The sequence below is a fragment of the Arvicanthis niloticus genome, chromosome 4 (assembly GCF_011762505.2).
Source record: "Arvicanthis niloticus isolate mArvNil1 chromosome 4, mArvNil1.pat.X, whole genome shotgun sequence".
Taxonomy (NCBI): domain Eukaryota; kingdom Metazoa; phylum Chordata; class Mammalia; order Rodentia; family Muridae; genus Arvicanthis; species Arvicanthis niloticus.
In genome coordinates this window covers 2,005,877-2,077,269 of record NC_047661.1, presented here as the reverse complement: position 1 = coordinate 2,077,269, position 71,393 = coordinate 2,005,877, and the positions used below count along the sequence as shown (strand labels likewise).

The 71,393-nt window shown below is 41.9% G+C and overlaps 3 protein-coding genes and 1 long non-coding RNA gene across 13 annotated transcripts in view; 2 read left to right on the top strand and 2 right to left on the bottom strand.

The window, feature by feature from the left end:
- Positions 1-790: 790 nt before the first annotated feature.
- On the bottom strand, positions 791-4,097 carry Pyurf (PIGY upstream open reading frame). The gene is made up of 2 exons (XM_034501445.2): positions 3,774-4,097; positions 791-2,577 (listed from the first exon to the last, which is right to left on the bottom strand). The coding sequence occupies exons 1-2, from the start codon at positions 3,968-3,970 to the stop codon at positions 2,436-2,438; spliced, it is 339 nt and encodes a 112-aa protein (XP_034357336.1). The 5' UTR covers positions 3,971-4,097; the 3' UTR covers positions 791-2,435.
- An 8,913-nt stretch (positions 4,098-13,010) lies between these two features.
- On the top strand, positions 13,011-54,355 carry Lancl2 (LanC like glutathione S-transferase 2). 5 transcript variants are annotated; one of them, XM_034500584.2, is made up of 9 exons: positions 13,011-13,884; positions 28,334-28,451; positions 35,669-35,876; positions 36,670-36,817; positions 37,694-37,840; positions 39,483-39,665; positions 45,759-45,935; positions 49,412-49,484; positions 52,558-54,355. In XM_034500584.2, the coding sequence occupies exons 2-9, from the start codon at positions 28,391-28,393 to the stop codon at positions 52,650-52,652; spliced, it is 1,092 nt and encodes a 363-aa protein (XP_034356475.1). In that variant the 5' UTR covers positions 13,011-13,884; positions 28,334-28,390; the 3' UTR covers positions 52,653-54,355. The 5 variants fall into 5 exon arrangements, with proteins under 5 accessions (XP_034356475.1, XP_034356473.1, XP_034356474.1 ...); XM_034500582.2 differs by lacking the exon at positions 13,011-13,884 and adding an exon at positions 15,350-16,116; XM_034500583.2 differs by lacking the exon at positions 13,011-13,884 and adding an exon at positions 16,213-16,377.
- LOC143441938 (uncharacterized) lies at positions 16,384-20,815 on the top strand. Its single transcript, XR_013109694.1, has 3 exons — positions 16,384-19,875; positions 20,292-20,385; positions 20,702-20,815. It is a non-coding gene; the product is annotated as an uncharacterized LOC143441938 (long non-coding RNA).
- Positions 54,356-62,354: 7,999 nt separating the features above from the next.
- The window catches only part of Vopp1 (VOPP1 WW domain binding protein), an 81,635-nt gene continuing 72,596 nt past the window's right edge, over positions 62,355-71,393 (bottom strand). For all 6 annotated transcript variants that reach the window (XM_034500305.2, XM_076932139.1, XM_076932142.1 and 3 more), the window contains 2 exons: positions 67,015-67,151; positions 62,355-64,725 (listed from right to left, as the gene is read on the bottom strand). In XM_034500305.2, the coding sequence (XP_034356196.1) occupies positions 64,535-64,725; positions 67,015-67,151 (328 nt within the window). In that variant the 3' untranslated portion in view covers positions 62,355-64,534. The remainder of the gene's footprint in view (positions 64,726-67,014; positions 67,152-71,393) is intronic.

The window sequence follows — 71,393 nt, the reverse complement described above, 5'->3', positions numbered from 1 at the left end:
ACCCCAACTAAGACACACCTACTGACTATTAGTTTCTGAGTAAACTACTAACACATATTATGAAAGTAGACTTCATATTTATATCCATGTATATAATATATTCTGATCATGTTTATCCCAGTACCTTCTCAATGACCCTTCCATTGAAACACCTTCCTCTTCTTGCTTGATTTCTCTGGTGACCCAATGAAGTTAGTTAGGGTTTTGATAAAAGGTTCTCTAGCTCAAGAAGTAGTTGACTGACTTCCTGATCCTGCTGCACCTCTTAAGTCCCTGGCTCAAGCAGATACTAATATGCTTGTTTGCCCATCTGTAAAATGATGCTAGTACTTCCTCTCCAGGTTCTGAGACTACAGACTGTGTACTATGCCAATAACTGCACCCAGGGTTCTTTGTACAAGTAATTCTTTGATGATAGAATAGAGTTAAATACTGAGCTCCCTTAGAGACAACTTGTCAGATTTAGATTAAGTTAAAAAAAGCTGCAACTGACTTATCAGATTAATACTAGCTTTATGGGCAAAAGTGTTCATTTACATTGTCCACAATTTTCAGTTGGTTAAATGTGAAATTCAGAGCTAAAAACTCCACTTCAGCAACGAAGACACTATATGATCTACTTCAGCTCTGTATTGCCACTGGATAACACAAGAATGTGACTTATACTTAATGATATTGACAATATAATAGGAAACATGTATGGCAGGTTTTAATTTTCTCTTTCCAAGGAGAACCATGTATATCTTTGTAGCGCACAGCCTCGCCGATAAGGAGAACGCCACACTCAGGATTCTTCTGACAGCATTTATTGAACAGCTCTCAGGATGGCAAGATGGAGGGAAGGACGCTGAGCTCAGAAAGCCCGCTGCTTAAATAGAGCTTTGTGAGACGTGCAGATCCCTCATTGGCTCAAATCTCTCATCCAATTGTCATACTCAGTTTTCCCGCCATGCTCAGGCGCATTCTCAAGTAAAGCTTCCGTGAAGAACCAGGAAGCAGAAGCCTGCGCCATCTTTTAATGGCGAATGCGGCTCCTCACATATCTTTTATTAAATGAAGAATCAATCAAGGCCAGTGAGACAATTAGGATGACAAAGGTCTCACCACCAAGCCTGACCACCTGAGATGAGGCTCCAGCACCCAATGGTGCAGGAAGAGAATCATCTCTACAAATCTGTCCTGTGACTTCCCCATGCTATGCCTCTTCCACACACAAACACAGGATAGATTAAGAAATCAGGGGTAGAGGATTTCAGTGGCTACACACTTGCCTAACATGCACAAGGCATTGGGCTGGGGTGTGTCCAACCAATTAAATTTATAACCAATTCTTACATTTCTTTAGGGTAAGGACTGAAACATTCGGGCTGTGCTTCTAAAGAAGATACTATACCATCCTCAATCAGTTCTGTGACAGTTCTAGAAAACTAAGGCTAAAGGCCTGAGGACTTATCACGTTTCCCACGGCAAGAAAAACTGGAGTGTACCTTAAAACACTGAACTTAAAAGGACATAACCAGCTTCCCATTCCTGACCTCACCTACCGTAGGTACCTCACTGGGAAATTATTCTATTTTGAACATGAAATGCCTGTGTAAACAAAATGTAGTTACATAAACTACTTTCACATCTTCTCTTCCTATGAGACTCTTGAGACAATAACATCCATTCAAACAGACATCCTTCCACCCCTGCAGTTTGGTGGTAAACTGAGCATCGTGTTTTATTATTGATGTAACCATGTGATACCAAAGTAAAGAAGGCAAGTTTACAATGTCAGAATTTTCTTATTACTTATTACTTAAGCTTACCATTGACCTTGAAGCCAAACAATATTTCAAATCAGTAACTTTCAAATGAACGGGATACGAAGTAGGCCTCTGCTGATGACTGGTATTGTTAATCTGCATTGTGACATTTCACTGAAATGCCTCTTCTGACACAGCGGTTATAAGTGAAAATCTTCAAAAAACAAGGATAGAACATGTATGAAAAAGCTTCCATAGCCTGGTCCTGAGCTTGAGAGAAATAAGACATACAGATCTTATTATAAACCAAATTGGTTTATATGTAGTTTTCACAGATGTTGCTCCAGACTTCTCTTACTAACGTATGTGCTGTCTGTCCTGGCCATGGTTGTACTAACTACACTTAAAGAGTTTTAGATCTATCTGGTTCCAAAGGTGGAAGAACACACACACACTGGCATGGTAGTTGGCAAAAGCAGACTGTAAAAGCAAAGCCTGTCTGTGCTGGTGCATCCCTGTGGGAAATTCTCCAGAAAAACAGATCAGAATAGTCCCACTAAAGAGAGCAGGGGAAGAACAGTCAGGCAGGCCAAGGCAGAATCACTGTTCCGCCCCAAGTCCCCGTCCCCATTTTAAAGGTCTGCAGTATTAAGAAAACTCGGTAATTATGCTTTCAACAAACAAGGCCTAGTGCTGCTCAGCTTCTTCTTGCTTCTTAGTCTGACGTGTTGTCCTTGCTGCCTGTGGTATCATATTAGGGATCCCGTCGATGATTGGATATGCTATTCCCAACTCTTCATTAATCAATTCATTTGTCGATGCTTCATATCTAAGGGAGAAAAGGCACAAAATGAAATTGAAAGCTTAGAAAGGCTTGGTGCTCAATAAAAAGCACCACGTATCCAATATTTAGAGTTACTCCTCTAATAACTTTAGTCTTAAAAGCATAAGCCAATCTAACCTTTATTCTTAGAAAATCATCTTACAATCTGTAATTATTCCTATTAGAATCAGTATATCTCATATTATCTTTTTTTACTTTATTCCCAATTTATGACGACTTTTTCATAGCAGTGAATTGCTTTGGATCCGTCTTGATTCTTTATGGTTCATACACTTGGCAGTACACTGGGAATAATAGACGTATTTAAAAAGATTGAAGCCAGAAGTAGCAGTTAACTCCTGTAATCTCCTGCTCTCGGGAGGTTGAGGCAGGAAAAGCATCACAGCTTTGAAGTTTGGCTATATAAAGAGTTCCAGGAAAGAACAAACCAGATAGAGAAACTTGTCTCCCCATTCCCCAACCCCTTCCAAAAAAGAATGCAGAGGCTGGAAAGATCACTAAGTCAATAGTGTTTGTCCTGAGTTCTGATCCAGAGTTCTAATCAGAACCAGAGTTCTGATCCTGTTAAGTATGTGGGCTCCTGAGCCCACCTCGATTTGCCCCGGATTCTGAAATTCCTTCCTAAAATAAATTCGGGAGCGAATTAAGAAGGCAGTGAACAGTGACCTTCTTTTGATACCGCGTATTCTGTGTTCGTTCTCTCTCTCTCTCTCTCTCTCTCTCTCTCTCTCTCTCTCTCTCTCTCTCTCTCTCTCTCTCTCTCTCCCCTCTCTCCCTCTCTCTCTTTCCCCCTCCTCCTTCCCCTCCCCCCCCAACTCACACTCACAAACACTCGGGCACGCACAAAACAAGAAAGGGAGGAAGGAAAGAAGGACGACACGAACGAAAGAAAGCCAGGAAGAAAAAAAATGAAAGGCTCAGACGCTGGCCCTGACACTGTCTCAACAGGCTCTAGAGCCTAGTCAGTCTGAGAAAACCAATCTTTCTTTAAAAGCCTCTAGGACAGATTGTAAAGGGCAGCCAATGGCGAACCAGAGAAAAGCTCGGCGCCGGTCCTGGGCGGGACTGACCCCAGCACGGCGGTCGGCCGGGCAGATCGCGTCCAGGGAGCGGTCTCCTGAGCGCAGGCCGGCCCACAGGCCACCACCTTCCCCTGGGGAAAGGCGGCAGGTGAGTCTCACCTAAGCGGCTTCTTGGAGAGCGGACACACCAGGAACTGCAGCAGCGCCGGGTGGAAGGTGCGAGGCTGCTCAGCCCTCTCGCTCTGGTCAGCGCAGGACCTGGCCCCGGGTGCCTGCAGACACCTCCGGGCGACCGCAGGCGGTGCGCACGGCCTCCGCAGCACCGGGGCGAGCCTGCGGCACGTGGCGCTCAGCATGGCGGCTCCCTCAGACAGCTGACCAGGCTGCGCCGCGAACTTCACGGCTTTCCCAGCACCTAGCGGCCGGGTGCCCCCCTCGTCCGGCCCCGCCCCTGTGCCCTGCCCCGCCCCTGTGCCCGGCCCCGCCCCTGTACCCGGCCCCGCCCCTGTGCCCTGCCCCGCCCCTGTGCCCTGCCCCGCCCCTGTGCCCGGCCCCGCCCCCTGCCCTGCCCCAGCCTCGCCCCTCTGCCCGGCCCCGCCCCTGTGCCCGGCCCCGCCCCTGTGTCCTGCCCCGCCCCTTGCCCGGCCCCGCCCCCTGTGCCCGGCCCCGCCCCCGTGCCCCGGCCTCGCCCCTCTGTGCTCCTCTGATTGCTGCTACTGCACAGCAGGGGTTGATAATGTGGTTCCGAGAGAGCCGACTGACTTTCCGGGGCCAGTGGCTGCTCCCCCACATTTACAACACTGTAAACTAAAGCAGTACTCATTTGGATGTCCACCGTTTCAGCAGGGCTAATCACAGAGGTGCCAAGAAGTCAGGAACAGGACTCCAGTCACACGGAACTGGGCTTCAATTTAGATGGTTACCTTCAAAGAATCTTCAACACAAGCATATTGTGTTAGAAGTAACAGCTTGTTTAATATTAATTGTACAGTACAGAATCACAATTAAAAAATTAAGAGCCTGAAGAAAATGACTTTTTTCCTCTTATTCAATAAACTGTGAAGGCTTTTACTTGAGGGTTATTAGTTGTGACTACTATGATAAAGCACAACCAATGCATGACTGGACCCCTGGGGGGGGGGCAGGAGGTTCCTTTCACAGGGGTCATTGGAGACCATAGGAAAACACAGACGTTTACATTACAATTCATAACTAGCAAAATTGCAGTTATGAAGTAGCAATGAAAATAATTTTATGTTGGGAGTCACTACAACATCCTGAATTAAAGGGTCACAGCATTAAGAGAGTTTGCTTTGAGTTGGAGGTGGGAAGTACCTGAAAGTTAAATGGAAGAGCTGAGATTGAGTTAGTGTGTGGGAAAGCTCTTCTGAGTGCTGACACGCCTGAGGAGCTTTAGCTGTCTGCTGGCAACCCATATAGACACTAAAATCTCGCCTTGCTGGTCCTTCGAGCTCTTGAGAAGTACAAATGATCTGCCTCAAAGCTTCACCACTATATATGACCTCTGAGGGAAGGGACAAGAAAGGCAGGAACAGGGCCTCCCTTAGCTGGTTGTCCGGCAGAAGCTAACTCTGACCTTACAGATGCCTCCTCTGCATGCAAGCTTTCTCCAGCCCAGGCTCCACCATGTCCCAGAGTGTATGCAAAGCTCTCTGACATCCCTGCAAAACACACTGGGCTCTGAAGGTCCCCCAGCTGATGAGGGAGTGTGGAAGGAAATGACAAGAATACTAAGATTAAGGCCATGAGTGGGACTCAGTGGAAGGCTTGCCTACCATGGATTAAGTCCTGAGTTCTAGCCCTAGGCCTGCAGTCAAACCAAGTGCAGCTAATGTCTCCACAGCTGTGAGCTAGGTGTAAGCTGAGAGCCAGTTGGACTGGTCTCTTACTGGGTAAAGCATAAATGGATCCTGCAGGTCCCTGTGTTTCCCAACCTGTCAATAAGGAAAACAATTTTATAGCAGTCCCCAGAAGCAATGAAGGGTGGGGTTTATTAGTTGTAACATAAATCACCCACTCCTGAGGGTTAAACACTGGGGTTGAACATCCTGAAGTTAGACTGTTGTATGTAGAGCACCTGGGATGACTCTCCTTCCATGTTCTCACTGACCACGGCTAAGGGTGGTGGTGGTGGTCGTGGTGGTGGTATTTAGTTTCACACCCTAAATAATTTCATCTCTGTTCCTGATGCCACGTTTCCATCTCAAATTCTCTCCTTAGCCTTCCCAGTCTTGTTACTATGGCCAGGGGAAGATGGAGGGCACTGTTACCCTAGTGGCCAAGAGTGTCCTGCAGTTGTCCGTGGGCCTCACTGTGGATTTGCTATCCTCATGATCCCTACCACTAGGTACCTGAATTCCTGCCTTGGCTTCCTTTCGTGGTGGACTGTGATTGGGATATTTAAGCCAAAGAAACCCTTTACTCCCTAAATTACTTTGGGCAGTGTTCATATGAGCATGTGTATGTGCTGGGTGGGTGGGTGGTGTATGTGTGTGTGTGTGTTCATGGAGTCCAGAAGAGATCATCAGATTACTCTGAATTGTAGTCATAGGCCCCGTTAATCGATATGGGTGCTGGGAACCAAACTCAGGTCCTCTGGAAGAGCAGTAAGTGCTTTTAACTGCTAATCCATCTCTCTAGCCTCATAGATGATAAATTTTATAATGCTACTTGTCCTCTCTGAGATTGGTCTTTGGTGTAAGATACCAGGGACTAGTTAATTAGTCTCCAATTGTATGTATAAAACATCATGGATCATGTGTCATTTGCATGATTGATGCAAGCCATTGTGGACTGATTGTGAGAGTAAGTAATTTTACTTTTTAAATTTTTTTTGTCTCTAGGACGTATGGTAAATCAGAGCAAGGTGATTTACCTATTCTCACAGGGAAAAGGTGGGGGAAATCCTTTCAAATAGGCTGGCATTGGGTCTACATGCAAGTCATCAGACCACCTCAGAGAGAACCTCCTAGTATTGTCATGTCTGCAATCTGCCTCATGACCATGCTGCTTTCCCAGCTGAACTTCCTAAGTCAGATTTAAGAAGGCAGTGGAGGCATTCAGCTACAAAGACTCTCAAAGATAGGAAGCTGGTGGAGAGATACTTACGTTATCAGACATTACATCAGATAACATATCACACATCACATTCCACAAGGCCCATTTTCTGTATTATTTACTGAGTTCTTCAAGGTTGGAGAATGACTCTTAGAGAAGGTTCATATCAATTGTTAGTAGATGGGCTGCCCACTCTTCAGGCACGGAAAACTTGAACATTGAGGATATTTCCTTTGCTGAAGGTGGGAGAAAGATGAACTACACCGCTGAACATGTACAGCATGCTGGTGGGATGCTACCATGATGTCCACTTATTATGTCAGTACTGTTTGCTTGACTCAGTTTTGCCCAGTGTGGTGCGCCATCTTTGAGATGGGGCTTGCTCCCACACTGTGTATGTGCGATGGAGCCGTGGCTGTTCTAAGTTACTTCACACTGGGAAAACAGTGAGTTTTTTACAGTTTTTAAGGCTTGTTCTGGGGGACTCCATTACAAAAACAGTTTTCACTCCATTTCGAGGATGAAGCATCATGGTGTTCCTGAGAGGACAAGAAAGCAGCTCAATCCGTCTAGCACTACCCATGCAGCAGAAAAGACGTATTCCTGCGAGTAGTAAGGCTGCCACCCTGTATCCCGGGAGCAAATTGAGACTGTAGGGAAACATGGGTCTATTAAAATCATATCATGGAAACCAACCCAAGAATTTGTAAGACATATGAGGCCAAAGAGAAGTTTCCACTGGACCCTATAAAGTGGTGAACACCCATCACACTGGCTCCACACTGCCTTTCATGGAATACTTGATGTCTGCCTCAGGGACCACCAGGCAAAGAACTTCTAACTGTCCCTGGGACTTCAAGTGCCACATGCCCATCCAACTGTTAACCCAGTTGGACCTGAAACTACTACTTTCTATTCCAACCTGGAGCTTCCCTCTTATCCCAGCAGCTGACTACATCTTCACTCCCAATCCTGACTCTGGTAGCCTGATCTCCAACTGCATCTTCTTCATGCTGGCTGTCAACTAATCAATACAAACTCCATTTGCAGTAAAAGAACAAGCATTTGCATTGGCCCTATTATCAAGGTAGGTTGAATTATCTGACAAGTTACTGCTATTGAGTACATTAAAACTTCCAAATTTATTGTTTTTAAATAAAATTTGACATTGTGGAAAGGCATAAATATTTTCATTTACATTTCTGAAATAGCATGCTCATCACAGCTGGTGTAGTTGTCAGGATTCCATGAAGGAATCCAATGAATACACAGCAAACTACTAGCAAAATAACTGGAGATATACACTTTTTCAAACTCAACTATCTGGTGATATTAATAGAATATAACCCTCTTAGAAAGGTCTGGTGACCAGAGACTAAGCCTGGTGTACTGCAGTACACAAGGCCTCCTTTGTAATGCAGCTCATCCTCCAACTCCTTCTAGTACTGGGGCTTGGTGCTGAAGGAGGGAAACCCTCTGCTCCATGCAAAGAGCCAGAGGTAGGAGAGCTAGAACTCATGAAAAATGGTTATCAAAACTGGTTTATATATGTTTGTCCCAGGGAGTGGCACTATTAGAAGGTGTGGACCATGCTTGCTTGGATACTGCGATGCTCCCACGTTGATGATAATGGACTGAACCTCTGAATCTGTAAGCCATCCCCAATTAAGTGTTGTTTTAAAGAAAAGACTTGCCTTGATCATGGTGTCTGTTTACAGCACTAAAAACCGTAGCTAAGAAACAAAACCAAAAACAAATAGGAAGAAGAAGAAGAAGTGGAGAAAGAGAGAAAGACAAACCTCACACCATACCCCTTTGACTATTTATATATTAGGTAGACTATAAAATTGACTCTATTAAAAAGCTTTTATTTGAGCAGATCATGAAAAATCATCTAAAAATGTTACTTCTGGGGAAGAGGTAAGGGACAATCTAAGAAGGAAGACCTATCCCAAGAAGGTGCTTGGCTCCGTGTATCCATATCCTACAGAGCTGAAGGTTAAAAAGTCAAAAGATCAATAACATTCCTAGAAGATATAAAGTTATATTTAAAGGATCCTAATAATGCAAATAAATAATAAATAAAGCACCACCATCCACAATATTGTTTTAAGCCTTTTACAAATTAATCAGGACAGACAGAAGGGATAACAGTGGAACCTTGAAGTACTTAAAAATATAAATCTACAGACACTGTTATGATCACTGTTATGGCCACACCACAGTTACCATTCCAAGTCTCACTAGATGATATTGTGACTGACAGCAAAAACAACATAGTAAATGATCACCTGGGACCACAGGAGTTCCATCATGAGTATCCAGAAAATTTTAATGATCTCTGGAGGAGGTTGTATGCGACAAGACCAATTATAACTAGAAAGAACATGATAAATTACTACCATCCTCAAAACAACAAAATATAGGGAACACAGTGGGGCAAAATTCCAGACCTTTAAGTTTCATCAGAACTGCTTGGATCACATCAAATAACACTAGTAAGAAAATTATTCTCAACTCATGGCTCCCATGAAATGAAATATTTTCTACTTTCAACGTTAGAACACACAGCAGACTTAACATGTCTAACACATACTCTATACCTAAACACAATTATATTCCAACTCAAACAGAACATATAGAATAAGCCTAAATAATGAGGCACAAATTCCAAGAATGTGGTCTACAAACCTAAATGAATTTCCAGAAAAAACTCCTTTCCTTCAAAACAAAGAAAAAATATATAAAATGATCAATTAAAATAATTAAAAACAAATAAAAAAATCCAAAACCAGTAAGAACTCTGGATCAAACATATATTTATAAGATCTGAGAATAATAGGCATATATCTAATTAGCAATTAAAATTCATAGAGACACAAAAACATATTTTAATAAACAAAGATTCTAAGAAAATGTTATTACATTAATAAAAATAACAATCCCAGAACCAATAGGTTGCTAGTCTAGTCAAAATGAAAATTTATGATGTAATAATGACCCAATAAAGTGACCATATATTATTCCCTTATAGTAGGACATATTTTGAACATGGATATGATATCTATAATATATAAAAATTGATGGCTCACAAAATATACAAAACTACAAAATATAATAACAAGTGTACAGATAACCCCACCTCCCTAATCATACCCATGTCAACATACACCAAAAAAAAAAAAATACAAAATATTACCAAAAAATGATGATAAAGCTATTTCAAAATACCTACTTCAATGACTCTATATGGTCAGTTTTAAAACCTAATATCTTATTATGGATTAACTATATATTATAAAAGCTTAAAGTGCATACAAAAATCCAAGGTACATCACTAAATGTAAAAAGTCAGTCACACAGGTGCTGTGAAGGGGAAAGAAAGTAATGGACAGTAAGCATTAAATGGGATTGGGATGGAGAGGGCAGGGTAGAGGAGGGAATATGAGGGAGAAAACTAATACTAAAGACATTTTAAATGGAAACATACCACTTTAGAGGCATATATATATATATATATATATATATATATATATATATATATATATTTACATACATTACAAGGAGTTTATATGGAGCTGCCCTATGATTATGGGGTCAATGCCTCCCTTGTATACCAGAAAATATCCCCTATCCTCCAGAAAGGACAAAGTCCAGAGCTCTTGTATGGGTTACCTCCTTTGGAACTATTGGTCAGTGTGGTCCTATAGACACCCCTTTCCCAAAGGCTACAGCCTATTGATATTGCTCTTGATTACCCCCCCAGAAGACCTCATTATTGAAGACACCACATATTTGAGACATAGGATATGTAGAAACAAAGCTTGTACATAACTGGCAGTTTCATTTGTACTGGTTGGCTTTCATAATGCTATGTATGCTATTGGGGAGTGAACAAACAAACAAACAAACAAATCATTATATTGCCCAGTTGTGAATTCTGGGGAGCTACAATGACTGAGCTGGCAAGATATGTACACTTGTTTGTGCAACAGTATTGATAATTTATTTCTCAGCCAGTGAAATGAGCCAACTCAAACCAGATTAAAGTATATATAAATGCAGGTTTATTGTCAAACTGCTCTCAGGCAGCAAGTTCACTGGCACCTAGGAGGGAGGCCAGGGAAGTTACCATGGGGTAAGAGACAGAGGAGAGAAAAAAGAGAGAGAAAGAAGATGAGGAGGAGTGGGGAGGAGGAGGAAGAGGATGAGAAGAAGAGAAAGGAGAGAGGGGAGGGGAGGGGAGGGGAGGGGAGGGGAGGGGAGGGGAGGGGAGGGGAGGGGAGGGGAGGGGAGGAAACCAGATGTCTGGATTACATAGTAAGGAGCCTCTTGAAAAAGTGCAGCCTAGTCCCCTGGGGTTCAGGGTAGGGGGCGTGGTACATCAGGTAGGAATTGTGAGCTGCTGGGAAACCTAGAGGCCAGGTCTGCTTTGGTATGTAAAATATGCACCTCAGCTGTTTGTTCTAGGTCTGAAACCCAACAAGTATCACAAATGTTGTGGGAGTAACTTTTCCTATTGGATTTAAAGCCCACTCCACTAGGTGGAACTCCTGCTTCATACTGTTAACTGAGCCCAAATCCAAGACTGGCTTAGATCATAGGCCCTAGGGAAGAACCCAGTACTATTATTCTGCTAAATGGACACAATAATGAACTGTTCTTATCTTTATACTCATAGATTGGTGCATCTCTCAAGCCTCATCAGAGAAGTTTCTGTACCGTAGATAGTGATTAATATATAGATCTGCAACTAATCAATGTGCAGAGAATAGGCTCCGGTCAGCTCTAAATGGGACAGTTGTATCATACCCCTTCCATAAAGCTCAGAGGAGTGGAGTAAAAGAAGGCAAGAACCAGAGGTATTGAATGTCTGCAGCAGAATAGTGTTCTCCAGATATGACAGAAACTCACAGACATTGGGCTGAAGGTATACTACCTGTGCAAGATTCATCCAGGCAAAACTCTAGCATGGAATGGGAAGAGGATTGCAAAATCCCGTCTCCATCTGAGGATTTATTTGCAACTGATGGGTCCCAGGGAAGGGAAAATATCAGTTTTCTTCAGGGATGGGATCTGAATCACGCTTCAGTAGATTGTCCTATATCCATGCACATAGGGGCAGTATTAAAGTAAACTCAGTGGGTTTAAAACATCAACAAAAACCCCACATGAACTTGGGAGGGAAAGTGGTGTGATAGGGATTGGAGGAGAGAAAAGGAGGATGTGCACTTTCATTCTGAAGGACAAATTATCCATTTGCAGACTCCCACAGGGATATTTAGATAGTCCAATAATAATATATTCAGTCCTGATCTCCCAAATTAGTCAGGCAAATTGTGATTCTTTAGGCACATCCTATATAAATGATATAATATGTAATGATAAAAATTGAAGACAACAGAAAAGCACAAAAACTGGGAATAGATAATAATGAGGAAAAAAATTGTAAGCTCTGGGGTATGACATAGTCATTAGCCAGCAGATACCCAGGCAATGGTAGACTAAATGGTGACAATTAGGAGTACTTACGTCTAAACAGCAACCACAAAGCTAATAGGGTCTTTTAAATATTGGAGCAAATTAATGTTCTATTTAAATATTATTTTGAGAACAAATTGTTTCTGCAGATCTCTGAGAAATTCCTGAATGTACTACCTCTGCTTTCTCGGAAGTAATCTTAGTTGACTCTACTTGGGTATCTTCTCTATGCCTTGAAGATAGCTATCTCCCCTAAGCAAACTCAGGACCAAAATAATTAGAATAGTATGAACTCAGGGGAGCCTGACATGGTTCAGCAGACAGGAGAAATGACAGCAGACCAGAGCACAAGACTTTTACAGAATATTTAGATTTTCTTAGAAATATAACGTACAAGATAAAAGGCCACACATATTAAGCCCCTAATAAGACCTCAGCAACAAATGCTAGAATGACTAGGACAATATAATAGCATGCATAGGTGGTATAAGAACAATATAAAAGAATGCAAGAAGATTAAGGCATTAGAATTTATCATTCCTGGAAAATTGGTTTATAACAGACTATTGTAATGTTAATTAACTTAGAAACAAAAGACTTGTTTTATTAAACAAATTATTATATGATTATAGATACAAATATTACAAAATTAAATAACAGCTACAATGATTCCTAAGCCTGCCTTCTCAGACTTAGCAAGTAATACAACTGACCATTATAAGTTAAAAGTGCAGTGCTTAAAGCAGGGCGATTCATCTGGACTGACTGAGGTTCTATCTGCAGGGCGATTCATCTGGACTGACTGAGGTTCTATCTGCAGGGCGATTCATCTGGACTGACTGAGGTTCTATCTACAGGGCGATTCATCTGGACTGACTGAGGTTCTATCTGCAGGGCGATTCATCTGGACTGACTGAGGTTCTATCTGCAGGGCGATTCATCTGGACTGACTCAGGTTCTATCTATTTTTCCATCTAAGCATCTTGAAACTGCAGAATGCTGACAGCCTACGAACAGGTTGCTATATCATGCTTGCTTAAGCTGAAATGATTTGCAGAATTTTAGGAATAGGGATATGGGGTTGATGATAAATATTCTAACTGTGCTTAACCTGGAACCCTGGACATACTAGAAAAGTATGGCCAAGAGACAAAATGGTTATGATCCATATCTGAGAAATCAGGAGTGTTTTTGAATTCTATGTATAAATAAAGACATTTCTGATTGCAAGTCAAGAGTTGCAAAGCATCCTTGTCTTGGTGTCTGAGTCAACCTTCCCCTCACCTGATCCTTATATCCTCTCTGGAACCTCTTCACTGTTGGGCTGGGCTCCTATACCCCAGCTGTAATAACAGCATAAAACTACATGCAATCTGAGGGCTTTCCTGTGAGCAACATAATAAAAGGCTGAAACTTAGGCCAGCCAGAGGAAGAACTGTTTCATGAAGAGTTCACAATGGGAGGACTTGTCAGACCACCGCAGAAGATAGAGAAGCAGACACTGTGATGGGCCAATGCTGAGCCAGCCTACATCTGGACCTGGGCTGCTTAGCCAGGCATATAAATCTCTGGTCTGAAGAGTTCCAAACTCTGGAGACCCTTCCTCAAGCCTCAGGACATTGCGGCCACCCAAAGATCACAAGAAACCATACCTGGATGCAATCAGCAGAGGATTATTAGGGAAAGAGCTGGCAGCCATCGGTCTGACCAGGTACTCGCGCTGGAGTCAAGGTCCGACCTCCTCGGCCAGTCCTTGGAGGGTTTTAAAGGGAAAAACCACAAACCAGGGGAGTGGGAAGCGGGGTGAGGGGTTGTCAAGGATACAAAACATGAAAACAGTGGAACAATTCAGAGGTACTCACTCTAAATGATTAGTGTCATGTGGAAATCGCCCTGCATTCTTCTCAAAAATGTGTTTTTTACCATGCCATTGTGCCCTATCCTGCCATTTCAGATTACTATCTTTACTTTTTCCGGCTATAGGGATATAGCCCCACCTAGGTGGTAGCATCTTTATCTGTAATCAGGAATGTCTTCCTGCCTTGGGCGAGGCTTGAGGAATGTAATCCAGCAAGTGTCCTTCACCTGGAATATGAAGGCCTGAAATCTTATTTTCAGTTCCGCGTTTTGTAAGGCGAAAAATCTACACATATTTCATAAAATGGCCTTTATAATTTTTCACTCTACAGGTCTACCATTTAATCCTCAGCAAAAGAGCCAGGATCTGAAAACAAGCTGGGTAGATGTGTGTGTGTGTGTGTGTGTGTGTGTGTGAGTGTGTCCTTGAGAATGCCTGTGTTTGTCTCTGGTTCTTTGTCTCTCTCCCCAATGCAGGCACATTCATCAAATCTTTTTCTGCTTTTCACTGTTGTCTCTTAATTGGATACGACGCTGGTGGCAGAGCTTAGCTAGTTAGGGCTTCCAGAAGCCAGAGTCTGACTCTTGTAACTTGACCTACACTCTCATGACCATGCACTGGATGGGGGTTGCGCATATGATAAGGGATGGGATGAAAACCTAAACCTTCTCCACTTGACTCCATTCTGAGGCCAAAAGTAGGAAATGACTGAAATTTTGGCTGTTTGATAGTGCCCCATTATGTCACCTTTGGCAGTAGATTAACATGTACCTTGCTTGGGCTTGGGAAACCACATATATCAGGCTCTTCTCTGATTCTTGATTTTCTTGCCTACTAACCTGGTATCCCCAGAGGGCAGAAACATGTCACCAAGTACCAATATTCATTAAATGAAAGAACTGCAATACAATGTTTCCTTTTAAATCATTACACAGATTTCGTTCTAGGTAAACAATGCAAAAAAAAAAAAAAAAAAAAAAAAAACCCACCACAGAACCAATAAAGGCTGTGAATTTATATATTGTGATTATAGAAATGCAAAGATCTATTTGCTTTTGTCCTCTTTGCCATCCATGTTATTCTGCTGGCCAATTATGTTAATGTCGTGACCATGGGGTTCTCTGGTCTATAAAGTACTTAGATGATTTAATAATCATTTTTCTATATTATTTCTAATTATTAAAGATGTGCACTTACTAAAAACAAAATGAATAAAAACTAAACCTTACGAAAACAAAACAATGGCCTGTGGCTCCTCCTCCAAGAAACCCCCCTCCCAGTGGTGATGAATGGGAGGGACTGTATCCCCCCCCCCTCGGGAGGCTATCTTTTCACTGTTTTAGGCCGTTTTAAAATTCTTTTCTTTAGAAGAGGTATTTTTAATCAAACAAAACAGCTACTGTTCCTGTGATTGGCGCACAACCAGGGGCCGAGAACACGGACAGGCGGCAAGGCTGGGCTGGTGAAATGCAGTCAGTCTGGTGATGGAGCGTCTGAAGATGCGCTTTCCTCTGGTCTGCGAACCGCTCATACTTTGAATGAACCCATCTTTACAGGCTTTCCCTACCGGAACGTGGGCTTTCTAGACGTGCGGTTTTCTCTAGAATCTCTCGGAAGGACACGGCCACGGGAGAGGCGAGGGTAACTGGGAGAAATTGCGGTTCGGCGGGCCGGGTTGCCGGGCTGCGAACCGCTTCTGGGAGGGCGTGACTGGCGAAGGCTGGAGGGTCGGCATTTTCGCACGAGCTGCATCCAGATGTGCCAGCCACCGACCGCCAGGAAGGCTTCGCCGCGTAGCCCGGAACGCTAAACGCCTTCCAGGAGGTTTGTCCCTGCCTGCGCGCCGTGCCCTGAGCTCTCAGGCAGGGAAAGCGCGCGGACATGGGCGAGACCATGTCAAAGAGACTTAAGTTCCACCTAGGAGAGGCAGAGATGGAGGAGCGGTCGTTCCCCAATCCCTACCCAGACTATGAGGCCGCCGCCTCCTCCGCGGGGTTCGCCGCTGGAAGTGCGGAGGAAACAGGCCGTGTTTGCCCTCTCCCCACCACAGAAGACCCGGGCCTCCCTTTCCACCCTAACGGAAAGGTGAGTTGGTTGCCAGGGCCAGAACCAGCGGTTGGGAGGGTGAGGCCACCTCCGCCAATGGTAGCGTCCGGCGGCCACGCCCTGGGGCGCTGACGTCATCGGCGTGCGTCCCGCCTGGTGTCGGTTTTGCCCAAGCCGCCGGGGAAAGGCGGGGTTGTGCATTGCCTCTGATGGGACACTGCAACAGTCTGATGGAGCACTTTGATGATTCCTGGGAGTAAAATGGGAATGTTAGTTAGGTGGATTTTATCACGCCTGCCTGTGGGTACACCCTTGCTTGGGGAAACGCTAAAGTCACAGCCTGTTAATTTTCTCTTCTGTTGTGTTCTTTAACAATTTCATACGTGTATTTAATGCATTCTGGTTGCTTCCACCCCACTGTCTTTCATCTCCTTCCCTCTTCTGTACAGCCACCTCCCCTATGAATTGCTCCCACTCCCCATTTATGTCTTTTTGTTTTATTTTGGTTTGGTTTGCCCCCCCCCGCCCCCGGGTTTGACCAGGACCTTCTCAGTGAACTATCCCTTAGAATCTACTGGTGGGTTCAGTAGGTACACAACTGAAGATAATGGCTACCCCTCTTCCAGAGCCAACCCGTAGCTAAGAGTTTGGCATTAAGGATTAAAGTCCCGTGAACCCCTCCCCATCTGTGACTGACTGTTGGTAGGGCCTGTCCTGTGCACATCCAGTGAAATTAATTGTAATTATAGCAATTCTGAGCTCATGGTTACATTGACTGTATCGTCTAGGATTTTTCCATTCATCTCCCCTATTTTTTGGCTCTTGAATTTTTTTTTTTCCTGACCAATGTTCCCAAATCTTAGAGGGTGTAGTACAAATGGCTTGTTTATGGCCAACCCCTCACTTGTCACTTGTAGTGATGTGGAACCTTTGGGTATGTGCCCAAAAGTGCGATAGCTGACTCTTAAAGCATTATGTATTTTTGAAACAAGAGTCTCACTATGTATGCATCCCCCAGCTTGCCTTTGTCTCCTGAGTTCTGGGATTAAAGATATACTCCATCAGGCTCAGCACAGAAGGTGTTTTTATTTCTAACTCTTTCAGGATCCTTTAGATTGATTTCCAAATCGGCCGCGCCAGATCACACTCTGACCAATGGTGTAAAAGGGCTTCTCCTTTCTCTGCACTCTTGATAGCACTTTATATTTGCATTCCTGATAGTCATTTTGATGGGTGGGATGGGATTTTAAGGCAATTTCAATCTGCATTCCACTCATTGCTGAGGACGTTGAACACTTTTGAAAACGTTCACTGTTTGCTAGTTCCCTTTTGAGAACTTTTTTTCCGGTTGCATAGCATAAGTTTAAACTTAAAAAATAATTTTACGGAAGTGTTTTTCCTGCGTGTGTGTATGTGTGTACCTAGTACTTGAGGAGGTCAGAAGAGTGGGCTGGATCCTCTGCAGATGTAAGCTGTGGATAGTTCTGAGCAATCGTGTGGGGCCGGGGACCAAACCTAGATCCTCGGCAAGAAGGGTCAATGTTCTTAATTGCTGAACTTTTGCTCCAGTCCTGCATAGCTCATTAAAAAAAAAAAAAAATTGTCTGTTTCCTTGATGCCCAGGGTGAGTTATTTTTTTCATTTGATTTGATTTTTAAGTCTTTGTATATTTTAGACACTAGATGCTACTCTTTTGTTGAATGTGATGTTGGAAAAAAATTTCTTTTATTTTGAGGTCCATCCTATTGACTGTTGCTGGTATTGCCTATGCTACTGGAGCCCTGTTTGAAAAGTGCTTACCTATACCTGCACATTGAAGTATACTCCATACTTTTTTCTCTAGTAGTTTTGGAGCATCAAGTCTTATGTTGAGGTTCATCACTTTGGATTTGAGTTTTGTGCAGAGTGACAGATGAAGATATAGTTTCGCTCTTTTGTGTGTGGCTCTCTGATATTCCCAACACTGCCAGGACCTTCACTGCTTTGGGACTGACCTGATGGAGCAATGGAGGGGAATGAAGAAACAACAGACACACTTACAAAAAAGCTGCTGTCTGGTGAGCTGTCCTCAGCAGCCTAAACTCAGTGCATTTATTATATAGATCTGAGTGAGGAGGTGGGTTTACTCTATACAGCTGAATGAGGAGGTGTGTTGGCTAGTCTTTGTAGGGAGTCTCTGCAAGGGAGCAATCTCAAGCTGTAGTTATTCAGGTAGGAAGAAGTGCTTGATGCTTTGCAAACACTGCCAACATCCGTACTTGGAACAGGTAAGGCTTTGCAGTTTCCCTGGTCCAGACCCAGAGAAGGCTGTGTAATTCACATGGTCTGAGTCACTGGGATCATGGCCATGTCCATGTCAATAATACAGATTCACTGAAGACTTCATCTGCTCCTTACACAGCACCATTTGGATAAGAAACCCTGTTTGTTCCAGTGAGGATGTTGGCATTTTTGTCAACAAATCATGGAGCTGAGTAGCATGGAGTGATACCTGAGTGCTCTGTTATATTCCATCGATCTGCGTGTCTGTCTCTGTCCCAGCAGCGTGACATTTTGAAATCAGGTGTGGTGTTTTTCTATAGCACTCCTCTTTTTGTTGAGGATTGGTTTGGCTGTCTATGTCAAGTTTCAATATGAATTTAGCATTATATGTTCTATTTCTGTAAAGTATTGCTTGAAATTTGATGAGGATTTACATTGAATCTTAACTGCAGATTCATCTGAATTGTAGATTACTTTTTTGTAGATTACTTTTGATAGGATGTTTATTTTCACAATATTTATGTTCCTGATCCATATGCATGGCAGCTATTCCCATTTTCTAGTATTTTCTTCAGTTTCCTTAGGGTCTTAAAGTTTTGACTGTGCAAGTCTTTTATGTTCTTAGATTCATTCCTGGGTATTTTGTGTGTGCATGCCCGTGGTGTGTGTGTGTGTGTATGTATGTTTGGTGAGTTTTTTTAATTCCCTGGTTTTCTTTTCAGTATGTTTGTCATTGATATATAGAAAACTCCTCATCCTTTTGTGTTAAGTTTATATACTGCCACATTTTTTTTGGTGGAGTCTCTAGGATTGCTTATACATAGGATTGATCATCTGCTAATAAAGATACTTTTGACTTTTCTTATTGCTGTTGCTTTGTTTCCTTCTTTGTCTTATTACCATAGCTAAAAATTCAAGCATGCTGAAGTGAAATGTAGAACATGAAAATGTTTGTCATATTTATGATTGTTGTGGGGTTGTTTTGAGTTTTTGCCATATAGTTTGATATTGGATATAGGTTTATCACATATAACTTTCCTGTGATGAGGCCTATTCTGTGTTCCTTAGGTTTTCCATGATTTTTATCATGAGAGGGGGTTGAATTTTGTTAAAGGTTAGATGATACCTTGATTTCGATCTTCACATGATGAACTACATTTATTTATGTATGGTGAGCCAACTGTTTATCTGTGGAATGAAGCCAACTTGATCATGGTGAATATTCTTTTTATCTGAACTTGTTTAGTTTATGAATATTTTATTGAGAATTTTCACATCTATGTTCATCAAAGAATTGGGTCTGTGATTTTCTCTTTCTGGTGTGTTTTTATTCATGACTTAGTGTTGAAATTTGTTTTACGACTAAAACCTCTGACAAAGTTTATAAAATGCATTATTCACATCTAATATCCATTGCTCTTTTAATATATATCTCTGGGGAAAGATGCCCACTACAAAGTGAAGTGCACTGACAGCTGGTTGGTGGAGTAGCTGTATTCATGAGAATAGTGAATGCTGCACTGATACGGAGAGCAGGTGACCTTCACTTTCAGCATTACACAAAGAAGACAGTCCAATTAAAGTACTGAGATTGAGTAGTTTTCTTTTTATCTCTTGTCTCTGGATAAATGTGATTTTGATATCAAAAATATATCAAAACTCACAAATAAACAACAAGGCTTGTGATATCTCTAAATAGTTAAATGGTAAATTGGTTACTATCTGTGGAGGTTTGAATAAAAATGGCCCATATAGGCTCATATATCTGAATGTTTGCTTCCCTGGTGGTGGACTGTTTGGGAGGGATTAGAAGGTGTGGCCTTGTTGGAGGAGGTGTGGCCTTGTTGGAGGAGGTGTGGCCTTGTTGGAAGAGATGTGTCATTGGGATGGGCTTTGAAATTTCAAAAATCCAGGCCATGCCCAGTCTCACTCTTTCTCTGCCTCCTGCTTAGGGATTAGGGTGTAAGCTCTCAGGTACTGCTCTAGCACCATGCCTGCCTGCCATGCTGTCTGCCATAAAGGAAAATGTACTGACCTTCTGAAACAGTAAGTGTCCCCCCCCCCCAGTTAAAAGCTTGATTAAGTACCCTCAATCATGATGTCTCTTCACAGCAGGAATAGAGCAGGAGTGAAGACCTAAATTATGACCTAATTACAACCTAAAGAAAAGGTGAAGTGGAAATTGTGTTGTCCTTGAAAATGAAAATGAGACAGTGAAAGGAGAAGGGATGGGGCCAAATATTATGAAATCAGTTATCCAGTGTAGTAGTAGGTTCTCTCTGAAACAAGTCTTATCCTAGCAGCTCTGTATCTTGAATTGCCTATGTTCAGAGGTGAAATGTGTATTTTTTTTTTAAACTAGCACCATCAGTTTTACATGGAATTTTGTGATGATCCAATCAGAAGAGGAAAACTACCAAATTGAGAGAGGAAAATTAATGTAAGGAATTGTTATTAACTATAATGAGATCGGCATAATGAAGAGTGTCTCATAAGTAGTTAAGAGAATTCTAGAGAATATAGGAATAGCAGAGACGAGGAACAACGTGTACTGCTAGGACTGAGAACACGTAAGGACAAGGCTCTGGGTAGTAACTATCTGACGCTGGATAATAAATTATCCTGAGTTTAGCAATGTTTGAACACTTATCTCACGCAGTGTCTGAGGGTGGGGAATCGAGATCCTCACAATATTGCAGTTAGCTGTGTGGCTCTGACTCAGGGCATGTCATTAAGATGAAGTCATTTTAAAGCTTACTAAGGTAAAGACAATCTTCTCACCTTCTTCTCATAGTGGTTGGCAGGCTATTGGCTGGTGACTTCACTTAATGTTTCTCTTTTCCTGTGTGTGTGTGTGTGTGTGTGTGTGTGTGTGTGTGTGTCTGTCTGTCTGTCTGTCTGTCTGCATCCCTATGCATATCTAATGGTTTTTCTTTGGTTCTTCTTCTTATTTGGTCATTCTGTCCTTCTCTGATATCTTTATTTTCATTATATTTTACTATATTTCATTATTATTCCTTAGATCTTTGTTTTCTAGTGAGAAACAAAAAGCATCTGGATCCAAGTAGGAGGAGAAATGGAAAGGAACTAAGAGGAGTCGGGGGGCACCAATCAGAATATATTATGAAATATATGTATGAATCAAATCTATTTTCAATAAACTGAACAAAAAGAAAACAATAACCCCATTAAAAATGGGTACAGATCCAATCTGTATTCTCAAAAGAGGAAACACAAATGGTTGAGAAACAGTCAGATGTTTGACATTAGTCATCAGGGAAATGCAAATCAAAAGTACTTTGAGATCCCAGCTTACACAGAATTTCCAAGCTCAATAAAACAAATGAGAGCTCATGATGGCAAGAAAGTAGAGTCAGGGGAACACTTACCCATCACTGTTAGGAATGAGAACTTGCACACCCAGCCCCCAGCATGGAAATCAGTGTGTCAGTTCCTCAAGAAGTTGAGAGTAGATCTACCTAAAGATCCAGGTGTGCCTGGATCTTTACCAGTCTTGGGCACATACCCAAAGGACTCTCTATTCTACCACAGAGACACCTGCTCAACCATGTTCATTGCTGCTCTACTCATAATAGCCAGAAATTGGAAACAACCTAGAAGCACTTGAGTAGATATACGGAAATCCAATGTAGTGGAGGCTTCCTAAACACCACACTAAGAACACTAAGGAAACAAGGTTTTTAATCCAGCAGGACTGATAGACATCTCCCAGGGACAGTGGCAGCATGCGCAGCCTGTGCAGGATTGGGCCGTATGAGGTCCAATCCTGAAAGAAGTGGACACACGTTCTTCTCCCTAACCCAGAAGCTGTCTATAACTGATACCTACTCACAAGTGAAGAGTTAATTTTCAGTGAGTCTCACAGGATAAACCACTGTTAAAGCCAGGCCCCATGTCCAGCAGTAGATGGTCAATACAAAATAAACACATTTTTAGAGGGTTTTTTTTTTTTTTTTGCTTTTCTTTGTTTGTTTGTTTTCTGCAATGCTTTGGACTCTTTTTTACCCTACATGTCTTTTGCTTATTATTTTGCTCATTATATTAGGGTTTCTGATTTTGTGTTTTTAGGGGATTTCTTTGTGTGCCAACATACCTGTCTTTACATCTATATGTGTTTCTTGTGCTTTTTCTTTGGCTCTTTTGTTTTTCTGTTCCTTGTTTGTTTTGTTCTATTCATGTTTGTTTGTTTTTATTTATTTTTTCCCCTTCCCTTCTTCCTCTCGATCTGGCCCTGGCCCCTCTGGCCCAAAGTACACTGTTGCTGTCTCCAGACACCCATAAGAGGGAACCAGATCTCATTATGGATAGTTGTTAGCCACCATGTGGTTGCTGGGATTTGAACTCATGACCGCCGGAAAAGCAGTCAGTACTCTTAACTGCTGAGCCGTCTCACTAGCCCCTGTTTGTTTTTATTGTATCTTCTTCTTCTTTTTTTGCAGAAAAGCCTGATTGGTTTTTTTTTGTTGTTGTTGTTGTTGTTTTTTGGTTCTGTTTTGGTTTTTTTTGGTGAGAAAAAGGAAGATTTGAATGGCTGGAGAGATGGGAAGCATCTGGGAGGAGTAGTGGGGAAGGTAGACCATAAACAGAATATATTGTATGAAAAAAAAATACTTTCAATCTAGAAGAACAAAAAGGAATTGCAAAAAAGAAATCCCATCCACAAAGAGATTTACAAGACATATGGCAATTTAATAATATGTATAAAGGTAATATTAACTTACTACTTATACCGTGTATGGAATTTGAATTTACATCTTGTTCAGAAAAATAAAATAGCACAGAAACAAACAGATGAGATGAAGAAATGTTGAAAAGAATGTAAGGATACGTTTATACTTTGGAGAAAAAAAGAATAAAAAGAAAAAATTAGATAATGGTGGGATTTCATACAAAAATATTTTACTTTAAAAATGAAATGCAAAATGAAGGCAAATTAAAAAATTAAAACCAAGGCACACAGAATTCAAGTAAGTTCTTCAAAGTTTGACAGGGGTAAGACTTAGTATGATATATGTTTGATGATTAAAAGCTTATAAAATTGCCAAGACCAAATTTCAATACCCAATCCATGTTAAAACCAATCCATGATTCTCTGTTCACAACAAGGTTTTGTTAAGTGTCGGTCAGTTCTTAGTATGTGTGCTGTTGTTTGTCAACTTGACACAAGCTAAAGTTGTCTGGGAAGGCAGAACACCTCATTGATATTCTATCCGAGTGCCTATAGGCAAGACTGTGGGCTCATTTTCTTAATGATTAATGTAGGAGGGTCCCTTTGTAGCCCTGACTTATATAATGAAGCAAGGTTAGAGAAACTTGGAGGGCAAGCCAGTAAACATTGTTCATCTGTGTCTTCTTTGATTCCTACTTCCAGATTCTTGCCTTGATTCCGTGCTCTGACATCACTTCATACTGAAGTGTTTCCAGCTTTGTTGGTCACAGTGTTTACCACGGCAATGGAAACTAAACTAATGCAGAAACTGGTACTTGTTCATGAGGTATTGCTGTGATAGACTTGGCCCTGTTGGTTTTGGGAGGATTGTAGAAGCCTTTTGGACTTTGGGCTGAAAGCAGTCAGAGCTTGATAAGCTGCTGTTTTGGGAACCAGGAAGATAATAATGGTGTGAGAAATGCACATGATAGAGGCCTGTAAGGTTTCAGAGAACAGTCTCACAGTTCCTCAAAGATTACTAAGTCTGTTCATGTGCTATTTTTTTGTACTAAGAATCAATAGTTTCTGCTTATCTGGGGCTAACGAGTCAATTGTGATTAACAAGAGATTAGCACCACTGAAGTGAACCCTTTACTTTACTGGGGTGGTTAGTTGATGTTGGTTAGCTGGGCGTGAAAAGAATCAGCTGTGATCAAGAGACCAGCGTCACCGCGATGAAATTTGGAATTATTCTCTCAGGGTTAGCACACAGAAGCAATGATCAATAATGGTCCAAAGCTGCATCTCTTGCTAGTAACTGAACTTGGTAATGTGTAAGAGTCTCCCAGGTGGTACTGGTTTAGGTGGCATGAGAGCCTCAGGAATAAGGAGGTCATGGAGAAATGTGGAGGCTTGGCACCATTAAGCAGGCTCAGAGTCTTGAAGAGAGCTTAGGAGAGGCTATTGGTAAAACTTCAGTTGCAGTGGAAACCCGAGCATGTTGGGGATGCTAGTGTGATCTGATGACTACTGAAGATAGCAGCAGCTATGTGTGGAGTCAACCTGAACCTGTAGGAGAAGCTGTGTGTGCTGTAGAAGGTAGAGCCAGAGAAGTTGAGCTGCAGAGTTCCTCTGCAAGCCCAAGTGGCATACCTTCATTAAAAGTATGTGTTATATGTAATTATAGGTAAATAAAAAGAATGTGATTTCTTGTGGCTTTTTCAAACATTTGTAGTGTTGTTTCTCCATGAATTTTCTTCTTTTGTATTGGCCTCCTTCTCAATAGACGGTGTCCTTCCCATTTCCCTTTCATATCACTGTATCCTATAATTCCCCTCCATACTGCTCCTTACACGCCACCTCATGGTCCTTAAAACAAAACAAAGCAAAACATTTCTGCTTTCTGTCTCTACTCCAGACTGTACACTGTGTTGCCTAGTTGTATGTCAACTTGGCACAAGCTAGAGTCATTTGGGAAGAGGACTGTTAATTGAGAACATTCCTCCATCAGATTTACCTGTACTTCTGTGTATAGTACATTTGGAGGGTTCAGCCCATATGCATAGTGCCATCCCCAAGTAGGTGGTCATGAGGCTATAAAAATGATCAAGACATGAGGAGCAAGTCAGTAAGAAGCACTTCTCCATCACCTCTGCATCACTTCTTGCCTATAGGTTCTTGCTCTGACCTCCTTCTGTGATGGCCTCTAATGTGGACGTGTAATCAAAATGAACCCTTTCCTCTCCAAGTTGCTGATTGTTACAGTGTTTTATCAGATTAATAAAAACCCTAACTTAGACAGTACTCATATCTAAATATTTGGAACTTAGGAATCAAAAATGAGATAGAACATACAATATCCATGCAGGTCTGAGTTCGCTCACTCATGCAATATTTTCTAGTTCCATTTGTTTATCTGCAGATTTTATGATGTCATTTTTATTTATAGCTGACTAGTATCCCATTGTGTATAGATCACCCAAGGAACAAGCCAGTAAGAAGCACTTCTCCACCACCTCTGCATCAGTTCTTGACTATAGGTTCCTGCTCCTTCATTATTATTCTTTCACTCAGTTTTAAGGCCATTTGTGTTGTTTTTCTTCCCTAGCTATTGAGAATATAGTGGCAATGACCATGGCTGAGCAAGTGTCTGTGGAGTAGGATGCTGAGTCTTTGGGGGCATATGCCAAGGAGTGGAATAACTGGGTCATATGCCAAGTTTATTGTTAGCTTTCTGAGATTTTTCCCCACCCTGATTTCCATAGTGATGCATAGTACATAGTGGCTGCATCAGTTTGCAGTCCCCCCGCAGTGACTGAGGCTTCTCCTTTTCCCACAGCCTCTCCAGCATTTGTTGGAGGTGATTTTGTTGATGTTAGCCATACTCACTAGGAAGATGAAATCTCAAAGTTTTTTGATTTGCACTTCCATAATTGCTAAGAACAATGATCACTTTAAGGATATTTCTTTGCCATTTTTATTTATTCATTTGAGAACTCTCTGTTTGGATCTATAATTGATTTTTCAGTTGAGTCAATTTTTGACTCTTTGCTTTTAGAGGTTTTTTTTTTTTTTGTATGTTTTGGATATTAATCTTCTGTCAGATGTATGGCTGGCAGAGATGTTGTCCACTGTGAGTTTCCTTTTCACTTTATTGGTTGTTTTCTTTGCTGTCCAGAAGCTATTTAGTTATATGCTGTTCCACTTGTCACTTGTTCGCCTTAATTCCTGGGCAAATGGAGTTCTATTCAGAAAGTCTTTTCCTAAACTTATATTTTGTAAGGCAATGCCTATGGTGTTTGTTTGTTTGTTTTCCCTTAGGACTTTTAAGTATTTCACGTTTCATGGGGAGGCCTTTGATCCATTTGGAGTTAGGTTTATGCAAGAATGAGGGAGGCTCCTAGGAGTCAATGCAGGTGACATTAGCCTAAATGTTCAATAGTGTAGATATGGAACCTGAAGAGACCACATCTGGTAGCCAGACAGGGTCCCCAGTGGAGGGATACAGACACCAACCCACTTACAAATCCTTTGACCCAAAATTATTCCTGTCTTAAAAAAAAATCAAAATGCAGAGACAAAGATGGAACACAGACTGAAGGGATGGCTGACCAGTGACTGGCCCATTTTGAGACCCATCCCATGGGCAGGCACCAATCCATCACACTATTACTGATGCTATGTTGTGTTTGCAGACAAGAACCTTCCATAGCAACTGACTGAGAAGTTCTACCCAGAAGCTGACTGAGACAGATGCATATACCCACAGACAAACATTGAACAGAGGTTGGGGACCCCTATGAAGGAGTTAGGAGAAGGATTGAAGGAGCTGAAGGGAATGGCAACTCCATAGGAAGGCCAACAGTGTCAACTAACCTGGACCCTTGGGAGCTCTCAGAGACTGGCCCACCTATATTCTATTTCTAAGGACTATTCTGGACTACTGTCTATGTCTTGCTCCATTTCTGGCCCCTACGTCTGATTTGCTTTTGACTCCTGCTGTCTTAGTGTGGTTTAGACTATTTTTCTGGCTGATGCATTTATTTGGAACTTACTCTGCGTGTGAGTTCCTCTTACCTTTTTGAATGAGTTCCTGACACTTCTCTGTTGAGTGTATGCTTCTGCTTTGTGTTCCTTGTGGACTTAGCTTCTTTTGGCTTGGTTACATACTGTGTGCTATGTGAAATTAAGTTGTAGAGAAAATGGGTGTTTGCTTGTAGATAGGTAGCTATAGTTAGTTTCTGCTAATGAACCTTGGTTAGTTGGTTGTAGTATAGTCTCAAACCTCAAGGGAATTTGTTGATGCTGCACAGATCAGTGGGAGCCAGGGGACAAGTTTTTCTTTTCATGGAGGGTGTTTGAAGGGTATGCGGGTTGAGTCAGGCTGCAGGCAAGCTTTTCTGGCCTCATGAACATAGACTCATGATATGTGGTGGCAGTTGAAATTGGCACGCAATTTCTGGTCTCAATGGGATGGCCCAAGTGTATGTGTGAGCTGCTAGGCATGTAGTCTGTGACCTCACTGAGATTGTACAACGGTATATGGGCTAACATTTTGAAGGTGTGTAGGTATGTAGTCTCTGACCAAAAGGAGATAGTGTAAGGGCAGATGGGACAGTAGGAACCCTTTGTTTGTTTTTGGCTTTTAGTTTGCGGCAGGGCCTGGCAGAGCCCACACTAACCTTGACCTTACTATGGAGCTAAAGCTGGCATTGAGATCTCTGTCATTTTGTCTCTACTTCCCAGATGCCAGGATTAAAGGCAAGTGGTACCAGGTCTGGCATTGGATGCTGTTTTTATTTAAGAACTATGGCAAGAAGGCATGTGCCTGGAAGAGTGAGAGTTCGAGATGGCTTGTTCCCTTCTTAGTCATGGAGCCTAGTTAATGGGTGACTCCCACCCATGTGTAGAGTAGGTTTCTTCTCAGTTAAACCTACTTACGATTGTCCTCACAGACACACTCATTGGCAACTTTCCTAGATGATTCTAAATCCAGTCAAGTTGACTTTCCAAATTAACTATCACCTGATTTTTTTCTTAGGTTCCTTATATGGACTAAAAATGTTTGCAGTCAAATCATTTGCTTTTCCTTTGTTCCTTAGTCTTCATTTCTGCAAATTATTCTTTATGCTAATATTTAAGAGTTATAATACATGTAAGGTATTGTTTCATTAAAACATTAACTTTGAAGAACCAGCATAGGCTCTAGTCACCTAAAATATGCCAAATAAGGTCATTTCTCTCTAGTGTCCAGTGCAGCTTTCTATTGGCTTTATGATGTTCTCTTCTTGTGTAATGTCATTCATTTTTTCCTTTGATTTTTAGATTGTTCCTAACTTCATAAAGCGTATCCAGACCAAAATCAAAGATCTTCTGCAGCAGATGGAGGAAGGGCTGAAGACGGCTGATCCTCATGACTGCTCTGCGTACACTGGTTGGACAGGTGGGGTAGAGACCTCTGTTCCATCCTGAGCTATGCTATCGAAGCTGAGACTTTGACATCCTCTCCTGTTTTAAACTGGCGACCTTTATACCTTTGAAACATTGGACAGTTTTATTATGAGATGTTTTATAGTTTTGTTGCTGAAGAAACACTGTCTGAAGGTTTGATCTTTAATATATAGTATTTTTTGTACAACATGATTTATTTCATCCAACATACAGCAGTGCAAATGGGTGGTAAGATGATTTATGATTTGTTTTGTTGGTTTTAGTTTTGTTATATTTTTCTTTGTGACAAGTTGTGATTAAATGGCTTCTCTGGTCTATTTCATAAATGATTACTTTGTTGGTTATAGTTAATTTGATTCAATTAATTTTAATTAAATTATTTATACACTTGAATATTTTTATTTTAATGATGGATTTTTTTAATGTCATTTAAACAAAAAGTCATATAATTCAGGACAATATGATCTCAAAATTAAAAAGCCATAACTAATTTTACATTTTTACTATTCTTTTTTTTTTTGGTTTTTTTTCAAGACAGGGTTTCTCTGTGTAGCCCTGGCTGTCCTGGAACTCACTCTGTAGACCAGGCTGGCCTCGAACTCAGAAATCCGCCTGCCTCTGCCTCCCAAGTGCTGAGATTAAAGGTGTGCGCCACCACCGCCCGGCCATTTTTACCATTCTAACACTAGAATCTTTTCTTTCCTCATTCTCATAATCTATGACGAAGGAATTTGCATGATACACAGAGTATAGTTTAGGAAATAGCAAGTATTTATCACAGATTAAAGTTGAGCACATTCTCAATGGAATAAAAGTAGATAGTGGCCAAAGGGATCATTTAATAGTTTAACCTGTTGCTAAAGTAAGAGTGAACAATGGACAAAGGGCATTGTGCAACCTATGTTTTAGGCCAAATTTTTACTATTTCTAGAACAGATAGCTTTTCTGAGTTGTAGGACCTCGAAGGGCTGCTGTGCCATGGCTGAGACTTTCCGTGTGCTGCTGTGTACTAAGTGACATTCTGCGGTTCCTCTGGGATCAAAACATCCTGACTAAGGCATGGTGCCCCAGGAAGGGAATTTACACTGGACATCCTATTTCCCCCGCCCCATTAAGTTCCTGCTTTTTCCTGAGTTTGTGTTTTTCCTTCCCTGGCTTGTTGTATATATTGAACCTGCCCAGTAAAGGCATTGGCATTCTCTCACAACAGATGACCTCACAACAGGCAGAGTTTGCTTCTGTGTCGTTAATCCCCCAGACCTACGCCGAGCTCAGTACCGTGGGCAGCGCCAGAGCTGTCCCTGAGGGGCCTTTCCTGTTCAGGATATTGGCCGATCGATCTGTTTGGATTGACTGTTGGAGAAAGGGACTTTGAGCTCTTTTCGTTCCTTTTCAGGATGCCTGATAGATAGTAATCCACTAGATTTAGGGTTCCTGGAACAAGGTTTAGATAATTTTCTTTTAGTGCCATTCTGGGCAAGTCATTATGACACATCTCCATCTAGGGCCAGAGATACAACTAAAGTCTTACTCTTTTGACTAATAAATTAGTTTTAGACTTGGTTTTACAAGATGCTAATCAGGAAGGAGTCTAGCTGTAATGTCCTCCAGGCCTACTAATATCTAACTAGCTACTCAACAGTACCAGGTCGTCAGAACATTTTCATAGCTACGTGAGGTATTAAAGATGATAGATCTTGTTCTCAGGAAGTTCAGTAAAGTCTGATTAAAGTGCTGATGATTCACATACAAATTTAGAGACTTTTCTTGTTTTAAAGTGGTATTTTTATTTCTTCTTTTATATAATATTTACATTGGATAATAATGCTGGCTTATCTTCTGGTCCTCTGTGAGTGGAACACATTTGGCCTTTCTATTTTTCTTAAAATCTGTCTATCTTTAAAGCTAAGGAGTGTTTCTTGTACATAACATACATTGATTTTGTTTCTTGATCCATTCAGGCAGCTTTTGATTGCAGAATTAAGGCTATTAATATTTAAAGTTAGTATTGAAATGTTTGTGTTGGTTCCCATCATTGTGGTGTTGATTTTTGGGTTTGTTTGTGTTCTCAGTGGCACTTTTTGTTTTAGAAATGACAGTATCCCACCTTTGTACAGGCTCTCTGGGCATCCCACCTTTCTACAGTCTCTCTGCTTTGCTCATTCCTTTCTTCAGCCTGAAATACAGCTTCTTGTAATTCCTTTAAGTTTGGTTTGTTGGATATAAATTTGTTTAAGCTGTTTATGTCATGGAAAGCTTTTATTTCTTCAACTATGGCATGCCGTTTGTTGGATAGTACTCTAGGTTGTCTGTCATAGTCTTTTATAATGCATTGCTTCAGGCTGCTATGGCTTTTCTAGGTTCTCTTGGGAAATCAACTGTTATGCTGATGGATATTCCTTTATATGTGGCTTATAGTTTTTCTTATGAAGCTTTTGACATACTTTCTTTTTTCTGTATACTTAGTGTTTTAACCATGATATTCTGAGAGATGTTTTTTTCTGGTGTTGTCTATTTGGTGTTCTGTGTGCTTCATGCATGAGTCTTTACTTAGTTTGGGTGAAGTTTTCTCCTATGATCGTACTGAACATCTGGCCTATGCCATCGATCTTGGATTCTTCTCCCTCATTTTTTCTTATAATTTGAAGGTTTGTTCTTTTTATGGTGTTATATGCACATTTTCTATGTGTTCTTTTAATATATATTTTTCAATTTTTTTCATATTCTTTACTTTTTTGAGCTAGATCCTTTATCTTTGAGTCCTGATATTCTAACTCCTGCTTGATTCATTCTGCTTATAAGGCTTTCCTTGGTTTTTCTAAATGAGTTATGGGTTTTCCCATTTCATCTTCATTTCAGCTTGAGTTTTTTTCAATGTTGCTATTTATTCATTGGATTGTGTTCTAAAACACAGTAGTAATTGTAATCTGTCAGCCTTATGTTTGTGTTTTCTTCTGCATTACTGCAGCATTTATTTTCTAGGTTTCTTCTCTTTAATTTCATTGAACTGTTTTGTTGTGTCTTCTAATACTCAAGGCAGTCTCTTAACTTTAACTCTTTGTAAAAGAAAAATCAGATCACATACTTCTAACATACAATGGCACAGAATATATATTAGCATCCCAAAAGGGAGAAAAGGGGCATAGTAAAGAAACACTGGACCAAAACACTACTGAAACCCAGCCAAGCAAGCTACAGATTCTGCATCTCTGTCTAATGTCCAAAGGCTTAGCTGACTTTTCACTCCTTCATTGACTGCAACAGAGTTCTCCCTCTAGAGTTGTATCCACTTCCTGTATTCAGCTCTCCATGTCAGGTACCCACTGCTAGAATATAATGAGATGAACATGTGGGTTTTTTCTCTTTCAGTTTGTTTATGTGTTGGATTACATTCACAGATTTTCATATGTTGAACCATCCCTGCATCTCTGAGATGAAGCCTACTTGATCATGGTGGATAGTAATTTTGATGTGTTCTTGAATTCAGTTTGCAAGTATTTTATTGAGTATTTTTGCATCAATGTTCATTGGAAATTGGTCTGAAATTCTCTTTCTTTGTTGAGTTTTGTGTAGTTTACGTATCAAGGTGACTATGGCCTCATAAAATGAATTTGGTAATGTTTCTTCTGTTTCTATTTTGTGGAATAATTTGAGGAGTATTGGTATTAGCTCTTCTTTGATAGCCTGGTAAAATCCTGCAGTAAAACCACCTGGCTATAGGCATTTTTTGGTTGAGAGACTAATAGCTGCTTCTATTTGCTTAGCGGTTATAGATCTGCTTAAATTGTGTATCTGCTCTTGATTTCACTTTGGTAAGTGGTATCAATCAAGAAAATTGTCCATGTCATTTAGATTTTACAATTTTGTGGAGTACAGGCTTTTGCAGACAATGATTCCTTAGATTTCCCACATAACAGTAGTGCCGATTATTATGTCCCCCCTTTCATTTTGAGTTTGTTAATTTGGATGTGTGATTCTCTCTCTGCCTTTTAGTTAGTTTGGCTAAGGGTTTGTCTATCTAATTGATTTTCTTAAGACCCATTTTTTTTTTGTTTCATTGATTCTTTGTATTGTTCTCTTTGTTTTTATTTTATTGATTTCAGACCTCAAGATTGGTTATTTCCTGCCCTCAACTGCTTTTGAGCATGCTTGTGTTTTTGTTCTAGAGCTTTCAGGTGTGCTGTTAAGTTGCTAATACAAGATCTCACTAATTTCTTTATGAAGGTCCAGACTTCCTTCTTAGCATTGCTTTCATTGTGTCCCGTAAGTATGGGTATATTATGCATTTATTTTCATTGAATTTTAGATTTCTTTATGTCTGTCTTGACCTGGTAGTCATTCAGTAGAGAGTTATTCAGTTTCCATGAATTTGTAGGCTTTCTGCTGTTTTTGTTATTAAAGTCCATCTTTAATCTTTGGTTGTCTGATAAGATATACATGGAGTTATTTTAGTCTTCTTGTATTTGTTGAGACTTGCTTTGTGATCAAGTATATGGTCAATTTTGGAGAAGGTTCCGTGAGAAGAAGGTATATACTTTTGTGTTTGGGTGAAATGCTCTGTAGATATCTGTAAGGTCCATTTGAGTCATAATGTTTGTTAGTTCCATTATTTCTATGTTTACTTTCTGTCTGGATGACCTTTCCATTGCTGAGAGTTGGGTGTTGAAGTCTCCCACTATTAATGTGTGTGGGTTGATGTGTGGGGAGCCGACAGAAGGCGGCTATCATCCTTGCAGCCATCTTGAGCCATATACCCTGACAAGAGACTTGTTTTCAACAGCCTATAACAGCTGAGCATACTCTGATAACATCTTGTTTTATATACCCAGGATTTTCCCTTGGGTGTGTGTGACTTAAAGGTGTGACTTAAAGGCATGGCTTGAGAAGTCAGACTTATAAAAGGTGAGAGGCAGACAGAAGAGAGACTGGAAACTTGGAACTTGGAGGCACCAGGGACTAGGAACTAGGGACTAGGAACTCGAGACTTGGGACTTGGACTAGGAACAAGAAACTTGGAAAGAGAGAAGAAGAGAGACTTGAGAATAAATGGGACTGAATCACACTCTGTCTGGTCTCCATTCTTCACATCTGCGCTCACTCTCTCTGTTGCTGAATCCTGACCCACCAACAGGAGCAGCAGTACGAGCTGGGACAATTTAGCCCTCAAAGCTTGGGTCAGTTCGGGCTCTAACATTTTTGGCCCCTAAGCTTTTGGCAGAGTGGTCCCTGACACTGATGTGTGATTTAAGCTTTAGTAACCTTTCTTTTACAAATGTTGGTGCCCTTGCATTTGAGTCAAATTTATCATAGAATTGAAATGTCCTTTTGATAGTTTTTCTTTTGATGTGTATGAAGTGTCTTTCACCATGTCTTTTGATTAATTTTGATTGAACATCTTTTTTGTTAGATATTAGAATGGGTATACCAGCTTGCTTCTTGGGTGCATTTGCTTGGAAAAATTTTTTCCAGTCTTTTTCTCTGATATAATCTCTTTTCTTTTTTATTGGGTAATTGAGTCCATTGATATTGAGAATTATTAATGACCAATTCGTGTTTATTCCTGTTATTTTGATGTTTGTCGTGGTACTGGTGGTATATGTGTGTCGTGTGTGTGTGTGTGTGTGTGTGTGTTTCTTTTTTTCTGGTATGAAATTATTTATTTCCTGTATTTTCTTGGGGATAGTTAACCTCCATGGGTTGGAAATTTCTTTCTAGTGTCTTCTGTAGGATTGGATTTTTGGATAGATATTGGTTTTTTTTTTTTTTTCCCTTTTCTTTTTTCTTTTCTTATTTTTATTTTTTTTATCTTTTTTATTGGATATTTTATTTATTTACAATACAGATGTCATCCCCTCAAGTCTGGTAGTATGTTTCTGCTGGTGCGTGCGTGTGTGTGTGTGTGTGTGTGTGTGTGTGTGTGAGACCTGTGACCTCTGGTGCTTTGGGTACCAAGGTTGGTTCTGAGGTCCTTAGAACCAGTGTGGCCTCTGGGAAAGCAGAGGTCTCCTGCAGTAGTTTTGGGACAGAATATGGAGCCCAGGTGATGAGGTGTAGTATAAGGCTGTTGGGTGTGCTATAATAAGAGGGAGTTGACAGGCATAGGGCTTAAGGTGGGTCTTACCTAGGGTTCCTGGTACTGTTGTCACCTCCAGGAAAGCAGCTAGAATTGTGAGCCTGGAAATGGAGCCCAGGGATGAGGTGCACTTCACTACTATTGCCTGTGCTGTGAGGAGAGTTGGCAGGCATTGGGCATAGGACAGGGTCCCTGGTACTATTGCGGCATCCAAGAAAGCAGACTGAGTTATTGTCCAGAAAATGAAGCTCATAACTCAGGAGTTAAAAATGCTTTAAGAGCAAATCATTTTCTAAAGGGTTTCTGCAAAGAGCTCTCAGTAGAACTCCTGGTTCTTGTCTTGGGTGAGGGAAGACAATGATAGAGAGTCTCAGAGTCATGCATTCTGGCCTTTCTACATGAGTTTCTATCATGTAGTTGAGAATGTCTTTGAACTCCTGACACTGCTGTGTTTGTCTTCCACATGCTGAGCCATCACATCTGGCTTCTGATTTCTATTTCTATATTTAAAAAGAGGTTGGTGACAGGCTGCTCCTGCTGTCCTGGTTCTGCCACATCATGCAGTACTCCCAAAGTGGGCATCTGACTCACTGGTTATATGCTCAACTACTCAATGAGGAAAAGAAAAAAAAAAATGAAAAATTGTAGAAAATTAGAAAGGTGGCATAAAAGTCCAGAAAAGTAATCACTTACTGTGGGATCACATAGAAGGAAATGATTTGAGAAGAAGCATAAGAAAAGGGTTACATTAGCTTGAGATAAAGAGAAGATTGAGGTTAGACTGGGTGTGAATGGGAACAGGGAGTGAGTGACTGGAGTAGCAGTGTGTCTTGTTGTCTTGTGTCTTTTCTTCTCTAACAGTAAAATGTGGACATATTATATCAGGCTGGTTAACCCATGATAAATTTCAACTTGTTTCTTGGCTTTTTCCATCCTAATTTTTGCAGCTTTTTTTTTTTCAGCATTTCAGTTTTCTGAAATAAATTATACTTTTTCTTGATATTGTTTATGTTGTCCATTTCAAAATACAGAGTGTTTGAAGAAGAAGATGTCTGTATAATTACAAAATAACTTCCTGAAGGTAAAAAGGAAGATACTAATGCTTTTCTTTGGGGGTGGGGTGGGGATTATTCCAGGCATAGCACTTTTGTACCTGCAGCTGTACCGGGTCACTGGTGACCAGACCTACCTTCTACGATCCCTGGATTACGTGAAGAGAACACTCCGAAATTTGAGTGGACGCAGAGTCACTTTCCTTTGTGGAGATGCTGGGCCCCTTGCTGTGGGAGCTGTGATATATCATAAACTCAAAAGTGAATGTGAGTCCCAGGAATGCATCACAAAGTGAGTTTTAAAAGTTGGAAATGTCTCCAAATGTTTTGTTGAAGAGTTACTCTGCAAAGATGGTCAACAATTAAATTGTTTTCTAAGATGCAATCACATATAGGTCTCTCTGAAAAGTGAAGTATGCTAGTTTAGTAGTGGGACCGTGTGTACTTTTTAATATATACGTGAGTATGTCTTAATTTCAGTGGGACTTTAATATTCATTTCTAAACAATTTTTGGTTGTCTTCAGTGCGTGAAAGTGAGTACATGAAAATAGTTTGAGAATAACTAATCCTGAGTTCAATCTTAGCTCTTAGTTGTGGTGATGAGGGGGATGATGGGCTGCGAAGGATTTTGCAGTGGGCAATTTATATTATTTTCAAACAAGCAGAAAGCAAGGTTCTGTCTTTGGAAATAGTAGAGTATCTGACATATGTGGACATTTGATGTTGAAAGATGGAGTTACTTAGTCTTGCCTACATAGTAACCACATCTCAGCTCCATTTTTATTTTATATCACTCTCTTCTAACACTAGATTTTAAAGTATGAACTCTGTTTTCACTATATGATTTAGAATAATAGGATGGTGGACATTTTGGGCTGAAAGAATCTTTCAAAGCTGGAGATTGAATTCAGGACCTCATACACTTTTAATGCTGACCTATATCTCTGTCCCATATATTTGTGTTCTTAAGTTATTATTTGAAGCAGGAATCAGTAGAGAGATTTTGATTGTTTTATGAACTTAAGGTTAATAAATGAGAGGTTTTTTGAAATTTTCTGGGATAATGCTATGTCTTGTTGGTTAGACTTCTACAGATGCATAGAACTATTGTCTCTCAAGAATCAGAGCTTCCTGATGAGCTGCTGTATGGACGGGCAGGATACCTGTATGCCTTACTGTACCTGAACACAGAGATTGGCCCCGGCACTGTTGGTGAGACAGCTATTAAAGAGGTATTGTGGGCCTACTGGACTTACTGATACTCAAAAATATCTGTTAGCGTGTTAACTCCCAGCCTCTGCTTCTAGGGGGGAGTAATTTTTTTAAGGCATCTCATAAAATGTTTTTTTAAGAAATAATTAATGTATGTTCTGAAAGATCTTTTTAAGGAAATTTATGATCTTAATCATATAGGTTATGTTTCATTAGAACTATACAGTTAAAAAAAATGACTGTGATTCAGTGTGCATACTCCTTCATTTTGTTCTCCTGATCTCTATATGTGCCCTTACCCACATAACTGAACATAACTTGGCACGCTTAGCCTGCTTGGAAAAGGAAAAGAAACAGCTTCCTTTGTCAGGGGTCTGTTTACAAGATGCCCACCTCTTGTTTGCTCGCGTCTCGTTCTAAAAACTTAGATGACTAGCTAAAAGGCCAGATGCCCGTGTAAAGTGAAGTGAGTCTTTGCCACATAGTTGTTCTAGACATTAGTCCATAAAACAGAAGACCACATAGCTCTTCCCGCATCAGCAGAGCTAGTGTATGTACCCTGTCTTGGGGATGTAATTGCTGTCGTTAGGAAAAATGTTCTAGCTCTGAAGCAAGTAAGACGTTTTGAATAGTTTTTAATAGGCAGACTATAGAATTTAGTCAACTTTTCATACTAAGAACTTCAATTCCATAGGTAGACTTCTTACATGTTTTTGTCCTCAGACATTATTTCCTGATTTCTCTCTGTCCGAATTTATTGAATAAAAGTAATTGTTAGATAATAGCTGCTTAAATTTTTTTATTTAATAATCTGTGTCCTCTCACACACTTTCAATTAGAGTAGATGAAGGTGCTTGTAACTTCTTTTGATTTTTGATGTCTCCTTGTCTCTATAGGTTGTCACTGCTATTATTGAGTCAGGAAAGAGTCTATCAAGGGAAGAAAGGAAAACTGAGCGCTGCCCCCTGTTATATCAATGGCACAGGAAACAATATGTTGGAGCAGCCCATGGTATGGCTGGCATCTACTACATGTTAATGCAGGTATGTGACAATTGTCTGGGATAATAAATATAATGACCATATTACAATATATTAGACCAATATGAATGGGGGATTAAATTCCTCATAGAGATCAAATAGGATGAATTAAAGGTTCTTATTATGACTCACAGATAATTAACTTGGCTTTACAGCAGTTAATTGCTGAAGTACATTCTGTATATAGTTTGTACCAGAATAGTTGCTCATCACCCACAGCTTCCTTCTGTTCTCGCCCTGCTGATTGAAGTAGGAACTCCTTAATGGAGGTTGTGTGATTTACATGCTTAGGTTGGTTTTGTTCTGTAAGAGACATACAAATCATGTGACAATGTATCGATCAATATCTTTACCCTTTCATGGAAATTTTAATCAAGTTCAGACAAATGAGCAGCTTCAAAAGAGAAAAAAGAGACATACAAATCTTGTGAACTTTACTTCTTTGCTTTTAAGGTGAAATACACAGAAGCACTGTTTAATAACTGCTGTATTTAGAAACATGCCAGCTTTTACAGACGTAGCTAAGTGATGGAGCTGAGTTGCTCCCTTTACAGAGGTGGCTAACTGGTGTGATGAAGTTGGGGTGAGAGCTGTATGTACATATTCTCTGTACCATACCACATGTCTTATAGCCTCTATACCATGCCACATGTCCTGTGGTCATGCTGTCTCTTGGTTGTCATTTAGAAGCCTGTCAGTATAGTCTATATGAAAATATTTCTATTTACATTTGAAAAATGAAAGTCCATGTTTTCATTGGCCCCACAAAAACAAAGTTTTCTTAAAAATCTTTTCAAAAAATAACAGAAAGAACAAGAACAGAAATTCTAATTCTTTGGAAAAAAACTTGGAGACAAATAGGAGCTCAAAATGAAAAGATGTAAACTAAAAATAAGTTTTAAAAAAAATGCCGTGGCCTAAGAGGACAGAAAACCACACAGAGACGCCCAAGGAGAAAGAGAGCAAGCTGTTTCTCCTGCACAGTTGCAGAACTGGGGGAATGTGAGTGACATGGACCACAATCCAGGCAGATATCTGAGTCAAGATGAAGCCAGTGTAGTAGAGGAAGGGGCCTCTTCAAACACCTCTAAGGAGCCTTTGGCTCTGTTAGACTCTTCCTTCTAGTCAATTCCTATTAACTGCAAAAGGAATTGGGACTTGAAAAAAAGAAATCATCTGTTTTGAGCAGAGAAAGCCAGGCATAGAAGAGAGCAAAGGGAGTGAAGTCTTCACAGCACATGGGATCACTGTGTTGGGTTATTGGCCTCAGGAACGTCCACCTCTCTCTCCCAGTGAGCAATACTACCCCAGAGATGAGGCAAAAATATCCTTTTGGAAACACTGATTTACTAATTTGTTGCTGTTGTTCCTGTGTCACTGTGCTCTTACTCTGGACTCGCCTCAATTCCCAAAGTCTTTGTGATCTATCACAAAATCTTTAGATAGACCAGACACATGCAGACTGTACTATACACACATTATATCAAGTTGTAAAAGGATAACAGAAAGAGGGACCATCTTCATTTTAGGTAGCTTTCATACTATTTCTAAAGTTCCTGGGACCAGCAGCTTCCCTGAAGGCCAATGCTACAATAGTTTTAGAAAATCAGAAAAATTAATGGTTTTCTTTTTTGTGTCTTTAAAGCCAGAAGCAAAAGTGGACCAAGACACTTTAATAGAAATGGTGAAACCCAGCATTGATTATGTACGCCACAAAAAATTCAGATCTGGAAATTATCCATCTTCACTAAGCAATGAAACAGATCGATTGGTCCACTGGTGCCATGGTGCTCCAGGAGTCATCCACATGCTCTTACAGGCGTACCAGGTCAGTGCTTCTCTACTGTATTACAGGCACTCCAGGACAATGCTCCTCTCTTATCCTGAGTATCTGGGTACAGTTTTTACCACCTAGCTTTCATGTTGCTTCTGGAAAGCCCATTCAATTAGACACTGAAAACTGGTTTTAAATTTTCATCTCTGTGTTAGTGTGAGTGTACAGGTGCCAAGTCATGCATATGGAGCTCGAGGGACAGCCTTCAGTGTTGGTCTCTGCCTTCCATCATGTTTGAGCAGGGTCTGTTGTCGTTTTGCTGCTGTGCATGCCAGGCTAGCTGCTCTGTGTGCTTCTGAGGATTTCCTTGTCTCTGTTTCCTTTCTCCAGATAGGAGTGCTGAGATTGCCAATGTGCATCATCACAGCCAGCTCACAGGATGCCAGGGATCTGAACTCAAGGATACATGCTTTAACTACTGAGCTATTTCCCCCCACACTTTCTACTTTTTATTTTAATTATTTATCTGTGCATTTGTGTGCATTGTGTGATCATGTATGGTTGTGTACATACACGTGTCCATGTATTGAGGGCCAGGGGTTAGCCTTGGACATGACTCCTCTGGAACCATTCATCTCACTTTTCTGGATTTCTCACTGCCCTGAGTAGGCTAGACTGGCTGGCCGCTGAGCTTTAAGGACCAGCATTTCTCCACCAGCACCAGGATTATAAGCATATGCCCATGAATCTGAATTGTTTATTTAAATTAGAGAGAGATTATAAAATAATATAATTTTACCCCTGCCTTTTCTTTCCTCTAACCCTTTCAGTGTGTCCCCAGCTTTCTTTCAAATTTATGGCATCTTTTTCTGTAATTGTTGATATACATACGTGTGTGTGTGTGTGTGTGTATGTATACTGTCTGTCCACTACTTATTCATATTCCCCAGTATATAAATAACAATGTTGTGTTCAGTCTACATGAAACTACTTGTATATGTGTTTTGGGCCTGACCATTTTATATGGGATAAGAAACCTAAGTGTTCTTCTCTGGGGAAGACTGTTTCTGCTAGTATCAGCATTTCTTAATTTAAAATCAGGAGCAAGGCTGGGCATGGTGGTGAGCTCCTTTACTCTCAGTCCTTGGGTGGCAGAGGTCAGTGGATCTCTGTGAACTTAAGGCCATCCTGGTCTACGTAGTAAGTTCCAGGTTAGCCAGGGTAACATAGAAAGAAAATCTGTCTCAAAACAAACAAACAGATAAACAAACCATTAAAAACACAAAACAAAAATGAATAAAATCAGGACTGAGACAGAGCTGTCCACTGTCCCACTTATTCTCAATATAGTGTTAGACTCGCTGTAAAGCAGAACGACAAGAAAAAGCAAGTCAAGGATCACAAGTCAGAAAAGAAGTCAAGCTATCTCTTTGTAGATCACACGATCTTATACATAAAAGATCCTAAAGATCCCACTAGAAAACTTCCATAAGTGATCAACTCATTGAACCAAGTAGTAAGATACAAAATCACCTTGCAAAAATTAGAAGCCTTTCTATAATAGCAACAAAAGACACATTAAAAAAGAGATCATGGAAATGATACCATTTACAATAGCCTGAAAAAAAGAAAAGAAAAAGTAGAAATAAACCTAACTAAGGAGGTAAAATGAAAACTTAATGTCTGAAGAGAGATTCAGGAAGACATCAGAAGATGAAAAGACCTCTTATACCCACAGGTTGTTAGAATAAATACTGTGAAAATGACCATCATACCAAAACCAATGTACTAGGAAACAAGTGTATATATAGATGAATGTTTAGGAGGACAGACAAACAAACAGAACGCTACACTAGTGTGTAGATAGATAGTCTAGTATATATCGTAGAGGCTCGTGCCCCCGCAAGGGCTTTCTGAAACTGTAGGAAGATTCAGCAGCTTCTTAGAAGCCTTGGCTGCAGCATTGTTTCCTAGTGTTCTTCATTGATCAACAACATCTGGATTTCTTTTTGCCTCACTTACTCTTGTTTATTGTAGAGCTCCATAATGGTCTTTAATAATAATCATACCACAGATTCAATATTATGCTGGCTTCAAATTACCTCTGTCAAAGAAACTGTCCACTATTTATAGACTCAGCCTAAGGAAAGTTGTTAAGATACAGGTAGAAAGTATCGAGCTTCATCAAAGTAATATGAATGGCCAGTTAACTAGGAAAAACCAAGTGTATACGTATTTCCTAGTGTATAGATGAATAGGTAGATAGAGAGATAACAGATGGATGGATGTTAGATGATATATAATTAAATAGATGATAGATAGACAGACAGTATCAAGTCCAGCCTGGTTGTGTAAGTGGAGGTGTGACACAGTTCCTGCCCCTGGCGCGTCACCAGGCTGTTGATCCCCAGGTGTGCTGATGACTGCTGTTGCCCAGTAGCTTCATCTGCGGTCTCTTCTATTTGACTTTGAGTCTCTCCTTCTGGGGAATACACTTCCCCCATTTACTCAGAGCTAATCACTCCATAATAAACGAAACAGATGCAGGTCTCAAGAATGAGAAATGGAAGTGGTCATGAGACTGTGCAGGATGAGGAACAGGCCTTCCCCTTGCCCAGGGGCCAGGGGGAGGATCTAGACAGCATAACCACAGAGGCCATAAAAGCCTACATGGTCCTGTGTAGAAATTGCTCATTGCAAGACTTGGCCTTGAACTTGGAATTATATGAACAGATACATGTACCCTCTGGTCCGATGACTGCAGAATTAATTAACCAGGGTGAATTTGGGGACACCAAGGATAGAGAGTTAAAGTGGTCTCAAGAAGAAAAGGCATGGATAGGAAAAGAAGGAAGAATCTATAAAAAAACAAGCAAATGATAGATAGTTTTATCTTACAGGAGGAAGGCTTGTATATGATCTAGAAACAAATAGTATTAGAAGGAGAGTATGGTTTAATGGAAAAGGATGGTGGTCTAGTGAGTTAATGTTTATAGGGAAGTTGTCAGTTTTGGACATGAGGCCATGGAGTTGCTAAGGAAACAAAGATTAGAGAATTAAAAGATGATGTACAAACATTGAAAAGTCAGTACCTCGTTCTAGCTACTTGAAGGACTGAAGATGACCATGCCCTAGAGAGAGATCAGAGAGAGCTAGCTGCTTTACTTGCATAAATCTTAAAACTTTGTAAGAAATAATTTCAACCTAGTAGTCTGTCACCTTTCTGTTCTTATGTGAAAACAGTCCCTAAAGACTGTTGTCTGCTGTACCAGGAAACCACAGGAGCTGTGCCCAGCTACCCATGAAGAACAAGCTGTGTAAAAACTATAAGGAAATGTGGTTTTACTTTGTGTTTCGTTTTTGTTTTATGAAAGTCAGGGTTGAGACTAATGATCTAACTATATACATTATTATATTATATGATATAATATATTATATCATATAATATTACATATTATATTATACTAACTTATATACATTCAACAGTGACTCAGAGTCAGTAGTTGATGCAAGTTGTCAGTTCAAGTGCTCTCTCTTTGCCCAAGAATTCTCATCTTTCTACCTTCTTCTCCTTTTTTCCCTTTTTCAACTAGAGAGCCTGAACCCAGGCTTTATTTACTAAAGCCACACCTTCAAGGCTTTGACCATTTTGTGTAACTTGGTCTTTCTTGTAGCTTTTAATATCTATTCTTCTCTAAATTTAGTGTTTTGACTGTTATATGACATGGGGAGTTTCTTTTATGGTTCTGTCTATTTGGTGTTTCATATTTTTCTTTGACCCTCTTCACTATATTTTCATGCCGTACATTGTTTTGCTATTCCACTCACAGTTTTCACAGTCTTTATTCTAATATTTGTTCATACCCTTGAGTTCCTTGTTCATATGCATTATTGCTGTTTTTAGATCATTGTTTTGTGTATCACCTGAGTTGCTTTTGTTCAGGTTACATCACTATGGGAGTACTGCTTTTATGGTGGTAATCTACTCTCTTGGTTCTTTATGTGACTTATACTATTGAAGTGGGACCTTGACATCTGGAGTTAGGCTGTTGGTAGTATTTCTTGGAGTGGAAATTCAACTGTACCTCTCCTTTGTTGACTGGGTGTTTGGATCTCTGTTTCCAGCGACCCAATCTTGCCAGATTGTTTTTAGCTGACTGGGGTTTAGGGTTCAGTCTGGGAGCAATGCAGTGTTGATGTTCAAATCATGTATCAGAAGTTTCTAAGCCCAGTAGCAGATCTTCTAGTTATAAATCTCTTAACTCTAGGTGAAAATCTTTAGTAGTCTGGGGAAGCTACTCTCAGTTCTCAGAGAACAATGGTGCATGAAGTAGGCAGTGAGTCTTGGGTCTGTATATGGAAACGGAGCTCTGACAATGGGCAGAAGTGACGCTGAAGGACAAGTGGCTCTCGGGGGTCATTATGGGATTCTAGGGTAATTACCTGGAGAGTGAAGGCACACAACAGGACTGAGGCCGTTGAGCCTGTTGCAGGGAGTAGGTACATTTGATGGTGAGTGTCTTGGGTCCTTACCAAAAGATGGGTGACCGGATGATAAACTGTGGGGATAGGAGTTCGCAGCACAAGTCTAAGGTCCCTCACCTGCCAGGATGAGTTGAGTTGGTTGTTCTCTTGAACTTTGTGAGGTCACAAATTTACCTTCTTTATTACACTTTGTAAATGTTTCCCAATAAGGCTTTTTTATTTGAGTTTCTTTTTCTTTTCTGTAATCTGAATAATTTCTACGTATCTAGCTTTATATCCACCAGTGATTTATTTTGTCATGTCTGTGTTGCTCTTAGCCAGACTACTTAGTAAATTTCATATTTCCCATTGACATTTCTCTGGGTGTAGAGAGAGAATTTATGTTATTGATCTACACCTTAATCTACATCATGCCACATTGCTGAATTTGTTTATAGAAACTTTCTAGTAAGACTTTTGGAATTTTTAATGTATATATCCTGTCAAGTAGGGATAGTTTGACTTGTTTTTGTGTTTGTATCCATTTAATTTCACTATCATGTATTCTAGCTAGTGCATGGAGCACAATACTGAAAGTCAGTGGGGTTAGTGGGCTTCCCTGTCTTGTTCCTGACTTCAAGGAGATTGTTTCAGGCTTTTCTCCATTTAGGATGATATTGGCTTGAGATTTTCATATGTAGCGTTTATTACATTGAGGTTTGTTTCCTCTAGCCCTATGTTATTTTGGACTTTTGTCATGGAGTCATGTTGAATTGTATCTAAGGCCTTTTCTATTTTGAGATGATATGTGATCTTTTTTGTTTAAGTCAATTTATGTTGTCTTTAACATTTATTGACTTGTGTATGTTGAACCATTTGGATTTCAAGGATAAAGCCAACTTGGTCATGGTGGATAGATAATCTTTTTTTATGTATGTCTGTATTGCAAATGTTTTGTTTATTTTGATGTCTTCTTTAAACTGCTTTAATTTTTTTTTGAAAAAAATCTATTATTGTTCCTTTAAATCTGTGTCCTGTGGCTCATCTTGGAATTTCTCTTTGGCAAACATTTCTACAGTACTAGTAGGTTTTGGAGAGAAGATATTGGAGTGACCTTTTGTATTGCTCATAATTTTTCCAATGAGATCTAGGCGTGGGAACCACTCTTGTTAGTTCTGTGTCTGATATGGACAGAGCAGGTTGGAGCAGAAGAGAAGATGTAGGAGTGGGATTGTGCTTGAAGGTTGAAATGAGTTAGGCGGAATGAAGTCTGGTGAACAGGGTGGACTGCTCTGGTTTTCAGGATATGAGTTCTAGTCCAAGCCTTGAGTATAGGGTAGATCTGGCTGGATAGAGAGGTTGCATGTGTTGTGCCAAAGGCTTGTGGGTTCAGGGATAGGTAGGGCAGGTCTTGGTGGAAGCTCAAAGGTTGGTTGCTACACAGGCACAGGTGGCTAGACTAGGTAGGCCTGGACACTGGATGTGGCACCAGTGATAGGTCTTGCAGATAGGAGGATATGTGGAAAGGAGACTCACTAAGTTAGACTTGAAAGAGAAGGGCCGGGCTGGGTGGAGAGGTTCCTGTGTGTGTTTAACCCTAATGCCATATGAGTTTTCATAATGTGTAGTCTTCTAATCAATGGGGAAGTATTTTTCTGACTCTTATGCAAAACATTTCTCTAGGTTTTTAAGGAGGAAAAATACTTGAAAGAGGCCATGGAGTGCAGCGATGTGATTTGGCAGCGAGGTCTGCTCCGGAAAGGTTATGGAATCTGCCATGGAACCTCTGGAAATGGTTATTCTTTTTTGTCCCTTTATCACCTGACGCAGGATAAGAAGTATCTCTATCGAGCTTGTAAGGTGAGGATACCTCTATCCACACAGCTTCTGAACTTCCCAGAACAGAGTGTGAAAGTGCAACTCCTCTTCCATCTTTGAACCTACTCCTCCCAATCTGTGGGTTAATGTGTTTCTTCTGGCCCAGTCCTGTCCTTGGACCTCTGCGTCTCTCCACGAGGTAAAGGTAGCAGACATAAAGGCTGACCTGAAGAGCTCAGGTTCTAGAGTCATAATGCCGGTCAGAGTCACAGCACTGTGTATAAACAGTATTTGTTCAGTTGGCTTTTGAGAAAAGTCTGAGCTAGCACAGATGGGCTGTGGTTTGCTGTTGCCAAGGACAGTCATGAACATGAGCTGATGTGCTGTGCCACCTCCCAGGGTCTAGGGCCACAGACCTTTGACATCATACCTACCTTACATAAAAGCTTTATTGTCTTAAAGTACATTTATTCTTCATGCCTCGATTTCCTTATTTGAAAAAAAAAAAAAACAATGGGAGAAAATGATTATCTACCTAAGATGTTTTAAGAATTAATTGATATAACATTCAGGCAGTCTACAATTGTTCATAGTTAAATCCTTCATTGGTTTTCCATTAAACTGCATGGCAAAGCTAGCCTCCTGTCTGAGTTTCTGTAGTCCTGCTTCCTTGACCCTTTCCTATTTCCCACCTCCTTGTCTTATCCTACAGTACTTTCAGGCATACTTCACTAGATAGCACTTTTCTTCCCTCTCAGTAGAATGGAGGCTAAACTGTCATAACCTATTTCCTTCACCAAAAATGTACTTTCCCCCTGCAATTTGCATAGAAAATCTTTGCCATTCCAATGTTACCTTAACTATGACATTCTTCAGGGTCTTTAATACTGCCAGCCATTTATTGAATGTTTTGCTTATTGCTTGGCTCACACTGGTGACATATAAGTTCCATGATTGTACTTGTCCAAGGTTATTCCCCTATAGTATGTCCATCAGTAGCACATGGGCTCAAATTGGAACAATTTAATATGCTCAGAGTGTATTTTGATAAATGGTATGAAGCCAGACTTGGTAAATGTTTGCTTGTATTTTTATGACTATGTATGTTTTGCATGATATAGTTATATGCATATACTAAAATAATTGAGGAATATACCAAAATGCAGTGGCTTGTGACACATGAGACATTACTGCTAACATATTCTTAATGCCATTTTGACAGTGAACCCTCCTACCATTTATGAGGTGTTTTTTAAAAATTGGATATTTTATTTACTTACATTTCAAATGTTATCCTCTTTCCCATTTTCCCCTCTGCAACCCCCCTATCCCATTCCCTCTTACCCTGCTTCAATGAGGGTGCTCCCCCACCCACCCACCCACCCACTCCCACCTCAATGCCCTAGCATTCTTTTGCACTGGAGCATCAAGCCTTCACAGGACCAAGGGCCTCCCCTCCCATTGATGCCATAAGGCCCCTTCAGCTCTTTTAGTCCCTCCCCTAACTCCTCTATTGGAATCCCTGTGCTCAGTCTGATGGGTGGCTGCGAGCATCTGCATCTGTATTGGTCAGGCTCTGGCAGAGGCTCTCAGGAGACAGCTGTATCAGGCTCCTGTCAGCAAGCACTTCTTGGCATCCACAGTAGTGTCTGAGTTTGGTGTCTGCATGGGGGATGGAACCTCAGGTGGAACAGTCTCTGGATGCTTTTTCCTTCCGTCTCTGCTCCACTCTTTGTCCCTGTATTTCCTTTAGACAGGAGCAATTCTTGGTTAAAATTTTGGAGATGGGTGTGTGGCCTGTCGAGGGGGCCATGCCTAACCTCTGGATATGGTCTTGACAGGTTCTCCCTCTCCTTTGTTGGGTATTTCAGCTAATGTCACCCCCATAGGGTCCTGGGAGGCTCTTGCTTTCCTGTCATCTGGGTCTTTCTGGTTGCTACCCCCAGTTCCCCATCTCCCATTGCTACAACCTCTGTTCAATTTCCTGACCTTCTATGAGATGTTTTTATTGTTGTGGTTTTGTTTTGTCAAACCCAAATAGAACAGGCTTCCCCATTTTGGTATCCCTGTGAATGCATTTATTTGTAGGGTGCTGACACTCACAGAATGATCACAGGATGCTATAGAAGCATGTAAGAGGGCCCAAACAAGTCATTGGGAGGTCAGAAAATGGTGTTTAGGCTAAAACTGGAAGGCTGCCTGGAAGGTTTTCAAAGGAGGATGAGGACTATTATAGAGAGGAACCTGCCTGTCCAGTGGCCTGAAGTTGATACACTTAAGAGGATATAAAATTCATGGTTGCTAGATCAGGGGTCAGGGCAGAACAGGAGCCAGAGGCAAAGGTAAGCACAGTGTTAGATGGTTAACTGAATAGGCTGGGGAAGGGGCATACATTCCTTTTATAATAGCAATACAAAGCCACTGAATCAGGAAACATCTTAGTATGCCTCGGAGAGGGAGCATTTCAGGGCCGTGTCAAGAGTTGAAGTCAGACATGCACAGAGCAGTTCTCAACTTTGACTACACCTGAGCACCATTGTGACCCACTTGAGATCATTTAAGTAAAATTCACTCTTACCAGTGATTTTCAGGACTTCAAAGTGAATTTTAATAAGCAGCAAGACTGAATACCAGTTTGGAAAATGGAGGGTCCATGTGAAGACTCTTCTCTAGAAAAATCAATATAGATCTGGTGGGGAAGAATCAGGGAGAACTTGGGTTTCCACATCGGTGTTTGTTGAACCATTAGTGGAGAAGCAATGAGTCACACATCAAGGACATGTCTGTGGTATAAAAAGGACAGCATTAACTTATTTAGGGTGTAAAACCCATACAGCAGAGAGCTAAGGGCTGAAGTCTTTCCACAGTGGAGAATTGTTTGAGCAACAGCTTATAAGACAGTAGAGGTGAGGACACGAGGACAGAAGGATGCTGAGTATGTTCTCTATGAGTGACCTGGGCCAGGAGCCAAGACAGCTTCACAGCTCAGGATTTTTATTCAGATAGAACAGATGCTTGGAAGGCACAGGGTACTGGTGAGTTATTGTGCATTTCTTCTCCAGGTGTCCCTACAATGTTTTAAGGTAGATGTTACCTACAGAAAAGCAAACAGGCAAGGAAAGGTCTCTAGCTTGCATCCTTGTAGTGGGTTTTGGCCACACAGTACAGTTCAGAGCCCTGGAATCACTGCTGCCCAGACTGGCTTCTTTAATTATTTTTTCCAAGTCTTATTTTTAATGTTTTTAATTATGTGTATCTGTCTGTAGCAATATGCACATAAGTGCAAGTGCTCAGAGAGGCCAGAGGAGATAGTTTGTATCAAAACTGGCATTTCAGGTGTTTGTGAGCCACCTGGTGTGGGTGTCTAGAATCAAACTAGGGTCCTTTGGAGGGGCACATGTGCTCTTAACCACCAAGCCATATCTTGAGCCCTCTCTTCAAGTCTAAACACATTAAAGTGTCCTAGTCATTGCCTCTTAAGAAATTCTCTTCTTAAAAAGAAACATCTTTCTTTTTAGTTTGCAGAGTGGTGTCTAGATTACGGAGCACATGGATGCCGCATTCCTGACAGACCTTATTCCCTCTTTGAAGGTAGGAGTGTGAAAAAGAAAATAAAACTGTACATTTAAATACTTAGTCTAGTAAACTGGTCCCTGTGTTTTGAGGACCTGCATTAGGGCATTTGGTGTTGCTTCAGAACTAAAGCAAAATGATAGGAAGCCTATTGATCTTGCTAGATTTTGGTCCTGCAAGTATCTCCAAAAAAATTTTGAACTTCTGTGAAGTACATATACAGACAAAGCCTAGAAGGCTTACTGGATTTGGGGCGGGGGAGGGGTAATGTGTTTATTCTTCTGCATTTCCCTGTAATAGTGTGTGTGTGTTTACATATATATAGTATTCTATATGTTTATGGGAAACTTAAGTAGCTATTTAATACAATTAATTCTTTAAATTACATAAAGAATTACTAGTAACTAATATTAATGAAAAGTAGTAATTGGATATTAATAATTAGAAAAATAAGAGTGAATATTAAAGAGAGTTCAATACTTTTACTGATGGTAATAACAAGGCCATTAGTTAAAGTAACAATACTTAAGTCTGTCAAGGTTAATAAATATATAAGAATATACTATAATTAATATACTATTATAATTATAATTGAAGTCCTAGAGACAGAGATATCCTTTTTGTTTGTTTATTTCATTTTTTTGAGATAGAGTCTCTCCATGTAGTCCTGGCTGACCAGGAACTTGCTATGTAGATAAGGCTCGCCTCGGACTCTGCCTGCCTCTGCCTTCTAAGTGCTACAATTAAAGGTGTGCACCAATACATTTGGCCTTCCAAATATTGTGTGTGTGTGTGAGTGTGTGTGTGTGTGTGTGCGTGTGTGTGCGTGTGTGTGTGTATATGTGTACACACACTTGCATGTTTTGACTAACTTATAAAACCACAGTGCAAAGAATAGCATTAGGACAAATTGATAATAACTTTAGAACCACATCTTATAACTATATCCCAATGTAATTTCAGAAGGAATAAATTATTTATTTCAAATCAAGTAGATAGGTAATAGATTTTATCAGTGCGTTTTCTGTATAAGTTGGAGTTATAAAGAAAAATATTTCTCAGAATAAAAACTTTAGTTGTTTACACCACAAAAAAATATATGACAGACATGGTAGTCCTTGCCTGTAATTTATTACACTGGTAGCTAAAGCATTAGATCATGAGTATGAATCTGGCCTAGGTTCTGTATTGAAGCCCTGTCTCACATGAAATGCATTTATATCAGACAACAGGAGTTAATATCTGGACTTTAAAGTGGAGGCCACTGATGCTTATATATTCACCTTTAACAATGCAACTTTAATTGCCCATTGGGTCAAAAGTTTCCTTTTGAACTTCTATGGCTAGGAAGTCATCTGGTTGTTTGCCACGTGCCTCACCAATGCATGGCAGATGGAACTGGCAGTAACTACTAACCAAGTTCTTATGTAGGAGTCTAGCAGCTCTACTGAGAAGGAACACTGGTTGTATCTGATGTCCTCCTGGAGCACCCACTCTGTCAAGGACAGCATTCTGTGGGACTGGCACCTGCCTATGAAATCCACAAACGAGCTTTTCTGAGGCGTCTCTAAGTTTAAGAGGCGTTTGGGTCCTCTCAAAGGCATTAAGGGCCACTTTCTTTTCTAATAGGTTCTAATAGGTCTGGATTAGTTTATTCTTTAAGTTTCTAGAACCCTTTCTTCAAGTAAAAAGGTTGTAGGGAAGCCTGGGACCAACCCAAATTTTCTTTAGTAACAAAATAAGGAAACAGTCTCTGACTGTCATCTGACAAAGAGACAGTACTGACACTGTACTTAGCAAGAAGGGCAGACTACTGGCAGGCATAGCAGTCATAAAACAGATGTCAGCTGCAGGAGTCTAAGTAAAGAAGCGGGTCCCAGGATTCCATCCTGGTCAAGTTCTGAAACAGACGAAGCTTAGTTATGGCAGTTAGTTACTTCTAATGATGGATTGGAGATAGAGTGAACGGACACACGGACTCACGTGCTCGTGGATCCAGATTGTATTAGACGCGTTTGTTTTATACAGGTTGTACAGTTGACAAGATTCAAAAAACACTTATGATTTATGTATTTGTTTGTGTGTAAACTTTGTGGCAAAAGAAAAATTAAGCAAACTGAAACTGTGAGGGGAGATTTACTCTGACTGAGGTGGACACACAGACCTGGAGGCACAGGAGGTCAAGAAGCTCACACCCACAGTCCCCTCATGTTTCTGTCAGTCACTTCCAGAAGCTGTTGTTTAATCAGTACCCTACTTTTGGGGGTGGGGGGTTGACATAAATAAATTGCATTTAATTAAAATTATTTTCTTAGAAGCTAAAGAAGATAAATATTGGATGGAGATTATAAAAGCTGTGAGAGGAAAGTTTCATTTTTTGACATATAGTTGGCAACGTTCCTCAGGGCATTTGTTTGCTTTTTTGTTTTAAACCATGTATGCTGATTATGGTCCTCAAGTCCTCACACTAGTTAGATAAGCACTGTAATACTGAGCCACACCCAAGATCTATATCCTTAGATGCTGCAGTGTCATCTTAACATTCAAATGCAAGATAAGAATCCAAAAGCCATTTCTTAAAACACAGTGTAGTGCAGTAGAGGAGATAGCTCAGTACATAAATTACTTGTCATACGAGTGTTAGGATCTGAGTTTAAACCTCCAGAACCCAGGTGTGTAGTGTGTAGCTCAGGTGTATAATCTCAGTTTTAAAGAGGAATTGGGAAATGAGACAGACACTTGCCAGTCAGCTACACTGGTATGCATGCAGTAGAAAACAATGGAGACCCTGTCTCAAACAAAGTGGAAGGCAAGGACTGACTCCTGAAGTTGTCTGATGAGGTCTGTACTCACACTGTGGCATGTATATACCTGAATACACACACACACACACACACACACACACACACACACACACACACGTAACAAAAAAAAGGCATAATTGCCTGTTGGGTGCTATTTTTAATGATGTCATTTTAAGTTGATGATGGTACTTTTCCTTGCAGCCACTGGTAGTAGAAGAGATTAAATATCACTTTGTTTTATTCATTAACCTGTGTGGTTCCTAAAAGATGCACATTTTCCTTTGCAGGTATGGCTGGTGCTGTTCACTTTCTTTCTGACATCTTGGTACCAGAGACAGCACGATTTCCAGCATTTGAACTTGGCTTTTTGCAGAAGGATTAAAAAGGTGCATAAAGACAACTAACATACCCGTTGGACCAAAAGCCACCTGACTGATTAGTGCCTGACACAGAACCTCCTGTAAACCCTAAAAGAAGAAGACAGAAGGACTGAAACCTTCGCAAGCCCCCTTTGTTGCAAAGACCCCCCAATTAGAGCATGATCAATAGAAATCAGGTCATCAGCATTCTGTGACAGCGTGTCCCTTAAAGGTGTGAAACCTGAATCCTTCATCTCTAGGCTCCTTGTAGTATGCATGTTTCTTGGTGCTTGTCATAGGTGTAAATTGAATAACTAGAAAAGCTACACTCATTACATGAACTCCTAGCTGAGCACATGTGAATGTTAAAAGCGACAGGCACACATTTTTGTATATAGTATCTAAAACTAGGGTTTCATCTCTATCAACAAAGAAACGGTTGTGTGATATCTGTTGTGACCATCAGCTAGCAGATCTAGATATCCTGTGAGAATACTGTGTTAGCATTTTCCATGAGCATAAGTGAGAGATGGCTTTTCAAACAAGAATGAAAGTGGGCAAGTCAGTGTGCACTGCAGAGCTCAGAAAGGCACAGTTGACACCTCTTCCCTCTTTGTGTCTTGTGGTCAACATAATTAATAACTAAGCATTCGGAATTTTGAGACATTTACCCAGATACATATTATTAAAACATATACCTCCTTACTGTTTTCAAAATAGCTTATTACTATATAAAACAGAGTAGCTGTAATGCCAGAAAGATCTTTCCATTTCTCTTCAAAAATTTATTTCACATTTTGGTAAATTATAAATTTGAAATTAATACATTCCTTATTTTTCATCCAGTTTGGGGTGATAAAATAAGTTCTAAGATGAATTTATACATGTAAGGAACAAAGTATTTTAAACAAGACAATTATTATCTGGGTGATTTTTAAAATTATTTTTAAGGGCATTAATTTTGATTTGCATACTGTTAGAAATTTTGTCACATAAATTTCAGAATTTGGTTGTTGTTCAGGGTATGAGTGGGCTAGATTTTCTAAGCATGTTTTATTGTGTAAGAGAAATTAATGTATGTTTCTTGAAGAAAGCCTCTGGGGCTGTCTTGTAAACCTTTCTCTGCATCAGTGTGGAGCTTGCAGGGCCCTGATTTTAGCAAGGGCCCTCAGAGCAGCAGCAGTGGTGACTCTCCCCAGTGTGTTTTCTCATACTTGTTTGATAGATACTTCTATCTTTCTGACCAACATGCTGAGGGAAAAATAAATGCCCATAGAATAAATGGAGATGATTTTGTTTACAGATTTACTTTTAAGACAGGTGGATTGGTACCTTCCTGCTTACCCCTAGGTATCAGTACACGTACATTTCAGTGACGACATTGACTTCCTTTCTTGTATCCACGATATGTGCTGCTGTGTGTCCCATGAGGCTGCAGCCCCAATCCCACGAGGCTAAGGGGAAATGGCATGTGAACCAGGACTTAGGGGTCACATATGGCCATTTCAGAGTTATAAACGTTTAAAATCAAATTTAAGAACAATCTCACTTTTGTTTCTTAGGCTTGTATTCTGTCAACAACTGTATTTTCAATGTGTTGGAAAAGTTAGAATATGTACACACAAAATACCATTTTGGAATCTTAAGGGGAAAAACTAATGTTCACAAAAAGTGTTTGGGGTTCTTCGGTTTTGTTAATAAAAGACAGTTTTGTGGTGATGACTTATGGAATCTTCATATTTTCTCATTTCTTTCTCAGTTCAACAGTATTAAAGTGGGTAGTTCTGTGATTATCTTGATTGTTATCTCTTGGTCACCATTTAGCTTCTGTAGTTATGATCAAAACAATTTAAGCAGGTATTTGGCAATACCAGCAAGTTCTCTGAAAGCCCTTAGAATAGTGTTCTATGAACTCTTAATTAGTCAGAATTTGTCATATCACCTCCTCCCACCATAAAGAAGACTGGGGAAATTAATATATGTAACTTTTCCTGATGATGTAAAAGGCAAGACTAAGGTTAGGAGGGAGGGGTTGGATACACCAAGAACCAAAGGGTTCCTCCTCATGATTCAAATAAGGAAGCATTTAAGAGCTGCAGTATGCATTGGTGGCACTGCTTCTCTAGCTTGTTTCTGACTGTCTTAGTTACTTTACTACTGCTGTGACAAGTCAGCCAAGGATAAAAGAAAACATGAAATTTGGGACTCATGGTTCCAAGGGGTTAGAGTCCATGATGGTAGTGGCAGGGACCAGGACAGCAGGCAGGTAGGCATGGTGCTCAAGCAGTAGCTGAACACTTACATCCTGAGCCATAGACAGAAGCAAGAGAGACCTAAGTGGGAATGGTGTGGGCTACTGGAACTTCAAAGCCTACTGCCAATGACACACCTCCTTTAACAAGGCCACACCTCCTAATGCTACCCAAACAATTTTACCAACTGGGTACCAAATATTCTAATATATGAGCCTATAAGGGCCATTCTTATTCAAACTACCACAATGAGAAAGGCTTGAAGAAATACCATGAGGATTGTGAGATTGCCTCAGTCTGGGGTTGGCTCAAACGCTTAACAATCTTGTGGCATCTGCCTGTCTTCAAAAACAAGGAGTAAGTGTTGTGGGGCCCTGGATATTGATGTTTCCACCTGAAATCAGCCAAGGATAAAAGAAAACATGAAATTTGGGATTCATGGTTCCAAGGGGTTAGACTAAGTCCATAACCACAGTGGCAGGGACCATGACAGCAGGCAGGCAGGCATGGTGCTCACCTGAAATGAAGTGACAGGAATTCAAGAGGAGAGTTGCCCGGAGCTGTGTTTAGAAGTGAAAAATCTAGGGAACTCTTTACTTATTAATGTGTGTACTTAATGCTATATGTCATACATGTATGTATTTCATGCATGTTAGTGCTATATTTAATATTCTCTAACAGATGTTAGTCAGTTTTCCACCACTCTGCAAAATACTCAAAAGAAACAATGTAAGAGAAAGAAAGTTTAACTCAGAAGTTTCAGTTTGTGGTTGGACGATTCCTATGACGAGGAAGAGCATCATGGCACCAGGAACATGTTACAGAGCAAAGTTGGCAGCCAATACGTGGAGGGGGCTAAGACAAGACGTCTTCTCCCACTAGGTGCTACCACCTATAGTTTTAACCACTATCCAGTAGTCATTATTTATGGAATAATTAGGAAATGCATGGATGAGGTTGAAGCCCCCAGGATCTAATTAGTCCCTCATCTGGTCCTTCATATACCATATTAGATCCAAAACATGACACCTCTTCTGTGACAGCTTCATCTTGCCAATGTTGGTTTGCCACCCTTTGCAAGAAGATGGTACCCCTAAGTATTGAGAGATCTTCATAACAAAAGAACCAAAAAATGGGGATAGGGAGTTTTTTTACCTTTCTCTTTACAGTCATACATGGACTAAATCATTATTCTTCATTATAATTATGATGATCCTATAATTCATTCAAAATTACTATTCTTTACAATGCTACTTTATTATGGCTACAGTGGTTTCCAATGTAAGCGAGCAGAACTTAGAAGTTGCAGGAACAGGAAGCAAAAGCTTTCCTAGTGGGTCACTATGAGTGATAGTGAGTGGAACTATTCCCTTTTCCACCCCTTGATTTCCTGGACCTGTGGATGGGAGAAACTGTACCATATATCGGAGGCTGATTCAAAGCACATACTTACTGCCTTCTGAAGAACCCTGCCCCAGCTCTCTATGATTCTGTTACCTAACTGGTGCTATAACTGTGTCTTCAGAAGACCATTCCACCTTTATATCAGACCAGCTGCTTCAGGATGGTGGGGAACATAGCAAAACCAGTAGATTCCATGATGGTGGGCTCACTGTCACACTTCTCTGTCTGTGAAATGAATTCATTGGTTAGAAGCAATACTGTGTGGGAATACCACAATGCTGGATGAGGCATTCTGTCAGTATACATATGGTAGTTTTAGCAGAAGCATTACATGTAGGAAAGGCAAATCCATAAACAGAATAAATTGACATGCAAAACCAGCCAGTACATTGTTGTTATCCTGTGTCATGGAGATTCTGCAGCTTTGGAACAGCAGGACTGGCTCTTTTATGCATCCCAACCATTGGCAGATGATATACATGTTTGGGTTGGCTAACTGAGAGCCCTGGATCTGAGCCTGGGTGGTAGCTGAGCTGGTCAGCCCATGGCTCTCCCTCATCTGCATCACTAGGGTGAGCTCTCCAGCACTGCTTTTGGCTGGGCCACCCAAAGCTACCATTGGCACAATCCAGTGTCAGCTCTCCTAATCTCATGCCCTTGGGGCAGCTCACCTGCACCCAGCTTTCCAGAGCAAGCTTTAATATGCTGCCCAGTCAAGGTTCAGGGCTTACTCTCCCAAGTACTGTAGCCTGTGGGGGGCTCGGCAAGTTCTCCTCCTCTAGAACCCTCAGAGATGGCTCACCTGTGCCTTTACCATCAGGGTCAGTCAGCTCCACTGTATTTCCCAGGCAAGGTACAGGGCCCACACTCCCAAGACCTACAGCCAGTGAGGGGGTTGGGTTAGCTCTCCCACTCTCATAACTCCAGGGGTAGCTCTTCCTACTTGAAGGTGGTGAGGGAGGGAGGGAGGGAAGGGCATCAGCCCTGCACTCATGCCACCTCAGCTAGGTGAGTGGTGGGGCCAACTTTCCCATGCTCTTGCCTCCAGGACTGGATTACCTGTGCCCCCACAACCAAGGCCAGCTCTATTGTGCTGCCCAGGTAAGGTGCAGGGTCAGCTTACCTGACTGCTGCAGCCAGTAAAGGGCAGGTCCAGCTGTCTTGTTCTCATGACTTCAGGGCCAGCTCTTCCCCACTGTTGTAGGTGGTGAGGGTCAAGAGGGGGCAAGGCATCACCCCTGCACTCAGGCCTCAGCAAGGTTGGCAAGTTGCAGGGCCAACTCTCCCAAGCTTTTGTCCCCAGGGCTGGCTCACCTGTGCCCCCTGCCTCCATCACCAGGGTCAGCTCTGCTGTTCTGTCCATGCAAGGTGCAGGGTCTGCTCTCCTGAGTGTTGCAGCTGGTGAGGTGCATGCATGGATAGCTCACCCAGGCTCATCACTCTGTGGGCAGATTTCCCAATAGCCAAAGATGGCAAGGGTTGGAGGGATTGCCTCTGTGCCCACCCCACCCACGGCAGATGAGTAGCAGGGTCAGCTCTCCCACATTCACTTCTCAGGGCTGGCTCACTCACACCCTAGATTCGAGAACCAGCTCCACTGTGCTGTCTAAGCACGGTACAGGGACAGCTCTCTCTAGTGCTGCCAGAGGTGAGTGATGAAGACAGCTCTCCCAAACCATCCAGTGAGGGGCAGGACCAGTTATGCACATCAGGGACATCTCCCATTCTCTAGTGGTTATATGAACCACAGACACTAATATTGACCCCCATCACTGCTTATCCAGGGACTCAGACATGGCACTCAGTGGCTGCTTGGGCTAGGACCTCACCATGACCACAGGTGGTGGGGCTGGCAACTCATAACAGGCTATTCCTCTTCACCATCAAGTCTCCAGTTCCATCTCTCCTTATAATGTTCAAACTAGTTCACCTTTCTTTCTATCCCATTTGACCACTACATACTCACATATTGTGGTAGTTTCCAATGTAGGCTGGGTGACATCCTCCATCTGTGCTGCCTGGCATAGCAGTAAGCGGGTATTTACGGTCTGTCTGTGCCATGCGCAGCTCTCTGGGTAGTTCTGTGGGCTCCATCTTCCCTCTCCTTCACTGTGCTGCCTGGATTTGATTTTATTTGATTTTTATGAGTCCTAGGCATAAGACAGATTTGGCAATTGTGGTGGTTTGAATAGGTTTGGCCTCCATAGACTCATGTATTTGAATACTTGGCCAATGAGGAGTGGGACTTAGGAGGTATGGCCTTGTTGGAGTAGGTGTGTCTTTGTTGGAGGAGGTATGACCTCCTTGGAGGAAGGATGTCACTGTGGAGGTTGGCTCTGAATTTGCCAAATGTATCCTTGTAATACCCCTAACCAAATAAAACTAGGCAGCTATTAAAATGAATTGTCTTGGTCAGTGTTCTATTGCTGTTAAGAGACACTATGACCATAGCAACTCATAAAGAAAAACATTGAATTGATGCTTGCTTACAGTTTCAGAGGTTTAGACCATTACTTTCATGATGGGAAACATGCTGCACATAGGCAGGCAGACATGGTGTTGGGGATTTAGCTGAGGCTTCTACATCTAGATTATCAGGCAGCAGGAAGACAGTGAGTCTCTAGTCCTGGCTTGAGCTTCTGAAACCTTAAAGCCCACTCCCAGGGACACAGTTTCTCCAACATAGCCATACTTTTAATCCTTGTCAAGTACCCCTCCCTAATAATGAGCGCAGTGTGAAGTGATGAGGGTAAAGCCTGGATTGCTTTGGAGACACCAAAGCTAGATGCCAGAGCTACAGGAACTGTGTGTTACCTGCCAAGGGGAGCTGCTAACAGTGAATGGAACCAGCCAGAGAAAGGGGAGAGGGAGGGGGAGGGGAAGGGGGAGGGAGGAGAGGAGGAAGAGGGAGAGAGGGGGAGGGGGAGGATGAGGAGGAGGGAGAGAGGGGGAGGGGGAGGATGAGGTGGAGAAGGAGGAGGGAGAGAGGGGGGAGAGAGGGGGGAGAGAGGGGGAGGGGGAGGAGGAGGAGGAGGGAGAGAGGGGGGAGAGAGGGGGAGGGGGAGGAGGAGGAGGAGGGAGAGAGGGGGAGGGGGAGGAGGAGGTGCAGAAGGAGGAGGAGGGGGAGGAGAAGGAGGAGGGAGAGAGGGGGAGGGGAAGGAGGAGGAGGAGGGAGAGAGGGGGAGGGGGAGGAGGGAGAGAGGGGGAGGGGAGGAATAGGGGGAGGAGGAAAGGAGGGATGGAGAGGGGAGGGAGGAGGGAGAGACTATGTTGCAGTCAACAAAGTTGAAAGGGGTCGGAGAGCTGGAGTGTATGACACCAGACAGAAAAGTAGAGTTCGGAGTTTACCCAGATGGATTTCAGTCTTCCTTTGGTCTTGTTTTTCCTTCACTATGCTTCCTTTCAGAATGGTATTGTGTATCCTGTTGGAAGTATATGATGATTTATCATTTTGATTCTATAGGGGTTACAGTTAAGAGACTGCAGTGATTTTTAGAAGAAACTTTGGAGACTTTTGAAGTTGCACTAAATGCATTTTGCACTATGATATGGTTAAAAGCCTGGGGGGGGGGGGGCAGGGAATGGAATGTGGTGGTTTGAATAAAAAATGACCACATTAGGCCCATGGGGAGTGGCACTATTAGGGAGTATGTCCTTGTTTGAGATGTGGCTTTGTTGGAGGAGGTGTGTCACTAGGGGGTAGGCTTTGAGGGCTCAGCTTAAGCTTGGCCAGTGTCACTTTCACTTCTGCCTGCACATCCAGGTGTAGAACTCTCAGTTCCCTCTCTAGCATCATGTCTATGTGCAGGCTGCTGTGCTTGTTATCATGGAGATAAGGGACTAAACTTGTGAAACTGTGAGCCAGTTTCAGAAAAGAAATATATTCCTTTGTAAAAATTACCATGGTCGTGGTGTCTCTTCACAGCAATAGAAACCCTAAGACAGTAGTGTCCTGAAGAAATAAGACTGACTAGAACTGAGCCCAGAAGTAGTAAAAAGGGTACGACAGTAAACATATATTTTTTATTGAATATTTTATTTATATTTCAGATGTTATCTCCTTTCCCCCTCCCCAGAAACCCCCATTCCCCCTCCTCCTGCTTCTATGAGGGTGTGCCCCCACCCCCCACCCACTCTCACTTCCCCACCCTAGAATTCCCCCACACTGGGACATCCAGCCTTCACAGGACCAAGGACTTCCTCTCCCACCTATGCCCAACAAAGCCATCCTCCCCTACATATGCAGCTGGAGCCATGGGTCCCTCCCTATGTGCTCTCAGGCACATAGTTTAGACCCTGGGAGCTCTGGTTGGTTGGTTGGTATTGTTGCTCTCCCCATGGGGCCACAAACCCCTTCAGCTCCTTCAGTCTTCTTTCTAAATCCTCCATTGGGAACTCAGTGATCAGTACAATGGTTAGCCTTGAACATCTGCCTCTGTATATGTCAGGGTCTGGCAGAGCCTCTCAGAAGACAGCTATAGCAGGCTCCTGTCATACATTAAAACTCACATACAGATTGTTTTCTTAGTCAGCAATTGTCAGTGTTGTAAATTGTAGCACAGAAACTGCTGTCATAGAATGCAAACCACCATTAAAACATCATTTTAACATTCCCAAGAGTTACAAAATTCAAATGGTGAATTTATGGTGTTCACACTAACTACTTTTTTTCTCAATTGTTTTTGTGTGTTTTAAATTATTCATGACAAAATATCTCAATAGTATTTTGCTGTGATCCAGCTTTGAGGAATCATACCTGACTGAAGTATCTAGAAGCTGACATTTTGCTTTATTTTCATAGATACACATCCACTGTGTTTGTCTATCTGCAACAGAGTCCTAGTGTATCTCTTGGGCTCCAGTGATCCTCAGAGCCTCAGCCTCCTGTGGAACTGAGATAGCAACTGTGTACAACCACACAGTTTCTTATTGCCACATGCAGCGTCACTTTTACAGAGTTTTAGACTGTTTCACATCTGTGCGTTACTATGAGGCTGTGCTTTTAAGCTGAGTGAGTTTGTAACATGAGATGGGTCACTGTGTGTTGCACTACCTTACTGATGGCTATAGGTAAATAGTATAACTAGACCTTTAAAAAAATCCATGTTCTGCCACGTGTCCAGCAGATGCACCTGTGAGATGTGCTATTTTGTAATAAGAACTGAATAAAGCCCTTTAATAAAAGGTCCAGTCACAGAGTACAGAGTAAAGAGATGGAAGGCCAGTTTTTTGTTTTTTTTTTTTTTCTTAGTTGTTCTCCTGGAATCGCCAATCCTTGGATGCATTCTTGAGCAGAAGGGCTGTGATACCCAAGCCTTCCCTGACCATTTCCCCAAGAGGACCATGTAATTTGTAATTTTGTAAAGTAGAAGATAACACAGAATTAAGATGCCTCTAGGAATGTTCAATGAAAATGACATGCCCTGGCTATAGCCCTGAGATGAACACTCCATAAACACTACAGATGTGGGTCTACAGGCAGAGAAGGGACAAGGCTTCTAAGACAAGTATTTTAAGAAGTGAGAACATAAAATTTGTCATTTAGTAATTCATCCAAAATGCAGCTTAACTGTTGCAGCCAAATCATCAGTCATACCCAAGAAGCAGAATAGCACACTAACAGAGCAAGATACCTGCTGTCGTGGGAGGAGAGAGCTGCTCTCTAGTCCTGGCTGTCTTGAACTCCTGCATTCAAACAGTGCTTTGGGTCAGGTCCCCAACCAGCTGACATTACATCTGAATAATACTACACCCAGCACTACAGTGGCACTTTACAGTGAGGGCCAATCACTGTATAAGAACAGAGCCACCTTCCTGCCCCATCCCCTGTGAGGTAAGGAATTCTGCTCCTCTGCTTGCTTTGGACAACTTTTTCCTATCTTGGCTTTTCAAAACATGTCATTTGATCAAGAGGAGCATGTATTCCTGGGTAACATTTAACTTCCAGCTATGTAGGAGGGGAGCATCATCTACCCCACTTCGCCACCCATGTGAATTCATAATTTCTCATTAGCAACTTCATCCCCTTCACACTCCTCAGCCCTGCTCCCCCCCAAAAATCACAGCATATGACTAAATTCACTTTTATTGTTTTTAAATACATAGGAAACAGGACTCTATCAAAAGGGAACAAAGAAGAAATATGAGCCGAGTGTTGCCAAGAGAGAGCATGCACAAGTCTGCCTCAGTCTGTCCCCAAGCACCGGCTCTACAGGACCTCAGCACACATAAGTGGAGCTGCTGGAAGGGGTGAGCCTTACTCACCAAACACAAGAAGACACGAATGCTGGGAAACACCCCAGACGTGCAATTTCCATAGGCATAGTCAGTGGTTATGTCTGAAGGAATTCCAATGTGGGCTCAATGGCAAACAAAATTTATCTTACACAGACCCCGAAGTATAAAATTACTGAGCCCTGTCAGTCGTTCAGTTTCTCAAAAGGATTTGCTATGAAAAAGATAAGATTTAGTCCTGGACACTGAGTGCCTTGATCAGCCGTTCCCTGATGCAATCCCAGGGGCAGCTCTGACTGTGCTTCTTGATTTTAAAAAGGAACAGAGGAAATTGAAGTTAAAGCCACAAGTGATTGAGGAGAGAGGAAATGTTTGGACCATGTAGTCATCTTGATTGTAAACAGCAGACATTGTGCTTTGTTGTCTTATGTAAAACAAGGACCCAAGCATGGAGGGGTACTGGATCCAGTGACAGGAAGCCAGAGACACAATGATGGGCAGCAGCATCTGCATCCTTAACTGTCTCTAAAGGTCTCCATTCCTTCTCCGCTTTACCAGTCTCTATGCTTTCTGTCCTTAAGCTAAGCCCACATAGCTACTGTCGACTCCTGAACCTCTGCCTCATATAAATACCCCAATGGAGACTGACACCACACCTCCTGGTCTTGTAGGTGGTAAAGAATACTCAATGTCCACTCAAGAGACAGGTTTGGATGCCTGATTCAACAAGTAACAGTTTATCAAATGGCTCTGATCAGTTCATTTACAGTGTCAGCCCCCTTCCTCGCAGCCCCACTCCCCACCATACTACACATAAATAATCTAGACATCTTAGCTATATTTCCTTGCTCTTAGTACACAAGGTCTCAACCTGGGTTTAAATACACATCAACGTGACTAACTACACAAGGGAACAGAACTCTGTACGGTTAACAACTCCCGCCACTACTTGTATATCTATGGATGAGCTCTGATCTCACCTGGGAAACGGCATCTCTAACTACACTTCTTTCTCTACTTTTGATTATGTCATCTGTGCAACTAAGTAGGTTTTCACTGTTCTATCCACAAATGTCCCCTCTTCTGAGGCCAGCACATCTCTGCTCAGATCACATACAACCCTAGCTCTTACTCAGCAATGCTGGTCTTGCTTTGCTGGGTTTCTTTGGCTGTTCTCTCCCTCTCCAAGGGTCAATGTAACTACCCAGTCTAATGTGTCTCTCAGTTCTATAGTGTCCATAAAACCCATCACCAGAACTACCTAAGAAAAGGGTGTTGGAGCCCTTGAGCAGAGACCCCCCCCTCAGAGTTTACACCCTCCATCTGATCTCAAAGGACACACACTCACTTCAATACATGCACTAAAAGAAAAGCCAGATCAAAATGCAAAGTCTCCATTTAGAGAATTTTCCTTAACTTAAAGACTTCCCCTCTCTAATGGTCCTTATTTAACTACAGATGTCCAACTGAGGCCTGATTCTGACCCTCATTTTTTAGTGGAAGCAATATGCACTTGGGTCTTTCCTGCAGAGGAAAACCTATTTTCAAAATGTGAGTAGAGACCAAAGAGCATCAACAGCACATCCCATAGCTTCTCTTAGGAGAATGGCCTGGGGCAGTGGATAATGTCTCTTCAAACTTCACTGCTAACTACTGTATCATTTGAGCCTTAGCTCACCTGACTGCTCTATCTGCCCCCTGACACATAGGCTATGCCTTCCTTTCCTCTTAGCCTCTCTCCCGAGGATGTACCCTGGTCACTCTAGGATTATCAACCCTCAGGGACTGCTGCCACACTCTCGCAGAGAGCACAGACTACATCAGAAACAGAATCAACAGAGGAGATAGTGTGGATTCAAATGTCCTCCACAAAAACCTTGAAAGACACATGGGCTTGCTTTGAAAATATCCAAGAGAAGTTTGCCCTTGGACCACCCTATTAGCAAGAGTCAGTGAGGACGGGGAGGAATACAAAAGGGCCTGTCCATCCTCTTTGCCGTCGATGGAGCCTCTTGCTACTTGTCCTTCACCACCTGTTCATAGGGGGGTGGGGGCGTGTTGCAGTAGGAGGGAGGGGGTGGGTAAGTTGTGCCTCCATGGGGTGAATTGGGCTGGACCTGGAACGCCATAGCCATGGTACTGCCAACAGGATTCATCCCGGGTCCTCCAGGGTCGGTGTAATATGGTGGCCCCATCTGCTGTACTCCTGAAAGACAGACATCCAAACATTGAGTGCAAAAGAGAAAAACCTACTGTTAGGCACATCTGAATACTAGCAGGCCCCGTGCCCCTGTTGTTCACTGACTGCATTACATCTATTAGAAATAGAACATTTCTTGAGACAGTAAACACCTAAATTTGGTAACAAGCAAGAAAAACATACATGGCTGTGCCCTCAGTGGGTACAATTCCTCTGGAGAGAGATACTGTGAAAATATCCTATCAGTCTTCAGAGTGGTGCATTATCTTACAGAGACACAGATATTCCTCACACATTCCGATAGAGAAAACATGGTAGCTACATTTGGTACAGCTGACTCTTGGCCCAGATCCATCCTAGTGCCATTACACTTTGAACACAATTTTCTGGAAATTCACTGTTATCTTACGTTAAGGTCTCCATTGCTGCACCATTTTATGAAGGCAAAGAGTATCTGTCATCCAGGATGGCCAAAGCTCTCAGGCAGGTAGGTAACGCCCACAGGCCCATGTGGGTATATTTGGTAGTTTCCTGAGACATGTCTGCATCTTCTGTGGCAGTAGGAAGTGGCTATTATATACACTTAGCCTTCTTTCTGTTCTTGAGGAGCACAGGAGGAGGAAGGAGGGCCCAACTGCCTATGACAGGTGAGCACAGGGAAGGGCGCTGTCTCTGTACTGGAGATATAGCTTGGGGTATGTTTGTAATGTCCCCACAGTACGGCTACTCAAGTTAACACTGGAGTACCAGCTCACGGATTTTGCAGGAATTGGCAAGCTGGATACATCTTAAAATTGTATAAAACCTTTGAACATGGAGATACATTTAGAATACTTAAAAAGCAGAACAGACGACAGATGGGCAAGTTATATCCATTAAGAACGTTTTTCTTTAGTGGAGAAACTTGACAACTACCAGACTTGAAGATGCTAGAAAACCTGTGGTGGAGGTTATAGAGACGGCAGCAGCAGCACCCCCACCACCAGCAGCGGCAGCAGCAGCAGCACCCCCACCTCCAGCAGCGGCAGCAGCGGCAGCAGCGGCAGCAGCATCAGCATCAGCATCAGCATCAGCAGCACCCCCACCTCCAGCAGCGGCAGCAGCAGCAGCAGCAGCAGCATCAGCAGCAGCAGCACCCCCACCACCAGCAGCAACGGCAGCAGCAGCAGCAGCAGCAGCCCCACCACCAGCAGCGGCATCATCATCATCATCATCATCATCAGCAGCAGCAGCAGCAGCAGCAGCACCCCCACCACCAGCAGCGGCAGCATCAGCATCGGCATCGGCAGCGGCAGCGGCAGCGGCAGCGGCAGCGGCAGCGGCAGCGGCAGCAGCAGCAGCGGCAGCAGTGGCAGCAGCGGCAGCAGCAGCAGCAGCACCCCCCCCCACCACCACCACCAGCATCAGCATCAGCTTCTACTAGGGGTTAGTAGCTGAAGGCCCCCAGCACACAGACAACAGGGTAGGGATAGGGACAGAGGTTCTCAGAGGAGGTGCACAATCCAGACCTCTCCACAGTTCTGTGGATTTAGCTGGAAGATCTTGTAGAAGCTTTCCCTTTCATATGTAAGTAGGGATGTGTGTCTGTTAAGAATCTACTTATGAGATAAGTATGTAAGTGAGCCCAGTTGGTTTGAATGGAGATGTACGAATGTGTACAGGAACTTATGTGAGTTTATTCACATTTGGTTGTGTAAAAGTTTTTTTCTTCTGCAAGCGAGACTCTCTTCTCTTGGATCAATAGAAGTTTATTGCTCCAAACCTCCTCCAAGCGTGGCAAGTGAGAGTCTTCGGGAAAAGAGGGGAAAGGCCCTAGCAATTAATCCTTTACTTATTCCAAGGCTGCTATTTTATGATGAAGTACTAAACCGCTGAGGCCAAGACTGCAGTTTCTGGCCTCAGAGAAACTCAGGCAGGTCAGTACAGCAGCAAAGTGACCTAGACTTTTAGATAGTACACGTTTTATTATTGAACAGCAACCCCAAAAATCTCTCAAGACCACGTTTTGCCCCTGCCGATGCTCTTCCCTGTCTGCTACCTCAAGAGAAAAACAAGAAGAAAGAAGAACAGCCAGGGCTGGCCCCCAGCAAGTACATCAGTAACAAAATAAGGACATGAGACGATACACACACAATATATTGCATTGCTACCAGCAGGAATAAACAATAACGTAGCTCATCAGAACTTAAATGATCAAATAGCCAGATTTACCTCTTCTAGCACACTCTAGGGCATAATAAACGTCTGACGAGGTCACACAAATTATAAGGACAGACAAGGATGAAGCTGGCTGACCTGGGGCAGGATTTGGTGGTTGCCGGGTATAGGACACATTGAATGTGGGCTCCTCAATGAGAGGTGGTGGATACATGCGTCGGCGAATGAAGAAGCCAGCTCCACAGCAGAACAGCACACCCATCATCAGCAGGAACCTGAAAAAAATACAGACATAAAGTCAGAGGTCAGATCACAGGCTAAGGTCAGGCTATAGAACTGCGACAAAAATTCCTGAGGATTCTCTGGGGGCCCCGGATCACCACTTTCCAATGGCACAGAGATGCAGCAATCCAGCCAGGAGGCTTGGGTGTCTCTGGATTGTTTCACCCTGGGACCCTTCTCTTGTGGACAACACCAGTGAGATACTCATCCTGTAAACCTCTGAGGTATCCCCAGAGTAGAAGCTACTAACACTGAGAGGCTAGAAAAAATAAAAATAAAAAATCTGTATTACAGTGGCTATAGGCGATTGGTTTCAAGCACAACATTTTAGTTTATACAGAAGACGCTGCCAAATCTAGTCTCTATTATTGTTAACATGTCCAATTCTTCACTTCAAAAATCACATAAATATACATTTATCCTTCCTAACACCTTTCTACATTATGAAGTGAACATTTAATAATTAAAAAGGCATCTAGATCACTTGCTTAATCACTAAGGAAATATAGGAAGATAGAGAAACACAGTCAGCGAAATAGAAGAATACTAAGAAAGCTCCAGGCTGCAGCACTGCTGTTTACTCTGCACATCTTGATCCTAATGTGTAACAGGCAAAGAAAGTGTGTGCGTTACAGGTAAGAGTTGCTCTAAACCATCCAAGATTCTCATTGACTAGTAAATCATCAGGAAAGGGAAACCCCAGGCAAAACTGATAAATTCTTCCTCATCTCTGGCCCATGTTACTTTCTAGAACTCCACACAACATGCCCATATTCTGGGTCTTATACACAGCAGGGTTGGTCATGGCTAATGACACCAGACAATGTATTAAAAAAAAAGTTGAAGACAAGAAAGAGTATGTGATGGACCTTTGAGAATATTAATATGACTAAGGAGAAGGCCATCAGGCCATCAATAGGAACTTACCAGATAATCTTGGAATACTGAGCAAGAACTTAAAACAGACACAGAGGTGACTCAGGAAAAGGCTGAAATTGTAGTCTTTGTGTTCTTTCAATTTATTATGTATTTGACAAGTAATTGCTCAGCACCTTTGTTAGCCACAACCCCACAGGAGGTGAGGCAGGTATGTTGGTTGATTTTTGCCAATTTTGACACAAACCCAAACATATTTTGGGAATAGGGAATATTAATTGAGAAAAGGTGTCCATTAGATTCTTTGTAGGTAAATCTATGGAGTATTTTCTTGATTGCTTGATGTGGGAGGGACAAGTGAACCATGGGAAATGCCACCTCTGGGCAGTTAGACCTGGGCTATGCTATATAAGAAAGCAGGCTGAGAAAGCCATGAGGAGCCAGCCAGTAATCAGTGTCCCTTCAAGGCCTCCACTTGAGGCTCTGCCCTGACCTCCCTCAGTGATGGAGTGCAGCCTGAGAGCTGTAAGATGAAGTCAATCCCTTCCTTCCTCCCCATGCTGCTTTCAGTCACCATGTTTTATCACAGCGGTAGAAACCCTAAGACAGTAGGTGAAGCCCTTCCCCATGTCAGTGAACTTCAGTTGTAAAAGAAGAGGGTAAAACTGAAGAACAAATGTATACAACTCTTTATTCATAACACATGATAAGGAAAATGGAGATTGGGAGAACAGACCTGTGTGATATATGCATCAAAATTCATCATTTTACTTAAGTGTGTAAGTCAGTGCACTGGGAGATTTACACTAAGGTATCAATTGTAGATAGGAATGAACAAATACATCTAGTGTTGGGGGCCGACTTTCAGCAGAAAGCAGCTATCAGTTTTGCAGCCATCTTGAGCCATATACCCTGACATGAGATTTGGATTACAATAACCTACAACAGCTGAGCACACTCCGATAATCTTGGTTTAGATACCTTGAGATTAAAGGTGTGTGAGATTAAAGGTGTGTGACTTAAGAGTATGACTTAGAAGTATAGAGATCACATTTAGAGACAAGACCTAAGGGCATGATTATAGGTGTGACCAAAAGGCATGGCTTTGAAGTGAGACAGGTAAAAGGCAGAGGCAGAGGGCAGAGAATCAGACATAGCAGAGATAAGACAGAAACAGTACAACTTGGAGGAAAACAGACAGATTACTTGACATTAGGTAGAAGACACTTGGCTCTAGAGAGAATCAGACACTTAGAGGAAATAGACACTTTTAGGAGACACTTAGAGGAAGAGAGACTGAAGAATAAACGGGATTGAAACACTCTGTCTGGTCTCCATTCCTCGCGACTTCCCTCACTCTCTCTCTTGCTGAACCCCGACCCACGGACTGGAGCGGCAGCTTGGGCCAGGATACAGTGGCCGCCAAATGCGGGGCAGCCCGGGCCGCAACATTGTGCTTGGGCCTCGACATTTTTTGGCCGCCCGAACGTGGGACTAGTGCGGCTCTCAACAGTCTAGTGGTGGTAGCAGTCTCAGCACTTGGGAGGCAAAGGCAGGCGGAGATCTGGTCTCCAGAGTGAGCACCAGGACACAGCGTTACACAGAGAAAGCCTGTCTCAAAAAGCTCCCCACAAAATAAAGAACAAGTATTCTCTTTCAGCCATGTTTGAGTTAGGTTCTAGAAGACAGGAAGAGGGAGAACAGGAAGTCTCATGAGAAGAATGACACAGGTGAGGAGGCCCAGAGCACAGCACGCTCCGTGAAGACAAGCCAGCAATGGCTCTGGCTGGACTCACGAAAGGGGTCCAGGGGCCTGGAGAAATCAAGAAACTCAGCAGCAAGAATGCTGGAATTACAAAGGGGACTCTCTTTCTCTCTCTCTCTTTCTGTGTGTGTGTGTGTGTGTGTGTGTGTGTGTGTGTGTGTGTGTGTGTGTCTGTCTGCCTGCCTGTCTGTCTTTCCCACACTCTCCCTTTCCCCTTCCACTCTTTCCCCATCTTTACAAGTTACAGTCCTATATCCTCAGTGCTTTTTTACATTTTTTACTTTCAGGTAGAGTGTCATTACCTTGCTCAAGCTGGCATGAATACACTTTTTATTCAAAGCAGGTTTTAAACATGGAACTTACCTGCCTTAGTGTCCTAGGGCTGAGATTACAGGTCAGTGCACTCGGCCCAGCTGGTCTTGCCTCTTAAAGCTAATTATGTTACCTTCAATGTTAAGTCCCACAGCACATATCTGTGTCCATTTGTGGAAGTGTAGAGAGGTTGAATATGCACAGATTTACTTTCTCAGTTGATACTTCTGGCCACTATAACAGGCCTGACCTCCTGGTCTTCACCATGAGAAAAGGCCAAGATGCTGGTTACCCTGCTAGATGAAACCTTTATCTCCTAGATGAAAATCAACACTGTACCTCACACTTCAGAAGCAAGAATAGGACAGAGTCACTTGGCAGGAGACCAACTTGTGGCTTTGGTATCGCACAGTAACAGATACGATAGGTTCCTTATTGAAAAATTAGCCTCAGGACTTATTCCTAAAAGGGAAGCTGACAAAAGGCCAGGATAATGAACTGCATGTTGCCTGGGTAAGAGTTATGGCAGTTAGTGGAAACGTCATTTTTAAAGGATTATGACCCGTGTGCACTTGCCCACTGCAGTCTCCTGTGCAGCAGAGTTGGGAATCTTCCCAAGGACTGACTTCGAGAAGCTGTTTTCATTTTTTAATGAAGTCAGAAGTAATCCAGTTTCTTTATTTTACTTTGCCTTTTCAATTCCTCTTTTACTGGGGCAGTTCTCCATCTTACAATGTCCTGGTGACTGTCTGCAATGACACCAGACCCTGTGGCCTGGACCCATTCTAGGGGAGGTATGAGAACCTCCTCCTTTCCATTTGGCAACATGTGCTTTACAATGCTAATGAAGGGCACACAGCCATAGTTCTAAAATGTGACAATTTAATTCAAACCTTCCCCAACAGGGCTGCTCTGTCTGGCCCCAGTGGAAAGGATTCTCCTAACCCTGCAGACACTTGATATCCCAGGGTGGGGGGCATACCTGGTGGGGCGGGCACCTGTGAGGGGGGACTGAGAGAGGAGGCAACATTTGGACCATAAATAAAAAACAAAACCAAAACCCTCAGCTTTTACAGGTGGCAGGGCCTCTTAAACACATTCTCCTCCAAACTACAGTACTACAGCCAGAGGGGCCAAGGACACCACAAGAACAAGGCCCACCCAATCAACCAAGCAGGGCTCATAGGGACAGCGACTGAACCAACAAATAAGTGGGCCTTTTCTTTGTGGGACTTCCAACAGTGGGAACAGAGCCTGTCTCTGATTCTTTTGCCTGCTTTTG

Bases quoted from the DNA above. Each gene is read 5' to 3' on its own strand.
- Pyurf (XM_034501445.2), bottom strand. From the start codon at position 3,970: ATGCTGAGCGCCACGTGCCGCAGGCTCGCCCCGGTGCTGCGGAGGCCG. The intron at 2,578-3,773 runs GTGAGACTCACC...TTTCTCCCTTAG, and splicing joins CTCTCCAAGAAGCCGCTTAG to ATATGAAGCATCGACAAATG.
- Lancl2 (XM_034500582.2), top strand. From the start codon at position 15,913: ATGGGCGAGACCATGTCAAAGAGACTTAAGTTCCACCTAGGAGAGGCA. The intron at 28,452-35,668 runs GTGGGGTAGAGA...GGATTATTCCAG, and splicing joins TGCGTACACTGGTTGGACAG to GCATAGCACTTTTGTACCTG. The intron at 45,936-49,411 runs GTGAGGATACCT...CTTTCTTTTTAG, and splicing joins ATCTCTATCGAGCTTGTAAG to TTTGCAGAGTGGTGTCTAGA.